The sequence below is a fragment of the Camelus ferus genome, chromosome 6 (assembly GCF_009834535.1).
Source record: "Camelus ferus isolate YT-003-E chromosome 6, BCGSAC_Cfer_1.0, whole genome shotgun sequence".
Classification (NCBI taxonomy): domain Eukaryota; kingdom Metazoa; phylum Chordata; class Mammalia; order Artiodactyla; family Camelidae; genus Camelus; species Camelus ferus.
The window spans coordinates 13,271,913-13,344,001 of record NC_045701.1 but is presented as its reverse complement, the minus strand read 5'-3'; positions in this window follow the sequence as shown (position 1 = coordinate 13,344,001).

Genomic DNA, 72,089 nt, shown 5'->3' with positions numbered 1-72,089 from the left:
GGCTGGTGACCAGAAGTACAGAGAATCAAACCAGTTAGGGCCAGGGCAGCTTTCCCAGCTGGGTGGTTGGGCTGATGGGCTCTGGTCCTTGGCAAGATCCTCACAAGGTCTGACCACATCTCCTTGGAGACTGGAAAGTGCTGCTACTTCTACCTCATACCTGTCACCAATAACCATCCTAAGATTATCAGAACTTCTGCAAATGGTTTTAATTAGTAAATTTTTGAGTATTATTTTTGTAACAGGTGCTATGCAAAACACTTTATAAGGGCAATCTAATTTTATTTTTACAGTTATACTGTGAACCAGTTATCATTCTCTTCATTGTACAGATGAGGAAACTGAGACACATACAGGCAAATTAACTTACCTGGATTCACATAGTTATGGAACTTAGACTTGAATCTATAATCTTAACCACTAATTAATAATTGCCACCCTTCTTTAGACTTTATGACCCACAAGTGCACTGGGATTTATAAATTAGGAAAAGATTTAATTTAGTTATTGCTTCTGAAAGCCCTTCTTTACATGCTTTATGAGCTACTGGTTAGGGACTCTTGCTGTTGGCAATAGAGAGCCATTGAAGGATCTAGACTGAGATATGACATCATGAAAGCAGTGTTTTAAGATGCATGGAGGATGCTTTGGAAAGAAACAGCCCTTAAGTTAGGAATGTTGGCTAGGATGGTATATTGGTTATGAGAGTATCGCTATCACAAGGGAATGCAAGCATAATGCAATTGGAGTGGGGGAAAAAATGCCCAGGTATGAGAAGAATTACAAAGAATGATTAATAGGTCCATAATCATAGTAGGAAAAGATGGAAGACAATTACTGTGTTTTTGAGCCTGCATGACTAATAGAAAAACAGAAATTATGTGCAGTTGAATAGATGAACTACAGAAAAAAGAATGTTGAACATGGTTACAGGTCTTTTGTGACCTAAGTATGGTTTCAATAGAATTAGAGCCAATTTGGAGGGGTTTAAGGGAAGACTGGATAGTGAGGAGGCTGATAGCATGTAGGGTGTTTTTCAGGCCAGGGAGACAAATGTTTATTTCCAGGTAAAGAATGTTTGGTCCCCTCTCAGTCCGTCCCTGCCTGAGGAAAGACCTATGGGATGGCAGCCACCACCTCTCCAATCCTGCTCATGAGACTGAAATGCAACGTAAAAGTAGGAATCCAATTTGTTTTATCACCTCTGTATTCCCAGCACCTAGAACAGTGCCTTGTACAGAGTAGGTCCTCAATAAATAATTATTGACCGACTGAATAATGACTGAGTGAAAAACTGAGGCTGGAACTGCTGGCTCTAGAATGACCTTGGGTGGCAGGGGCCAGGAGCAAGGGAGGTGAAGATGATCACATCAGGTGGCTGGGAATGGGAAAAACCAGGAGACTGAGGCTGGGTGCCAAAATGAGAGGGGTTGAATTTTATCATTAAACCTTAGGGTTGAGATTGCTAAGGAGAAACAGCAGGAATTAAAATTCTGTGCCATCAGTGGTACAGGAGCATTGTTAAGAACAAGACTCCTATACCTTAGGCCATTTTTAATCTTACTAGAGGGTTGGCATGTAGAATCTGCTAGAAGCAGATTCTTCTGTCTGTAACTGAGAGGCCTTTACAGAGAGAGACATACTCGAAAGGTGTGAGTGAAAAATAAGCAGGCATATTTGCTATCCCTTATTATCTAAGAACCACAGAGAATAGGTGGTGGCAGAAGTGAGGGGTGGTGGTGATGGGGTAGTGGATCTTAAGGAACAATAGATTTAGTATTTCTCATCACTTTGAGTAGGGTCTGGAGTAGGGCCAGGTGGAACTAACCTGACATTCTGTGAGTGCTCAAGGCATCTGGGCTATTCATTGTCTACCTAAGGAAGTCAGATGACCAAGCCAAGAGAATCTCATTCAAGGTGAATTTCACTGTGGTGCCCGAAGCTCTGAGTGCCTCTTACCAATACAGTAGTTTGGTCAATTAAAAGGCACAGATTTGGGGACATCAAAGAGAAAGCAGTTGTGAAGTGTCTTGAATTAAGACACTAGCCGGAGGGCATAATTGAAGTCCCAAGTCCATGGAGTCACAGCTTGTCATATTTGAAAGGGATCTCCTATCTTGTACTCAAATATCAGTAAAAAAAAAAAAAAAAAAAAAAAATCCAGAAAAATAGTCCTATGAGAGGTGGGAGTGAATGAATTCCAGGAACAGGGAGCGGCATTCATTCTGACCTGGGGAAGGAGCAGTTGCTCCTCTGAGAAAGAGTGATGAATGAGAGGGTAGGGATCTAGAGAGGAGCTATTTTGAAGTTTAGAGGCAGAAATTACTGCTTTTATATCAAGAAGTAGAAGCTTTATTTACCTCTTTCTCCTTAAATATTGTTTCTCTCCCCTATTCTGCACAAGGAATTTGAGTGGCATGGAGGATACAGGCTTCCACTTGCTCCAATTCACCTCTGACATTATGCAACACATAAGGGTAGGCTTGCTGGCCAGAGCTAAACCAAAGATGCTTACTTCCGGAAATTGAAACTCGAAAGGAAAGGAAATCCTGATTGTAAACACTTCTCAATTTCTTGAACAACAGTTCTCTTACCCTGTTTTTCAAAAAAATTAATAGCTTCCCACAAAACAGTATTTCTTCCTAAATGCAACAATAAACAAAGGTTAAATATATATGTTTATGATACACACACACACATACACTATATGTAGTCCAGGTGATTTTGCCACAACACAAAAAAATAAGAGTTAAACAGTTAAACAAATATTCATGGTAATCCTGAGGTGGGCTCAAAGTCTTTGTTTATACCAAAGCATAAAGTCATAGATGGTATAAAGTCCTGATTGCTTGTCTCCACAAAAACTCAGGAAACTAGACTTTAAAGGCTACATAAAATGGATGGAAGTAGATATGCACACTGGCACATTAGGGACAAAAGTCTCCCAGACCAGAAGACCAAGCTGGCAGGTGCTTAACTGAGGAGAGTAATGAGTGTAAAGGTTCCATGTTTGAGTGAGTGTGGGAAGGGATCATCAAGCTGCATTGTGAATATTTTGTGCTGGGAGGTAGATATTTTAATTTAGTTCTCCAAACCCTGGGAATCCATTCAAAGATTTTAGATAAGGTTCAAAGTTGTTAAGTAACTTGCTTGAGGTCATATGGCTTCAAAATGGAAGAACAACACTGAGCACTCTGGGCTTCTGCTTCCAGAGTTCAGGCTCTTTCCTCCCCACTGTGCTGCTCATGCCCCTGACCAGGCCTGTGCTCTGACCTCCAGGGACCTGGGCACTGACACTTTAAAAATGCATGCTAGTGTTTCTCACTTTGTTCATTTGCTTACTTCTTCTCTCCAGGTTAGTTCTTCAGCTTAATTCATTTTGGCTTTGGAGCTTTTTGTAAAACCAGTTATTCCCCCTACTTGGCTTAAGAAATTGTATTCCATTTGATATTTTCTGACCTTATGCTTTGGTGGTGGAATAATAGGGTATTTTACACAGGAATGAATTGTGCTGTAGTAGATGAATGTGTGGGAGCTCATAAATCAGCAGTGATCCCTGAGGACCATGGAGGGCCTCCTGGCCCTGGCCAGCGCTCTTTAGACCTCTTTATGCTAATAAAACAGAGATTTCTCTCTGAAGGGCTCCACCTTTGCAAATGACACTCATAATAAGCTTGGAATAGTATTGCAGTGATAGGCTGTTTACCTGCTGGTAACTGGTAATTTAGCCAGTGTGAAAGGCCTAATGGTCCATCTTCCCCATTTGGAGAATTGAGGTAGAATTTCGTCTGTGGATGGCCCTGGAGAGAGCCATGCACAAGGAATGTTTTCCAGGTGTATCCTTGCTGAAAATATAGATGTGTAAAGACATGTAAGATTATTCATTTCCCAATTTCTATATGAGTTACTGAGCTTCTATGAAAGAGCTTTGTTTTTTAATTTTTTTGGCCATCTTGGTAAGTGGGAAGTGGAACAATTTATCAAAATGGCAAAGAATAGATTATCCTGATTCCTCTTTCTACTAATTATGACATGGAACAATGAATGCTAGTGGGAAAATAGCATGATCATTTAAAACTTGCTTCTTTTAGTCTATACAGGGTTAATATGAATATATTGTTATAGAGCTTCAGGGGAAAGGAAGGAAAAGAATGCTACTTGTCTAAACTAAATGATCACAGATAGGGATTTTTAAAAAGTGAAGATGGCATGTTAACACAATGGAGAATTATGGAGATATTAAAATAATTAAGAACATTTTTAGAAATAAGGAAAACTTATGTTATATACATAGTGAAATAAAGCAGGAAACCAAGTGTGTTTTCTGATGCTGGGAGCAATATGGAAATACGAAAATACATAAATCTAAGGCAAGGTACAAGGGCTACAAGATTAATTTTGGTCAATGGGATTCAATGTATGGGGTAATTTGTTTTACTACTAGTAAGAACAATCATATTTTTCTAATCAGACAATTTTGGTTTTAATTCATTCTAACAGTAGGATTCCTATAGGCCAGTACAATCACAGGATAGAATAGTTCAGTGTTTTGGGAGTTTGGAGAAGAATTTCCTTCTGCCTGGACTTCATATAATTCACACATGGTCTTATATGCACTGAATTTTGGCAGGTAAAGATGGAGCTGAAGATATTTCAAATGCAGGAAGAGTACAACTGAGGACCTGGAGTAGGAAAGTGCTGAATATGAAAATGCATGGAGATGATAAAGTGCTTGGTTTGGCAGAAGTATGGGCATGAAAGGGAATGGGGAGAGGTTCTCAAAGAGTAAATTAGGGGCAGATTATGGATGGCTCACTAAGTACTATACAGTCCCCTTGTTTGGCAGGTTCCCTCTTTTGTAAAGATCTGTACAATATCTCAAAATGCAAATTACTGAATGTCCTCATCACTTAGCAAGACAGACTCTTCCAGTGCATAAACTCTGCCCTAGCATTAAGCAAAATACTCCTGAAAATTGCATTATCTCATTCTATTCACTTTTTCAGCACATCTGTGAACTGGAGCAAATGCATACTATATGGATGATACATAATCTAGCGGTTAGAATAGGTATTGGAACAGTCATATTTTTAACTTAAATAACAGTAATATTTTGGTCAAGTAACTTACTCCGATGTTGATTTTACTTTCTCAAGTGGAGGACAGTATTCTTTTATTCCACTAAGGTGACCTTCCCTCAACTTTGCAGATGAACTGTGTCCTGGGCATGTCTCTTTCTCTCCATCATTCCAAACACCTCTTATCCTTTGAAGTCAAGTTCAAATTCCATCACCTTCCCAAATCTGCTTGCTGTAGTGCATCTGTCTGTTGTCTTCTTTGCACATTTGCACATTACTTTTTTTGGGCGGAGGGGGGTGTACCACATGGTTGGTAACGAAATTCTGTCTCACGTTGTCCTCCACACTCCATGAGGGTAGGTTTTGTTGTTGTTGTTGTTGTTGTTGTTACTGTTTTTGTATTTTTTGATTTTTTTTTTTTTGACTCAGGCAGACTGGAAGCACCTCTAGTTTAGTATTCATCTCATAGGTGTCTTATATATTCTGGGCACACAGCAGGGTATATAATTTGTACATATTAAATACTGGTGAATTCAGTGCTTTCAAATAGTCCTTCTGTCTACAGACATTTTACTGGCCTTTGTAATTTTTAATTTTCTTGTTACAACTCAAGTACCCAGAATGGAGTTGATTAGATTACATAGAGTTCATGGCATGCTATCAATATTGGCCTGTGCAGTGCTCTGTTGCTTTTCATTTTATTTTATAATTTATTTCTCCTGTATTAATTATCCCCAATATTAAATCCCACACTATTACACAGACAACTATTCTTCAGTTTTTAACACTTGTCATTCTAACTGCCTTTCATATGTTTATTTCATATGCTTATTTATATGCAGTAGTATATATAGTACTGTTTTGTGTATAGATTTTTTAAATGTACATAATAATAACATTGGGCTATACATTTATTCTGTTTCTTGTTTGTTTTGATGCTTCATCCATGTAGTTTTTTCTAACTCAAGCTCCTTTCTTCTGCAAAGTATTCATCCTGTATGTATTTACTCATTTCTTTTCCTTTTTTTTTCTTTTTTTTTTTTGTGATGGACAGTAAGGTGGCATAGCATGGAGATGAACATCTTCTAGGGCAGCACTGAGAGAAATGGAATGCCTGCAGATACTTAAAATTTTCTATAGCCTCATTAAGAAAATAAAAATAAACAGGTGACATTAACTTCAATAATATACTCTATTTAACCTAGTGTACCTAAATATTTCAAAAGGTAATATAAAAACACTATTGAGGTACTTCACATTAATTTTTAAGGCTTTATCTTTAGAAAGCAGATTAAGGTTTACAACAATATTTCCTATACAATTAATGTCCTCACACATGGATAGCTTCTCCATTATCAACATCACTCACCAGAATGGCTCATTTTCAACCAAGAATAACCCTACATTGACATATCGTAATCATTCAAAGTTCGTAGTTTACCTCAGGGTTCACTTTTGGTGTATATCCATCATTATAATATAATACAGAGTATTTCCACTGCCCTGAAGATCCTCTATGTTCTGTCTATTCATCTCTCTTCCTCCCACCCCTCCCAACCCTGCTAATCCCAGCAATTGTTGATCTTTTTATTGTTTCTATAGTTTGCCTTTTCCAGAATATAATATAGTTGAAATCATATGGTATGTAACCTTTTTAGATTGGCTTCTTTCACTTAGAAATGTGCATTTAAGTTTCTTCCATGTCTTTTCATCACTTAATAGCTCATTTCTTCTTAGCACTTAGTAATATTCCATTGCCTGGATGTACACAGTTTGTTTATCCATTCCCCTACTAAACTACGTCTTGGTTGCTTCCAAGTTTTGGCAGTTATGAATAGTGCTGCTGTAAACATCTGTGTGAGGGTGTTTGTCTGGGCATAAATTTTCAGCTCCGTAGGGTAAATACCAAGGAGCATGATTTCTGGATCACATGGTAAGAGTACATTTAATTTTATAAGAAACGGCCAAACTGATTTTTAAAGTGGCTGAGCCATTTTTGCATTCTCACCAGCAATATCTGAGAGTTCTGTTGCTCTAACATCCTCGTCAGCACCGTGTTGTCAGTGTTCTGGATTTTGACCATTTTAATAGGCCTGTAGTGGTATCTAGTTATTTTAATTCACATTTCCCTGATAACTTATGATGTCAAGCATCTTTTCATATGCTTAGTTGCCATCAATATATCTTCTTTGGTGAAGTATCTGTTAAGATCTTTGGCCCATTTTTAAATTGGGTTTTTTGTTTTCTTATTGTTGGATTTAAGAGTTCTTTGTGTATTTTGGATAACAATCTTTTATCAGATGTATTTTTTACAAATATTTCCCTCCAGTCTGTGGCTTGTCTTCTCATTCTCTTGACATTGTCTTTCACAGAGTAAATGTTTTTAATTTTAATGAAGTTTAGTTTATCAGTTATTTCTTTCATGGGTTGTGCCTCTGGTATTGCATCTAAGTAGACATTATTATACCCAAGTATATCTTCATTTTTTCCTATGTTATCTTTTAGAAATTGTATAGTTTTATGTTTTCCATTTAAGTCTATGTTTGTTATATGAAAGGATGCTCTACTTCACTAATACAGAGAAATTCAAATTCAAATTAAATTCCATTTTATACCTATTAGACTGACAAATACTAGAAAATATAAATAGAAGGCCTCATACACTCTGCTGGGAATATTAAACTGGTACAGGCACAATTGGGAGAGAGACATCCACCTAATCAGTAGAAGTTTTGGTTGAGTGCTTATTAAGAGAAGAGCTTTCTTCTTGGCTTTAGGAAGGTAGCACTAAACAGGACAGACAAGAAGTCTATATACTATATCTGCACTGTCCAATAAAGTAGCCACTAGCCACATGTGACTGTGGAGCACTTGAAATGTGACTAGTCTGAATTGAGACATTCTCTAAGTAAAAATATCACATAAAAGACCTAGTACAAAAATTAATGTGACAGAAAAAGCGTTTGACAAAATCCAGTATCTACTCATGATAAAAACTCTCAGTAAACTAGGAATAGAAGGGAACATTCTCAATTTAATGAAGACAATCTACAAAAAACCTACAGCTAACATACTTAATGGTAAGAAACTTGAAGCTTTTCCACTAAGATCAGGTCCAAGGCAAAGATGTCTCCTTTCACCATAATATTCCTTTTCAACATAATATTGGAAATCCTTGCTAATGCAATAAGGCTAGAAAATATATAAATTGAGAAGAAATACCTAAAACTATCAGTTCACATATGACATAAGCGATGTATAAAATCTAAAGAATCAACAAAAAATTCTGAAACTAGTAAGTGATTAATAGCAAGATTGTAGGATACAAGATTAATATACAAAATTCATTGCTTTCCTGTATAAAAATTTTTCTGTAAAGTTCCCTATTTCCTTTCAGGGGAAGGAGTCTTATATGTTCTTGTTTGTTATCTATTCCAAATTTTAGACATTGTAAGATTTTTTTCTACCAGTCATCTGTTGAATATATCAAAGTGTGAACAAAAATCCTTATCTTCCATGTAGTCAGTCCAGCAATTTTTCCCTTCAAGGCTCTGTTCTTGTTTTGTTGGAAATTCTCCTGTTTTTTTGTTGTTCTTTATTTCTCTGAGTTTAGCCTTTTCTTGCCTTTTCCTTTTTTTCTGAGTTTATTCTGTCCCTACTCTTATCTAGATTTTCAAGTTAAATTATTGTCACTTACTTTCATTCCTTCTAGTATGTGTGTGTGTGTGTGTATATGTGTGTATATGTGTGTATATATATATATATATATATATATTTATATATAAATATAATTAAGACTCCAAATCTCCTTCTTAGTATTGCATTAAGTATAAGCAATACACTTTGTCATTTAATGCTTTTATGTACCTCATAATTTCCCTGGTCATTTCTGCTTAATCCTAGAGGTTATTTGATAATATGTATTTAGATTTCTAGACATAAAAAATAAAGATACGATTTTGCTATAAATGTTTTTATTGCATTGTAAACAAAAAACACATTCTATATGATGCTCATTTTCAGAATTTATTGAAGTTTTCTTTGTGACTTACTACATGATTAATTTTGTAAATTTTTATATATGCTCTTAGTGAAAGTTTATTCTATGCCCATTAGCTATATTGTTTATATACTTAGAACAAAATTATTTATCATTTTATTTAATCTTTGATTCATCAGTTCCTGAGGGGTGCAATTTATCTATTTCTCCCTGTAATTCTATCAATTGTTTTATCAATTTTGAAGATATATTGTTGATAATATATTTACTTATGATTACTATATATTCTTGTTATGTTATTCCTTTGCTACTGTATAATGATCATGTTTGTTTCTTATTTAACCTTCTTTGTCATGTAAGCTTTAAATTCCTTTTAAAGATACTATATATTCTTAAAATGTTGACTTTTGATTGATGAAGCTAAATCATTTACATTTATAATAACCATGGTTTTTTAATTTTTTTTTTTTTGGCCATGTGGTCTCATGTTTTCTGTCTGCTATATTTCCTTTGTTTTATTTTGTTTTTATTTTTCAACTTCCCCTCACATACCCATTTTTTGATTGTCTAGTTGAATTTTATTTTGCTGTTTTGAGTTATGTTTCCAAACTTATATGTTGTGCTCTCTCTCCTAGAAAGTATACATTTATATCAAATGTCAAATTGATTCTCTGATTTTTCTTGCTTCATGTTTCTTATAGTCTTCCTAATCTCTCTTAGATTATTAACAATGTATGTTTTTACTTCTTATTCTGTTCTGTGAGTTTTGCTACTTCTCGTACAAGTTAACCCATCCATTGGTTGCCTCTCCTTCATAGTTCTCATGCTTCTCAGATTCTTGTAATGTTTCCATTTTATCTCATTTTTATCCTTTGGGATGTCAGCTAACTTGATTGACAATGTCCTCCTGGAAGATGCACAAAAATCTAGGCCATACCCTAGGCTCCTTTGAGCAAGCTTAGGGGTCTAGGTGTACTTTAAGAAGGAGAGCCTCAAGTATTCCAATCTGGGTTAAGCCACTTCTTTATTTTTCCCCAGGTATTGCTCTTTCCTACCAGTAGACCACTGTGAAGGGATGAGATGGAAAAATGGAGGAAGGAAGCTCCCCTGCTGCTCTGACTGATACATCTGTTTCATCATCAAAGTCACTGAGAGAGTGAGCTGTTATTGCTACAGTCTGGTGAGTATATTCATGCTCATGCAGGTGTCGCTTTTGTTGTTTTGTTTTCAAGAGTTTTTTTGTTTGTTTGTTTGTTTGTTTGTTTGTTTGTTTTGCCAGTCTCTGAGTCTCTGAGCATTTCCTTTTATGCTCTGGTCTTACCCAAGGCAAAATAATGGGATTGGAGCACAGTAGAGTGGAAAAATAATTAGACTAGGAGTGAGAAAAACTAAATTCCAGTTTTGCATCTCTAGAGAGAAGAATTTCTATAGCAATTAGTCTTCGAAGATGCTAAGTAATTTTATATTAGTATGTGGTCCTATATTTTCTTTCCTTCTCTCCACCCCGAGATTTACCATGCACATCAAAACTAATGAACCCTGCAGAAACTTGTTGAACTTATTTCATCTAAGATTTCCCAAAATTACTTGACCTCAAAATCCTGTACCTGAAGACAGCATATTAGATCCTGGGTGACTATTGTCTGAGAACGAACTTTAGGAAATATTAGTCTGCAAATTCAATTTTCTCATCTATGAAAATTGGACTATGAATTATATATTGCATCTGTTGTTTATACTGTGTCACTTGCCCTGTGTCCATTCAGTGTTTTTTTTCTTGCTATGTCCTTGCTCCTTCTGATGTCCCAGTTCTTTAGATTGGAACTGCAATTGGCTTAAGATGTTAGTAACCCACCCCCCACATTACTGGCATATAATTGAGTGGGGTTCTGAGTTTCAGAAAATTTTCATGATCTGACCCAAAGGAGTGATTTACTAATGGTGGAATTTCAGGCACTGTGACAAGTGCTTGACAAATGTTTTCTGGATCCATGGCGCTTTCTCATTGTCCCTCCAATAATGTCATCTATCCAGCCACCTCCTTATAAGACCAGCACTATTTTGCTCTAAGTGAAGGGGCAGGGAGTTAGCAGCCTCCAGTTACTGATCCTTTCTTTGAACCACTTAATGGATATAAAAGCTCAACTTTACAAGAGGAACAGTTGTTATTCCCTTGCCTAGATAATGATTTCTTTATCCAAAATGTCCCCTTTGTATCTTCATGACAATAAAATGGGGAAAATGGATTTTTTTAAAAAGTAATTACACAATTGACCATGTGATAAATCCACTTAATAGGCAAGAATTATCTGCTTTGGCTGCCTTCACAGCCCAAATTCACAAAGTAATTTACAACTCATTCACTGGAATTCAGCTTTATCTCTTAACATGAGACTTGAAATTAGACAAAGTTATAACAAGCTGCATGCCTTTTAGTGAAAGATGGTCACCAGGGCTTACCAAGTGCAGCGATTACCTGGTGTGACACCTAACCTATTGCCACAACACAGAAGGGAGATCTACCTTCCCTGGGTATGACATCTCCAACCCTCAGGACCTGGGATCCGTTGCTACTTGGGATCTTGTCATGGCAAGTAGGTGGAGAGGGGATTGGTAGATAGACTCCTTGGGTCTCATACTTGAGTGAATTACTTAGCTCTTCCTCATCAGTCAGTCAAGCTTCCATTTAAACCAATGTCTTTTCATTATTGACTGTTTGTGTCCACCTGTTTTTCTTGGTAAAGGTAAGTTATCATTGTTATCATCATTGTGATGGAGAGAAATCAGGAATTATCAGGAAGCAGGTGACCCATGTAAAATAGATAGATGCTGGAGTCAGAAGGGGAAGTGCTTCTGAGACAGGAATAAATTTTTTGACTAAAGTTATATAGTAGCTGTTAGGAATAGCAGTTCACTGTTCTGTTAATATAGTCTCATCTTCATACATTAATTAAATGCATGTTTACAATGACATATTCACACTATGACATATTCTGTGAGGAATGCTAGAGCTACTACAGCCCTTCAGGGTTGTCTGGAGTTGTCTGGGTGAAGATGGTCAGACTTTTAGCCTCTGTTGATCAGTCTTAGGAAGCACAGTCCTGGGTAGGAGTGTGAGCTTGAAGCAGGCAGTGCTCTGCAGCTGAGTCTGTCTTCCCTCAGCAGAAGGGGGATCTGGGTGGTATATCACAATATAAATTACACCATCATGTTTTTGTTGGGAGAATCTTCAAGCTATTTAACTCCTGGGAACCTCAGTGTGCTTTTAGTAAAATGAGGCTAAAAATATGTATTATGCTGGGATTGTTGTAAAAACGTAATTAATTCTTGTTTGTTAATGAATTTAAAATACAAATACTTAGCACACAGTCTTTCACATAGTAGGTACTCAAGAAATGGTGATGGTGATGATGATATTATTAAACTGTTAAGGTTCTGAGTATTAGATAAAAGAACTTGGTCCTTAGTTTCTCTTTTGGTCTCAGATTAATTGTTCTCTTGTCAATGTATCTATGCTTTATATTATCTCAAATCCTTGTTTTAGAAACTGACAGAGTAATAATCAGACAATGTAAAATATTTTTGATCAAAATATAATTAATCGCTTTTAATTATAACTGATATACTGTATCAAACCTATGTTTTCTATTCTCAACAACTCTTATTATTCTGTGACCTTCTTCCCACCCAAAGCAGCGGCCAGAGCATTCCTGAGCTTATTGCTTCAGGGAAGGGATAATGCAGTTGAGTAAAAGCCAGATTCTCATTTTTGAGTTTCAATAGCTGAAGTCCTGGCATAAATAATAGATTTAGGAGACTAAGTGATCATTCAGTGTCCATTTGTCCAAAATTAGAGGTAATGAAGGGAAGAAGAGGAAACAGAATGGAGTTCAGATCCTGGTAGGCCCTTGGGAAGGGCTTGTATCCTACCATTCCTGCCATGGCTTGTCTGAGGGAGGGGCAGCTAGGTAAGAGAATCCAAGAGTGGGTTTGCAAAGTACCTTCCTTCTTGGGCATATCTTAGGAAGCAATGAGATTTATAGATCTCCCTGTGTGGCCAGTATGGTATGGTAATGGCAAAACAAATGGCTGTGAGCAATGTCCAGGCAGACAGTCCCGGGACAATCTTAAGAGGTTCTCTACTTCCCAGTATGTCTGGGGAGAGCAACAGAATGTGCACATGTGGCACAGTGTGACTTCGAAACTAGTGGACCTGAACGGGTCTTGTAACCAGGATTGAGATGAACATAGCAGCATCTGGATGGCCTATGTATGGACACTGGACAGAACCAGTAGTATCCCAGTGGATGCTACTATAGGGAGATGACACCGAGGGTCAGGCAGGTGATTGTTCTCTCCCATTCAACTAGGGATCAAATGTATCCATGGGGAAAAAGAGACTGATATCTTGATTTAGCCAGCTTACCCCAAACAGACTGTGATGAACTCAAACACTAGCAGAATGGGGCTCCTGGTAGAAGTTAAGTTTAGTTACAGAAAAATATAGAAAAACATATTTCCTCACACCAAAATGTATGGTTTTGATATTCATACACTTGAAATGTATTAATCTGTGGAGCAATAGCCTGTTTTCAGGCATTTTGCTTATGTTATCTTACTTGAGCATGATAACAACTGTCTAGAGGGCATACATTATTATCTTTATTTTAGAAATTAAGAATTTTTGTGATTTTCTCAAAGTCACAGAAGATAGAAAAAAATACAAACTCTATTAAATGTAATGTAAGGTCTGGGATTAAACTTACTTTTCTGCTAACAAGTACAGATATCTGTAAAATAGTATTTACTAACATTTAATAAGCATCAGTTATACATTAGACACTGCTTTATATGCTTTGAACAGGATTAATTAATTTAATCCTCATAACAATGCTAGGATACAAGCATTGTATGTTATATTGTCCCCATTATACAGATTAGAAAACTGAGCCATAGAGAAGTCAAGTAACATATTCAACATTACACAAACCATGAGTGTAGAATCATCCTTTGAACTTAAACAGTCTGACTCCAGTGCCTACACTCCTAACAACTCTTCTACAGTAGCAGCTGTTTTGATTCCCCACTTCTACCTTTCTAACAGACTTCAGTTGTGTTCAGGTATCCACCATACTGTAGCTCCATGAGTGGAGCCTGATTATTCTAGGTCAGACATGGTGCTCCCATTCTTCTTCCTAGAGCGATCAGTTTAGAGCCCAATTTATGTATGGTATTCCTCTGGTAACTCTCATTGGCTTGAAAGTTGGTGCTTGATCTAAGACAGCTCAGGAAAATTACAGAAAACACTTATATTCCAAGGGTAGGAGGGAGGTTGTTTTTCTCCCCTTTGGATGTGCACAATGAAGTAAGATGCTACTGACAGCCACCTTGAAGTCATCCATGGACAAGACTCTGGGAAGAATAGGGAGGAAGTCAGAGCCAATAGAAGTGCAGGGAAGCAGAATTGGAGCTCACCCTTCATCTGCCCTTCCAGCTATAAGGGATAATACATTTTCTCATTATTTATATCAGTTTGAGCAAGACTTTCTGCTGCTTGTAGCTATAATGCCTGTATTAAGCTCTACTATTTTATCATATAGTTTAAGGAGATGCCTATTGCAGCAATGAGATTCACAATTTAATCCTGTAGATAGGGTAATGTAACTGCTGTTATTGCTTTGGGAGATACCAATATTCTGTTATTAACAATGTATGAAAGGGAGAATACTTGTGGCAAAGAATATTCTACCACCAAGATGTACGAAAACAAATAGACACTTTTTAAGTTTCTAAGTCCATGTTTCTATACTCAAAGTTGCTATTGTCCCTATGACTCATCATTGTAACAGCCCTAAGTCTTCTGCTGTGTTGGTTATATAGGTTTTTCAGGAGTATGACCACTGGAAAGAGAGGAATATGAAGAAATGCTCCTTTTGCACGTGTCTGTTTGTGTAATGGGTACCTGCTGAATTGCCGACTACCCAATACCCTTTCCTCTAGGAACTCTTCTTCCCACCTCATCTACATATTCGCAACAAGCAGTACTCTGTCCTCACAGTGTGACTCCTCCACATGGCCTCAGTTGGTCTGCTCAGAGTTAGTTTCTTCTTTAGGAATTTTGGGACTCATACTGAAAGAGGGAGAGGGAGATAAAGAGGCAGCGAAGGATGGAGGAAGGGAAGGGAAGGGAGCCGGGAGAGAGAAGAGGAGATTGAGAGAGAGAGAGAGCGAGAGATGGGGGTGGGGGGGGAGAGAGACAGAGAGAGAGAGAGAAAGAGAGAGAGAGAGAAAGAAAGAGAGAAGAGAGAAGAAAAGACACCAGGCTTTCAGGGAGGAGTACAAACAACAAATATACTGTACTGATACTTCCTTTAATTATTTTCATTTTAAAATATTTTGGATTTACACAAGAATTGCAAAGACAGATCATAGAGTTCACATATACCCTTTATCCAGCTTCCCTTAATATTAACCTCTTCTATAACCATGGTCCAATTGTCCAAAACTAAGAAATTGTGGCATTAACTAAACTGCAGACTTTATCTAGATTTTGGCAGCTTATCCAATAATGTTCTTTGCTGTTCCAGGATCCAATCTAGGATACTACATTGAATTTTGTCATCATTTCTCCATAGCCGCCTTCAATTGGTGACAATTTTTTGGTTTTTTTCTTTTCTTTTGATATTTTGATACTTCTATGAGTACTGGCCAGATATTTTGTAGACTGTCTCATGATTTGGGTTTGTCTGATGTTTTTTTCTCCTGATTTGACTGTGGTTTTGGGTTTTGGGAAGAATTCCACAGTAGTGACGTGCCTGTCTCATTGCATCATGTCTGAGGTATGTGCTATCAACATGACATTTCAGTGGCAAGGATGACCTTGATCACGTGGCTAAGGTGGTGTCTGCCAGGTGTCGCCACAGCTATGTTACTAATGTACCTTTTCTGGATCTGTTCATTAGAAGCAAGTCACTAAGTCCAGCCCCCTTTTAAGGGGAAGGGAATTAAGCTTTACCTATGGAGTGTGTATCGAAAATGTTGTGGATAGATGTTAAAATCACTGCAGTAATTAATACATGTTTTAGGAAAGATACTTTAGAACTAGACACATATCCTCTCCTGTTAATTTTTGAGCCTTGAGTTTTCATTCATTTCTCAAGCCTGACTATTTTCTTCTTTGTGCTGGGCATCTTCCATATGCTCTTCCAGATCCACTCTTCATCCTTCTCCATCCTTCTCCATCCCCTCTATGCCTTAGAAGACTTCCCTGCATTACATCCATGGGGCTTTACTCTCTGGCTTCTGGTTGAGGAGCAGCAGGAGATTTGAGAGGGGAAGAGTAGGGTTCATATATTTTCCCTGCACCCTCCAGGAGGGGCCACCTCTGGCTCTTTGTGTCCCTCAAAAGAAGGCAGTCAGATACACATGCTTTTTTCTCCTTCAGGCTCTGGTGACCTTCCTTCCTTCTTGTCCTTTCTGGTGACAGCTCTATTGCAGCAAGACCAGGGTCCTGCCCTGTTGCTCATTGCTTCCCATATTCCACCTATATACCTTTGTTATTAGTCTCTTTGTAAATAAATCCTCCTTGAATTATCCTCAACTGAATGTGCCATTGTTTTTTTGTTGTTGTTGGGATTCTGATGCATACATTGACCATGGCTTCTAAGAGACATACTTCCATTACCCTTTTAAATCAATTCCTGAAAGAAAATACTTCCTTTTGTTTAAGTTGCTTTAGGTTGGGTTTTTATTTCTTTCAACCAAAAGTATCAGAGATTATAATGCTATCTTCTATGTAACTACAACAATAAGCTTTTCGTAACAGTTCATTTTACTATGGGCTTTTACATGCACGCACCCATCTGAGTCTTGCACTAATCTGTGAAATATCAATCAGGGATATTTGTGCCTACTTTAGCAAATGAGTAAACTGAGGCATGAAGAGGCCAAATATCCTACTCAAGTTCTCAGAATTAGCATCTGGTAGAGCAGAGACTGGAGTCTAGTTCATCTGGTGATAATCCTGTATTTTTCTTAGAGAATCACCATGCCTTCAGATCTTAAATACATATTCTCTACAGCTGTATCTGAGTAATCACTGTCTATAAGCCATAAACCTGCAGACCGCATGCCCATTACTCTCAGAAGTGATAGAATCAAAGCCCAAGGCCTAATCTGGTACAGAGAAAAGGAGCTTTAGATTTTATCTTTATAAAATAATACCAGGCATTTGCCCTAATATATATATTATTTCCTAAAATGCATCATGAGGAAAACTAGCTTCTTAAAACATCCCTAGCATGAAAGGATTCCTGAGGATCACAAGGCACATTGACATACTAAACTCTCTGACAAAATCTGCAGCTACTCAGCTCATTTCATTATGTGTAACCAAGTTCTCCTCCCAGACTTCTTTTGAATAGAACCCGTTGGCTATGTCCATACCTTAGGAAGTGCTGGTATAGAATAGAAATAAAAATTGTATATAAAGCAACATCCAAGTTGAATTTCTCCTCCAAGCAACATAGATTTATAATATCCTAAAAATTGTTTAGCTGGGTCATTCAAACCACCCCCTGCCACTTTGGCAAGAGACAGACAGCAATGAATGGTCTATTTGGCTAAATCTACTGCCCAAATTCACTGGATAGGAGCCAACTCTAGACTTGACTTTGAGTCTATGTAGACCTGTCTCCAACATAATAACTCCTATGTTGCAGAGTGATTTAGAGATAGATTAGGTTTCTTTTTATCCCATGACTTGTTGTTTCAACCTTGACCTAGTAAAATGGCCCCTTTTCAGGAGGAATTGGTAATGAAATCAGTGCCATCACTCAATTGCATATCCTTCAAAAGGCCAAGGAAAAAATGAATAGGAGGGTTTCTACCAGAGAAATTCCAGTGTACTGTTTTTAGTTATAGCAAGCCAAGGAATTGGACCATTTTGTAAAACTCACCATAGAAAACATGGACTCAACAGAGCCTGTGAAACTTTTCTTACTCCAAATTTCAATGACAATACTACAAATAACTTAGAAAATTCCATTTTGAGATGAAATGAGCCTTTTTATAAGATTATGTTACAGAATTAGAGCATGATACCTGGAAAAAAGCCTAACAGTTCCTGGACCTTCTCTGAACCATTACAGTTGTTCTACATAATGTGTTCATGGACCAGTGAATGTGGAGATCTTGTGTTTTCGTGTAACTTCCCTTTAGAAAAGCATTCAAAAGTTCTTCTCAAAAACTGAAAAAAAAAAAAAAAAGATTCTTAATAAATGGTTCTCAACTGGAAATGATTTTGTTCCCTAGGGGACATTTGGTAATGTCTGGAAACATTTTTGGTTTTCACTATTTGGTGTGTGTGGGGGGGTGTTACTTGCATCTAATGGGTACAGGCAAGAGATGCTGTTAAACATCCTACAATGCACAGGACAGCCCACAATGAAGAATTATCCAGCCAATAGTGCCAAGGTTGAGAAGCCCTGCTCTAAAGGGTGTCTTGCTTAAATTGGTATTTCTTAAACACATGTACCAGGTCTGAGAACTATCTGCTAATTAAAGCACCTGCATTTTGATTTAAAATGTATGAGGACAAGGGACTTGGAATTTTGTCTCAAGCTGTTCTGGAAATGTAACCATGTAAAAATAAGCATAAATATCATTCAGCTGTACCCTGTTAGTTCTTCAGACATTGGAAATATACTCTCAGAAGCATATAAATTATAGGCCTAGTGTTATCTGATTTAATTTGTGATATGCTCATTATATTCATCACAACTACTGACTAAAATTAGTGATGTTCTCAATGCATGGAAATGAGTAATTTTAGTGTTTGTTTCCCCCATAAAATTAATATCTAGTAATAACTCCAAGGGAACCACACATAAGCAGGTGAACATGTGCTTGCACACGTGCACACACACAATCACCCATAATGACAATGCAGTTCATGCTGCGCTTAAATTGTTTGCAAAGTATGAAAGCAATTACAGAACAAATTCCGTTCTCAATCTGCCTCTGTAAAAGGGGTCTGGCTCAGAGGTGCTCCAGAGTTATTTATGGCAGGAGCAAACAGAAGGGCTTAACTATGCAGATAAACTTCTCATTCTTTTATGTGAGGCAGCAAAATAAACACCTTAACAGTTCATGGTTCCCAGAGTGCATTAGTTAATCGGTCCAATATCATTCTAATTCTCCTTGTAGCTCATTGCATTGGAGCCTGTGAGCAGATAAAATGTGTCTTTAGCTACCATGTACTTATTCCAATGATTCTGTGGTTGATGGATGACTTTCTGAATTTTTGAAACAATGCCAGCCCAGGGCCTCGTGGTAGCCGCGCAGCGCCCGAGATCTCTTGTTGTGCTTTGGGGCACGGGGAGAGAGGGAGGGGGCCTTGCAGTACGAGGTCTGGCTCAGTCATTTTCAAAATCAATACTTGCTCTCCAAGCCTTGGATAATTTAGAGAACATAATTCAGAATTCTCCCTTTCAGCATGTATCCTCCATCAAAGGGGTGTTTTCATCCAGAGTCAGCACAATGCTTGCATGACCCAGGAATGCACAGATAAGGTTAAAAAGAAAGAAAGAAAAAGTACATTTATTCTTTCCTTGTCTCTTTTTCCAAGCATCTTTTGGGCCCAGCGTGTGTGTGTTTGTATGCCTCATTGTGAATATTTCTATTTAGAACAGAGAACCTAAATTATGGTGTCTCATGGTATTACTTCATATTTGAGGCTTTTGGAGGGGGGTGTTTTCCATTATAAACCCTTAGCCTAAGGGATGTCAGCCTCAGATAATTTATTCCCAGCAGGTCAGATCTAGGATACAAAAATTTTAGCCCAAGGGCTGTTAAATCCTGCTTTTCACCTCATTTCAGAAGGTGCCATCAAAGTGGTGTTTTGTTGCAGTGATAAAATTTTGTGTTCCTATGCGTAGAAGCAATAGGCTTCATTTGCTTAAAAACCAGTATGATACCAATTATTTAATCCTTCAGACTCTATTCACTAGGTTGCTTTAAAAAAGGAGCCCCAGTGGAAAACATCTTGGTCATTTAAGTACAAAGAGCTTGAGATTTTATAGCAATTTTCCAATACTAATTACATTTCATACTATCTATCATATGCATGGCTTGCAAAACCCTATTGATTTTAATGGATTCTAGTGCATTGGGAACAGGTTATTTTATGACATGTTATGTTATAGGACCTCTATGAAATACCTAGATCTTAAAATGTGGGCACAGATATACTCTCAATTATCCACAAGTGGATTATCCACTTGGTCTATTACCCACAACATATTTTAAATTAAAGTTGCTGTCATTAGGTGACTCAGTAGCCCTAGGCCAATTTCTATCATCAATTTTCTGTGCTGCTGGAATGCAGACTCATTTTGATAGCCTTTGCTAACATGATTAGTAGGGACATAATATTAGAGTTGCTGCCAAAAATGTAAACATAAAAGACTTGTGGGATATGTTTTATTTTGGATTACCCTTTCACAAATGCTTTCCTTTAGTAGGAAAAATCAAGAGACCAATTACAAACATGGGCTCATTGACATGTTGTAAATATAAAGTGTCTCGAGAAATAAGCATAGTCTTGCACTGTCTATAAATGATTGATAAAATAGATCAGGCTGAAATGCCACCTGCTTTGTGGAGCCTTTCTGCATTTTGCCTTTCAGAATTGTTCACCTCTCCCTCTGAGGCAGTTTTGAGTTGACAAACAAGAGCATAGGGTTTGGAATTAGAAAAAGCCTGAATTCTGATTATATAACATTAGCTGAGTGATCTGGAAAGAGTACTTAACCTTACTGAACCTCACATTCCTTATATTTAAAAATGACCTTAATAATATCTACCAGAATAATACAATCTATGTAAATTCCATAGCCTGGTGTTTGGCATATACCACACACTCAGTACATACTTGTTTCTTTCCTGTTCCATATCTATTTTTCATTAGATTCTGAGTTCTTTGGAAGCAGTAGTATTATTTAATTCATGTTTGAACTCCTCAGTGTTTAGTAAATTTTCTTATGTGTAGGATTTAATAATATTTGCTTAATTAAAGGGTGAATTAAAATTACGTTTTGGTTTTATATCTGAAATAGTAACATTTTTAAATTTCCACAAATCTGTTAAAATTATTTTTCTGTTAATTTCATAGAAAGAATGAAAGCTAGATCAATATTTTCATGTGTAAATATCAGTGATCAGGCATAAGGCTTTTCTTAAGTAAAATTTTATTCTTAAGAATATTATTAACTTATGTATATGGCTGTATTATGTGTGTATTATATATGCGTGAAGACCAAATACCAGCTAACAGCAGGAAAGACTCCTTAGCAAATTCATGAATTGTTTTATTGCCTTTAGTGCTATTCTCAAGGCTACATGTTGAAACAAAAGTCTTTGACATTATTAAAATAACATGTATTTTAAATTTACTGTTTTTTAATTTTTCAATTGGAAACATGATACAACAAAGCTTGCTAGGCTTAGAATCTTAGAGAAAGCAAATGTCCTTCGTGTAGTAATTAATTAATCCTGGAAAATCAGATATTTTTTTCGTTGTTTTACTTAGCCATGAACTTCAGTTTTCTCTCTTCATCTGTGTCCAGTTGAAGTAAGTACCGTAGTCATTCCTTAGATATTTACTTTGCATCTTCTCTGTCCATGGTACTGAATTTTTCCTGTTAAGTCGATTAAATATTGCAATAAAATCAACCTGGGATAATTATGGTTACATACCTGAGTGCTGGGCTTTGATGACTGGAAATGTAACAGCAACATCATTCTTTTCAATGTATTTACTTGTTTAATTTTGAACTCCATACTCATTTCATTTAGATAATTATAGAACTAATATATGCTTATAAAGTTTGCCACTTATTTAAGGTAATATATTTTTCCTTAGGGTTCATTGATGCCAAAAGTAAAATTGACTGAGCGAACTATTGGAAATAGGTGACGTTTCAAATCTGTAACTATATTGTGCAAGCATTTGTAGGTGAATCTTTGTAAAGAAGCACTCATGTTTGCATATATTTCCAACATCTGCATTTAGATCAGCAACAAAAACACCAAAGGCATTTGGGCTTTCCCTACTAAAAATGTTTCTTATTTACCTTTTCATTTTGGATAATCAGATTGAAGACAATATTCTCCTTTATTTGAGATGCTCTACCTGGTAATGGTGTTACATTCATTCTTACCAACACAGTTCTAAGGAAAAGGACAAATAACTGAATCTCTTGATTGCCTGCTTGCAACAGCTAAATACATAAGTGCATAGCAAAAGTATGTGAATAATGTATCAGAATAAATATGTTCAAGTGCAGTAGGTTGAGTGGATTGTGTAGGGTCAGCGTCATGAATGGGGGTTAATTTCTGTTCAGTCAGGTGAGGTACTAATGTATCAACTTTGCTGGAAAATGGTTCCAATTGTGGCTGAATTGTCTAGTTTCCTGCAGGATACAAGCAGCCTATTATTTCATGTTTTAAAAGGCTTGTTCATGTTTGACCATTTGCATGGGAATGAATATAACAGAAGATGGGGAAAACATCAGAGATCACACCAAGTGCATCACTGAGGCCAAGTCCATGTGCCTAAAATTTCTCCAGTAATCCAGGAGACAAAACCCCTTTTGGTCTGGCAGTACCAGCAGCTGCATGGTCCAATTCACTGTTGTAGACTTCACTTCATTACTGATAAGATGATTCAGGATGGGAACAAGAGCTGGCAGTCGTTTGGCTGTCTAACTCTTCTTAAGCCATGATTGAAGTGAATCAATCTTCAGTGAATTTGGGCTGACCAGAATAGCTGTCTGGAAAAGGCAAGCTGCTGCATGTGTTAATGTAAATGATTTAGATTCCTAAAAAGTCTCAAATTAGTCAGGAATGTGCAGGATCCTTTGGTTGAGTGGTAGGTGAGGTGAAGCTATAAAGGAAGGAGGCAGATTTCCCATTGTAGTTTGTGAAAATAATTTCTTCCTCATATATTTGTAAGTTTACTTATAAATAAGCTAGTTTTAGGGGGCATTTGTATAAAATTATGGTACATACGAAATAGGAATCTTTCTTCAGGCATCTAAGAAAGAGCCCCTAATCACAGGCATTGAATTACTGGGATTTCACTTGGCCTATGTCTTATTTATTTGCGTCCAAAGATAGGCTTACACTGGTGAAGTTTTCTATGAACAAAATGAGAGAGAGCCATGGTAATTCTGCAAATATATTTAAGTTTTTCAACAAGCCAGATAAAATTTAGCAACATCCTACCTGGTACAATTTTTCCACATCCTGATTTTGCTAGGTAATAGCCTCTTTCTCCACTTTACCTGGTTTGGGATCTCACTTACATTTTCAGTGCAGTAAAATCCACCAAACCTGACAGACTCCAATAAAAGTCGATTCTAAGTTCTAGGTCCCCTGGCTGAAATGGGCTTTTTTGTGCCATGAAGTTGTATGGAGTTGCAACAGCAAAGTAACCTCTCAGAAATCAATCCTCCAATTTTCCCCCAGACATATGTTAGAATGAGTTTTGATGCAATTGGACTCTCTGTCCAAATCCAGTAAGGGAGTACCATCTTTGAGCTGCAGAGCTATAGAAAAATAACCTAAGGAAAGTAAGTTTATGTTCCTGATCCAGTATGTGGTCTCCATCACACATATCTTATGGCTATTAGTAACTGAAAAAAGAGAAATCCTAGCCATTTGGCCCCAGATTTACCTGAACATGATTCCAGTGTAGGGACTACATCTGAGGGCAGTGGCAGGAAGGAAGGCAACAGATCATTTGTCCTTGACAGTTCTGCTCTGCAGATTTCTAGAGGCATCTTTTTGGTGAAGTCCCTCACTACTGAAGATTTATTATCAAAATTTTTTAAAAAGAAAGAATAAAAAAGCAGCCTGTTAAACATTTGCTATGTCTTAGATTCATTAGGTAGAGAGGTGAGACATGAAAAATCTGATATGTGTCTAGATAAGAAGTAACGAGCTTTGTGGAAAATTCTGTGAAAAGTTGGGAAGTAAATAAGTGCTAAGTTAAAAGAGATAATTTATTAAATTTTATTGAATTGTCTAACACATCTTTTACATTGGTACTATATAGGACAAAGTAAGTTAAACTGGCTATTAATAAAATCTAGAGGTATTAATTTTTTTCTGTCTATTGTAATTTGATAGCATTTAAATGTCTCCTTTTATCAAAACTTATCTACAATGCATATATAAGAGTATATAACAAGATTATTTTAAGGAACTGGACATTTTAATTTTTTTCTCTTAGAGAAACTTTATATTTTAGACATCTCCATTATTTTTCCTTAAATGAACCTGCAATTCTTCTTATATTTAAGTAGGAAACTGCTTCCAAGTCTCTCTATTTTGTGATATAGGAAAAACTGAAATGCATTCTGGTGTCTATCCCACCTCCCCAACAGCCAGAGTCACTTCGTGGGCCTCATATCTCTTAAACCACCTGCTAATCATAACAATTGCTAATTTGAGCCCTTTTTAGTCACTTCTGGTGACACTGACAATGCCATCTAGTTTGCAGTGGCCATGTGGTCAGTCCCCCACCCATCCTAGCAGGCTGCTGCTGCTGTGCCTTTAGCTGGGGTCTCCATTGTTCTCCCGGCCTCTGCTGACCATAAGCAATTCCTTCTTCCCTAATCCCGGGGGATCTGCTTCTTTCACAATGGGGGCAGGGCCGTTTGCTTTGTGTGCAAGATAATCTTCCCTAGAATTGTTCACATATGCAAACATACACATAACAAAACCCGATTCCCTGGATGTAGAAGGATATATGTATTTATATATGGGTACATACATACACACATACACACACACACACACACACACACACACTTTAATATTAGCCATAATGATCACTTATCAATCCTGCCTAGCTATTTTCAAGTCACTCAATAATATCTATTTATTTCAATTATTTGGATTTCTTCTTGCCTTGTTTTTAAATTGTGATTTTTTTCTTCTTACATGTGGCAATGGGGATTTTAAGCGTTACTAAGTTCTTTTTCACTTTAAGCATCTTGAAGCCCCTGCATACTCTGCCCATGTCTCAGGAAAGCATTTTGGGAATGAATTGGAGATGAAGGTAAATGCATGTCCCTGGCTGGGATGAATGACTAGGAGCTGAGGAATCGATCATCTAAAATCGGCAGGCCTGAGCTCTACTTGGGAGCATTCCTTGGCTGAACAACAGATAAAATTTACTGGATCTCCATGTGTGAACCTCTGCAGTCGCACTGTGTACTCCACTTTGATGGATTTAAAGCTGGTCATTATGTTACAGGGCAAGTTGTCGCAGAAATAAAAGCAGGTCGTTTAAACCAGCCATTTTAATCAGGAGACGACGTTACTCTGTTATCATTAAAGCTTGCCATATGCCATAGAAAGGGATAGAAACATACTCTTGATTTTTAGGGCAGATTAAAAAAAAAAAACTGATTTTGTAGGGAGGTAGAAAGGAAGTAATCAATATATATGTTTTTTTTTTCTTTGCCTCAGTAAGCAAGGTGGGTTTTGTAAACCCGCTTTAGGATTGTGTCTCTTCTTTTCACTAAAAGGTTGAAGTAAATTAAAAAGTGAAAAACCTCTGCTCTGTCATTTTTGTTGTTCTGCTGGGCACAGTGATGCTCCTGGGCTACCGAGCACGTCGAGAGCGCCCCCTAGGCGTTGGCATATGTCATAGCAGGAAGAAGCGGCGGCTGATGGATAACCATCTGCTGTGTGCCTCTGTCCAAATGCACACACAAAGCCCAGGCAGCAGCCCACAAAATGACTGCTCTCTGTGCCCATGTCTGAGGATGGACTCGCAAGTGTCTCCACTTGCTACAGCAGTTTCATATAGAGGCAGCTCAGGGTGCCCTTCTTTGTGTACTTAGGACAAAATTGCCATGGAGAGTGTTGTTGAAATTAAAATGAAATATGCTGGCTTCCAGTGGTCCAGGCTGACTGTGCTAAGGCTTTAGGCACATGCTCTTTGGTTCATCCTGGGCCTCTTTGTGCTCTGGTATTTTACTGGACCTGGCTTTATCTGGGGGTAGAGGAAAGAGCCCCACTCTGGACATGTTCCTGCTGAGAAAAATTGTCTGCCCTGCAAAAAGCATGAATGCCTCTTTAAATTTGTGCTCTAAGATCCAAGGAAGCCCACCTAGGAGTAAGGAAAAGGTCACTGGACTTAGAGACCAAAAATTCCAGTGTTACTTCTTGCTCTGTGGCTTATGAGCTTTGTGACTCTGGGCAAATCACTTCACCTCTCTGAGCTTCAGGCTGGTGAAGGGATTTAATCTATATATTGAATGGATTTAATCAGATATTCTCCATGTGTATGTCCAATTATAAAGTCTCTTTCTGAACTTAATATTGAAGATTTCTGTTTTAAAGTTTGCCAAACAATTACAGAATTCTTGAAAGAGCCAAACTGATCAAAAGAACAGAGTGCATTTGTTTTGGGGGTCAGGTCTACTCACTGCAACCAGCAAAAAGTCAGTTTGATCAGCTCTGTGGTATCTTCATAGCCAACCTAAGTTCCCATTTGGTGTTAGTCACTCTTCAAAGACTAGCCAGTTGTCCAAATTGAGAAACTTGTCCCTCATTCTGGCCATCACTTTCTGCCCACGTTGATCAGCAGCTACACTGATCCGAATGGTGGTGCTCTCATTCCCTATTTCATCTCCATTGGTCAATTACCCGTTCACTGATGGACAAGTGGTCCTCTATTCATGAGGTCACTTGTATTCTCTAGGTTACCAGCCTTTGGAGTCACTTTTCTTTGAGGCCAATTCATCTGTAGGTGCTTGTTTATAAAGCTGTCTGGGAAAGACTTGCTTTCGTTTGTGAAAGCTGCTCTGATGTAAGCAGTTGAAGGGGAGGAGCCTATGTACCTGCTTAGGTGGAGATAACAGGGAACTCATCCAAGAGTTGTTTGTGGTAGGACTGAGGATACAGGCCAAGGTAAGAGCAGAGATGGGGGATATCAAATACCTCAACAATATGACCAGTTTGGACTTTTGGAAAAGTCACACAACCACTTACCTATTCAAGGGTGGTAATTTGTCTATCTTTCTAGCAATAATAATGATAATAATATTAATATTTTATTAATAATAATATTAATAATGATAAAAGCCACTCTCTCTTTCTCGGTTAAAACTCTACCCTACTCTCTTAAGCCTCTATAGATTCACCCAAGCTGTTCTGTTTCCTTGAAAACCTTATCTGAACTTGTCTGGCTGGCAAGGTCTCAGATCAAAAGCTATCCTGAACAGGTATTCTGAACACTCCTAGCAGCCTCTGACATTGCAGTGATATTTTTATTATTTGATCAGGACTGATAGTGAGATGATGGGTGTTGGCATGGCTCTACAATTGTTAAAATATTGAACTATTTATGTTCTGGTTGGTAAGTAGCTGCAATCTGGGCCCCCAGAATACCCACATTGCCCTATACTACCCTTTCCTAGCCTCCCCAAGTTCCAGCAACTCAGCAGTTAAGACTTTCCCAGCAGGGGTGGGAATCTCTGGCACCCAGAAACCATGGCCAGCTTTTGCTAAGTGATTGGCATCCGAATTTTATAGGCTGTTGATTATTTTTAATATCACTTAAATCGTATTTGTTCTCATATTTGTTTCTGCCATTAGACTGTGGGTCTTATTTCCAGTGCCAAAACCATGTAGCACTTGGAACTAAAGTGGTTAATGAAATTGATTTTTTGAGTCTTCTTTTATGTACCACACTTCAGGTTAGGTGATTTATATACATGACAAGAAGTTGATAGTAATATTAATTTCTTTTTCATTTGCATTGTTAGAGAAAACTCAAGGAAGGCTACCACCCCCTGTCAAGTAACTCAATCCTGTGTAGCAAGTGTCAAGACTTTTCCTCCCAATGAAGTTAGATTGTCCTAGAAGAGGATGAGCTCCAAGAGATGGAGGGAAAGAAATGATTTAACAAAGGGGTGTGTGTGTGAGCAGCAAGCAGTCAGGCACTGCACCCCAAGGGGTTCAGTCCTTCCCTTGTGTGCTACCTTGATGTTGGGAGGTAGGCAGAATGTCGGTGATTGTTGAACTCTCAGAGCTGTGGCCTTTAGTAGTGGGTAATCCGAGTGCCCTCACTGGCAGAGAGGAAGCCGAGCTTACTGTCAGTAAATATCCTACATGGTCTTGGACAATGAAACCTCAGGAATGATGATCATAGGCCAGGGTTAGAAGCTCTGCCCCTGTTCTTTAGCACCACAAAAGCTCCGTGTTCTTCAGTTCCATAGAGGAATTGAAAAAAAGAACACCAATAATGATTGAGGTTGAATTTCTCTGCACTGCAAAGAGTAGGGGCTTAGAGCCAGATTTGAGATTTGATTTAGAAAAATAAAATGATATGACATTTCTTTTATCAGATGGCAAATTCATACCAGTAACACATATATTATTTCCAAAAAAAGTAATTAGGCTTGAATCTATGGCCCACTTGCTACTATTGGGCCTTGGAGATATAAGTTTCATTCTTTATGGCAAGATTTTTGGTTAACTAGTCCTTTGGGGTAGGTTTTAAGTGCATGTGGCTCATACTTGTAAAGTTGTCATGTTGTTCCATATTTTTATGATTTCCTTTTAAAATCTGTAGGAAAATTACTATAAATCCCTCAAATAACCTCAGCTGTTAAAAATGTCACATGAATATGAGATCCAAAACCCAATATTTGATCATGAAACCTGATTTAAAAGCTGTAATTTCTTGGCCATTTCTAAAGAATTGCATTTCTAAAGAATTAGGAAAAAATTATTTAAGCTCAACATATAGAAGCAAAAGAATTATTTCCAGGACCTCATTCAATCAAGTAGATGATCCTCTTGGTTACATGTGGATTTTGTTTGGCTCAGTTTGACTCATAATATGAGCAGATATCATTTGGGGAAGTATATGTAGCTGTGACTATCATGTTCTTGGAATGATTTTTTTTTTTGGAAATTGACAGTATCTAGGAATTAAATTGATCACTTTGGGACAACTACAAAGTTGTTGAAAGCTATCTTTACTTCAAGTCATAATAATACCTTATATAAGAACATCTTTACTATTACTAAGAACCTTCACTATAATTCAGAGAAATAATCATGGCAGGTAATATTATACCCATTCATCAGACAAACCCAAACACTGGTGTGTTAGGTTTTGGATAATGACACAGAGCTAAAGAAAGTAGTAGAGTTAGGTTGGGTGCAAGCTTAGCCTTCTTATTCTTTCTCTGGTTCACTGTAATGGATAGGTTATAGAGAATATAGGGATCATGTTGGCTTGGCAAGGAGGGAAGTGACAAATTGGGGGCAATATAAGGTCCAAGCCAGCCACTGAGCTCCTGTCCAAGGCATATGCTTAGGAGAGCAGCAGTGTGGGGGATGCAAGTCCTGGAATTCATTTGAAACATGGGCAGAGCAGTGCCCAGAACATGGATTGGCCCAGCATACATGTAATGAAGTGAACCATACCCTTTTCCAAACAGGCTCTGTCGCTTCTAAGGAATGTCTCATCTTTGTTGTTCATGTGTTCCTCCATTTTCTCTTGGGCTTTAGCCATTCCTTCAGTCTTTTCACAAAGGGTATTTTAGGGGAGGAAGGATCAGCTCATGTGCAATCTCCTTATAGTATAGAAGACACAGGGAAGAAACATGGCACAGTTAGAATACAGGGTCAAAGCTTGGGTGCTGCTAGAAATGCACATGAAGGTGGCTTCCTTCTCCTCCTCTGTACTCCTTCTGCACAGGCTCTTTGTGTCAAAAAGGACACAAGGGCAACTTCAGGAGTCAGCTTTAGATACCATCCTTGGTGGCTCTTGAGGAAGACCAAGGGCTCATTATGCAGAGCTAATGAAGCCCAATGTTGTCACAGCTCTTTCTGGTAGGTTACCTGGCACATTGGGTTGCAGTTTTATCAACATAGAAACATAAGGTTAGTTATGTGATGGTTGGGCAAGAGTCCTGGAGGTAGTGTGGCATGGTGAATGAGAGATTTTTATTCACATTGGCCTAGATTTAAATTCCTTCTGTAGCATATGGAAGCTCTGTGGTCTTAGGCAAATTTCTTAACCTCTCGTTATCTCATTTTCCTCATCTGTAAAATGGGGATAATAGTGACTACCACACAGAGCTGTTGGGAGATAAATGAGAGAATGTACATAATGTACTTGGCATTGTGCTTGGCATGCAAGTGCCCATCATCATCACCATAAGAGTTCAGGTTTACCGTGGCAGTGGAATTGAGACTAGGTGACTAGGCTAGGTTTAAAGCATCTCTGGTTATGGTTATAGTGATTGCAGGGGAAAAAAATGAAAAGACAAATGGACGAAAGAAGAAGGGGAGGAAGAAAGAAAAGAGCCAGAAGCTACTCTCTAATCCTATGTTCACTTTTCCAATACATATACATGTCTATAACAGTGAGTTGAGTCTGTCCCCTTTGCATACACTGATGCTATAAGCTTTTATGATTCCCTACTAGGAAGGATGATGGTGGGAATGATTCTGTGGTTATGTCTGACTTGGATATGACTTAGAGTTTGCTGGGAGGACAACATTAGGCCAGATACACAAAACCATCTCCCAAAGACCATATACATGATCTTTTCAGGTTTACAAAACTTCTTTAAAATTCAAAAAGCTCCCTGAGAAATAAGCAGAGGAAGCATCATTATCTTCATTTGATGCATGGGATACTGATGCTTAAAGAGAATAGAGCCTGGGAAGTTGCCTAGCACACACTAGATGCTGATTCCCTTTGCCATCAATCTACTGAGAAGTGGCAGAGCCATTTCCTGAGGAGCGACAGCTCAAGGACTAACAGGACCCTTGGCTCCCGGTCTGTGCTCTGCTCACCCCACGGCTGCCTTTCCAGTGTCTAATTTTGGATTAGGAGAATGCTTTTTTGAACGGTAGAACATTGAGACACAGGTCACTTCTGGTGTTCTGGGGAATTCAAACCCTCCACAGGCCCTTTGCTTATCCTGGCCCAAGTTACCTGTGGAATGCCAGGTCTCTGATTCCAGATAGAGCACTTGTGTCTTTATTATAACACAATCCTTTTCTGCGGTAACCCATACCTTTTCTGTGTTTGAAATGGCATTGGACTTACATGAGATTTCTCACTCAATTGTTGGGTGGTTCAGAAGTTTACAACCTAAACTCCCTAGAAGTACCTTTAATATGAGTGCTGTAACTTGGGCAGTCATATAGTCTGATATGAGCTGGAAGTTGCACGAGTAAATGATCTGGGTCACTCTGACTTGGTTGTGTATAAGATAAGACATTGAGGTTTTCCTCAGCAGAGAAGGTTCTTATTTATTCTCATTAATTATTCTCCTTCACCCCCATGAATACATTGGATACAGGATTAAGTGTTTTTCTGCCTACATTGAAAGCTTTATCTGCAAAAGAGAAAACAGCGTGAAACAGTATAAACATTAGAAACCTATATTTAATTTTTTGGAAGAATTCTAAGTATTTCCCTGCACTTGGCGAGCTGCTGCTTAAAGAAAATGTTGCCTAAAAATAGATTTGTTCTTGGAAACTGACTTTAAAGTTCTGTCCTGCTTTCTTTTCGCACAGGTCAGATTTCCACAGCCAGGCAATTTTCCAGACAAGGCTGACCTCATGCTCCTCCTCACCCTGTGTTTTCTGTGGCCTTGTTATCCAGATAACTGCTTCCTTTCTCCACTTCCCTGTAGCTTCTGGCCTCCAAATTATCTCTGGGAGAAGCTCTCATTTGGTTGGCAAGCCTTTGAGAATGAATTGATGAGGAGGAGATTGTAGAGCTTTCCACTGGCCCTCCATGGAATCTTAAACAGTGCTGGGAGCTGGCTCTACCTTGATTCCAAAAGCCACTGTTTCCTCATTTGGCTTTTGAAAGAGCGACGGAACTTCCATTTACTTTTCTTTCCGTAGTGTAAAATGTTCATTTATTTATTCATTAGTCCATACATTGAACATTCAAATATATATATGAAAAAAAAATACACACACACACACACATATTTTGAGCAGCTACTTTGTGCCTGGCTCTGATGACATAAAGTTCACTGAGGTTAAATTTCTGTATTCAAGGAGCTCATTATCCAGTGCATTGTAGGATTCACTGTTCCCTTCATTGTAGGGATGACTTCTTTCCCATTTTCTTAACCTTTATACCCTCACTGCCAGCTCTCTCCTGTATACAGCCTCCAAGATTAAGCTCTTAATTTGCCCTTCTTCTGGGAAGCTGTTCATGGTCAACCCTACTCTATACCCTCCTCTGAACACATGTAATATGTTTCTTTGTATGACTTTTATTTCTATATGGATCATATGGTTATTTATGTATATGTCAATAATCCTTAACTATAATCATGTTTATATGTAATATGTGCTCAATAAATGTTTGTTGAATGTTGGACAAATGTTTCTATCTTCTATTTCTCTAAAAGCTGCTTTCAGCTGAAGTGAGGTTGAATGCCTGCCAGAAAAAGACACATTAGGTTAGTCCAAGGTTAGTGAAATGAAAATCTTGGAAATGACAGCATCATGCCCCTTTGGGGCCGTGCTGCCAATCCTGTGCATAAAAATAACGGTGGTATACTGTATCATGGTATCTGGAAGGGGAAAGGGGGAGAGGGGACTTTTTCTCTTCAATATGTAAAATGGCTTGTCCTTATCCCCTGGAGAAAAGAACTGGGTCCATAAATACAGTAAAATTCCAATTTAACAAGCAGAAGGATATAGTCTTCTGGTAAACTGTTAAGCAAAAAATTCATTTTTGTTTCATTTCTTGTTGGAAAGTTTGCCAAAATGTCCACTTCTGTGGCTCATGAAATACATTAGAGGGGCAATGCTGATAACTGAGGTCTTGCAGTACATTTGTCTCATCATTTTAAACTTTAGTTATGATTGTCCTGTATCATGGCCACAGATATAAAAGGTATAGGAGATTAGGTTGCATTTATATTGACACCCAGGCTACATTTTTTCAGATTTTATTTCATTTTTTAATGAAAATCCTTGATATCTTATTCTGTGTGTGTGAGATTTGCTAGAGGAATACTGGTTTAAGGGAGAACTGGGTCTGAGTCTCAGTTCTTTCCTTTCTGTGGGAATTTGGATGGCTCTAAGAGTCAGTTTCCTCATCTGTAAAAGGGAACAATGATAACCTCATTTTTCTCTATAGGTTATGATAGGGATTAGATACTATGCAAAAAGCACAGCCTGGCATAGAGGGCCCAATGAATATTAGCTTTGATAATAGGTAGTGATGAGAATGTAGTATGTGTTAGTTTCCTAGGGCTGCTGTGACAAATTGCTGTAGACTGGATGGCTTAAGACAAAAATTCTTTCACAGTTCAGAAGGTCACAAGTCTGAAATCAAAGTGTCAGCAGGGCTGGCTCCCTTTGGAGGCTGTGAGAGAGAAACTTCCCTATGTCTCTATCACAGCTTCTGGTGGTTCCCAGCAGTCCTTGGTGTTCCTTGGCTTATAGATGCATTCCTCCAATCTCTGCCTCTGTTTTCAGCAGCATTTTCTTCTCTATGTGTCTCTCTCTGTCTTCTTCTTATAAAGTCACCATCACTGGGTTTAAGGCCTACTCTTTCCAGTATGCCCTCGTCTTAATTACATCTTCAAAGACTATTTCCAAAGAAGGTCACATTTGGAGATTCTCGGTAGACAGGAATTTGGGGGTGGGAGGACACTATTCAACCCATTACATAGTCATTAAAAAAAAAAAGGGATATAGTCATAAAAACAAAATTTAAAGATATCTGGCTGGTGAAGGGCTCTTAATTAGATGGGTCATGGCCAATATAGGTTTATTTACAGTAGCTATTGGGACTTTTCACAGACTATATTTTATTGACAAGTTCCAGTTCTCAAATTTTCTGTCTTTGGATAGGTATGTACAACCTTAGAAAAATTGATAATTCATTACAAAAATGTTATTTTGCTGATTCACCCATGTTATGATTTAGCTTTCGAAATTTCCTCATTTCAGTTGGCTTTGTGCCATATCTTTATTTAGCATCATCAGAGAAATGGAAGTTTTTGGCTAGTGAGAGTCTCTAGTAAGTGGGCAGTATCCAGGCAGCTCACTTATGACCAATTCAGGAAGAATTTTAAATACAGTGAAACTTACGGACACCCTGATGAATGTAATATTGGGTCCTGTTTCAGTGATTCAGAAGGGTGTCGGGGTTATGCTTTAGGGTCATAATTTGAGCAACAGTTATAACTGCAGTAGAAATATGTGGCTGATGGCTAATAGAAAATTCCCATTAACTGAATGCCAGACTGGACAGGAATAGCTGTACTTCTTTTCACTTACAAGTTAATAAATAAGTGAATCGGGATTGTAATTAGGCTCACCCTTTTTGCTTTATACTTCTATATTTCTGTCTGTGCCCTGGTTCCTACCCAGGGGTTGTGGATGCTATACCAGAGACCAGGGGAGGATTCTCACAGTGGCATGACTTCAGTGTCAGCATAGCGGGAATTCTTTCTCTCTGTCCATGTGATCTCCTACGATAATTCAGTAATTGCAAAGGGAAAAAAACATTATCTTCTATAGAAGTATAAGATTTAGTGCTTTAATGCTTATTCAGTGGTTGGGATGCTTAGATGAAATGCAATACAGAAATACAAAAAAATACTCATTGGAATTTTAGTGTTTTTTTTGTTTTTGTTTTTTACTAATTTATATTTATTGGCCAAGTCCTGCTGGGACCATTAGAATTAAAGTTGTATTATGTTAACATTTAAATCTCTGTTTTCAAATGCTTTTGACATGTGGTATATGTTTTCGAGACAGAGGGGATTTCATCTTAAATAAAATGTGAGGGAAAAAACAACCCAATTACACATCTTTTACTTAAGGGAACCAATGAAATAAGTTAGTGTTTTCAGAGAGTGTTCTGTACCTCTCTGTAACTTAAAAGTGATTTTTTTTAAAAAACAGGATTTTGTTAATTTTCACATTATCACAACTTTGTATTAGGACTTGGGATATGAAAGCAAAGGAGAATTAGTTATTCAGAGGGGGAAACAAAGTCAAACAAGAAGAAATGACCAGTTTGGAATAATTAACGTAGTCACAGATACATCATTTTGCGGATGTCTCAATGTTGATTCCTAGCATCAGCATAATTTAGTCCCATAGGTTCTTGCTCTGTAGATTTCCTTGTGGCTATTTCATATGTCATCATTTTAGCTTCTTCTCATTGAATAACCGCAGCATAAATCCAGGGATCTGGGAAATTTTAGCTTGAATTTAGCCCACCCCAAAGGAAAGGTAGAATATTCTCTCAAGATATTCTTTACACATTTAAATTCAAAATTTTCCTTTTAGAGCTGCACAGGAAGTAGAAAATAAGTCTGTTAGAATCCAAAGACAAGATTTCACCTAAAAATGTCTGGATTCTCCATCTCTTAAATTCAGATGCAAGGCTTGTGAGGCAAGGAGGATTGCAAACCTAGACTAATTATAATTTGTCTATATGTTTAGCGTCTTTGCCCTGAAAGACCCCACAGAGCTGAACTTACCATTCAAATATATGAGAAATGAGCTCATTCAATTTTAATTGTCATCATGCTGCATTTAATTATAACGTATCTTGTCTTAACTCATGGCTGCTGTATAATAAATTCAATTACTTTGGTTTTCCTTTCTATGTATATAAACAAATTTCCAGGGAAAGCAGAGTTGCAAACTTGTGAACAGGGGAAGTGAGTAAACCTTAATTTTCAAATCATAATCTCATTAGAGCGTGTATGTCTGTGTGTCTGTGCATGTGTGTGTAAAATTTGTTATTCTAAGAAGAAAGGCAACACCTGTATAATTAGACCACCCTCCTGGGGCCCCGAGGGTGTCCAAATAAAGAAAATTTCATACATTGACGTGCTTCCCATCTCTTCATTTCTTTGTTCTCTCACCCTGTTGTTAATAATACCCTGCAGCAAAAAAATGTTTGTGAAGCTAAGAGCTGTCCAGAGAAGAGAAAAGGTCATGATCCCCCTCCTGTGTGTTCATCAGCAAACGAACACCAATCTGAAAGTAAGAGGATACCTGTCAATATGGAGTGGGCAGGCGGCGGCATACCATCAAATTGAAGGCAGCAAACGCTCACACAGTTGTACTGAGCGCCAACCTTAACCTAAAATCAATAATCACCAAAGTATTACAATATGAGGTGACTGAATCATAAGGGGTAGTGGTGGAGGGAGAGGATGTATGTGTGAAGCTTTATAAATGCTAAAAGTATGGAATGTGGGACATTTCTCATCATCTTCGGATTTCTAGGTTGAGTGTGTTATAGATGATCAAGTGAATAAACAGTTGGAGAGCCTAAGGCACCCCATTTTATTAATGTACAGTATGGCAGGTTTCTTAAACTTCTACCTCAATAAAATGGTGAAAATCTGCCTGCTTGATTTCAGGCCCGAAATTTGAGTGCAGTGAGTAATATTAATTCATGTGTATTTTATTATTATTGCCTTAGACAATTGCATAAACAGTGTATGTGTCATAAGATAAATGTCATTCTTATGATAGGAAAAAAGATCCTTATAGATGATTTTCTTTTAAAAGAATTGAATGAAGAGATACTGTTGTTTACCAGATTGCTTTAAACAAAGTCCTTTTCCTCTCTTCCCCTGGAACTCTTTGATTTGAGGAGTTGTGTGAGAAAACTCTCCTCTTCCAGGAAGACTTCTGGGATAAGAGAAGGATTTCCCCATCTGCTGACCTTAATACTTACTGTCCTCAGGCTACAGGGATTATTAATCTAATAGAAAAATTGAATAATACACAGTAAAAAATATAGGACTTCAAACAAAAGTTATACAAAACTTGTGTGTTTATAGACTGCTTTCTAAAGGCATATTTGTCACTGCACTGTTTAAGTCCTGAGTAATATTTCTTTTGGGAGAGTGTGAACTACAGCAACAAAACTATAAAACATAGTGTTAGAGTAAATGTATTTGGTGATAATGAGTTTTATCTTGCAGTTACTCTTTTTTTTGCCCTTTCCTTTTAAAAGTGGAAATATTTTGCCCTTTCTAGTAATCAACTTGATTTCATTATTTTGTTTTGTTTGTCCGTCTATGTATGTACGTATGATGTATGTGTGTATCTATATGTGAATGTGTGTATCTATCCATGTATATATGCATACATGCATGTATTTGTCTGTCTATATGTATCTGTGTATTTATGTAAATATGTGTGTATGTATCGGTCCATGTAAATATGTATGTGTGTATGTATCTATCTCTGATTCCATTTATTTGTGCTGCTGGCAGCCTAAGAAGTACAGGTTGGGGGACTTTTCTGCCAGCTATTTTATAAGCAAAACTTAGGCTCTTGCTCTACCCAAATCCAGACTTAGATAAAAATTTAAGAACATTGGATGAAATCAGACATTCAAGTCCTATAGGTTTCTGTCAGATAGCTTAAGACGAGACTGTTTGTTGGTCTTGATGTTTTGATGTGCTTGACCATTCATAGAATTTAGTCAGTTGATGGAAAATCCCACCTGGAAATTCTCTCTTAATTATTACTTCAAGATATCTTGCACTTCCTTTGGTAATCCTTCCTCCCCATACAGACACCTGCAAACATACACACATGGACAACAATCATACCTCCAAAACACCTTTATCCACAGCACATTTATGGAGTAAATCTAAAAATCAAGAATGAGGAGTCTACCTGCTGCAAATGACTGTTCTGATTTCTCCTCTTGGTTTCCAAAAGAAATTCAGAGGCAGAAATGATAATTAATTGTAAAGAATGTGATTTGCAATCAAGGAAAATGTTAAGTAGGGAAGAGGTGGGGGTAGAGAGTGAAGACCAACCAAACTAAAACTCTTGCAGAGAAGCTGGTCAGGGATCTCTTGGGGACCTTTCTGGGTTGCTGGCTAGTACTCTTTGAAGTGTATATGCTGCATTGATGTATGGGTACCTGGAGCCAGCTAGAATGCCAAATCTATTCTTTCTTTCTCTCTTGGATAATACAGGAGACCTATTGCAGAGACAGAAGCACAGGCAAAAATCATTGCAACTCTCCTATTGTGGACCAGATGTTTATTAGAGATTTGCTATAATTTGCAAGGAGAAATAAGAATACAGTATAGCAACATTGGATGCAATTTAATACTCTAGTTTTAGGGCTGATAAATTTGAAAACACTACGTAAGAAAATAATGAAAACTCTATTGTAAAATGCACAGGTTTTCTTTATCCTGTAGAGCATAGTTTCTTAGCCTATACTTCCTGAAGAGTCTTGAGTTTGGGGGCAGCCTATGTAGTGAGTGCAATGAAAAGGGTCTGCAGCATCCTGGAGACACCTGTGAGTGCCAGTGAAGTTGGAGGAGTGAAGGGGGCTGGGGATGGAGTTCTCTCTTTCGATTAACAACTGCTTAAGCAGCCATCTGGAGAAAGCTTTTACAGAAAAATTCAGGTCAACCTATACCAGGTCAACTTCTATGCCTTGAAGAATAAGAATACAGCATTCCCATTCAGCACGTAATACAATGCTCTTCACACAGAAATAAATCAATAAATGCTGTTGACTGGTGACTGACTTTACTTAATGTCTACCCTTTACGTGCCTCAAACTGCTTTGACAGTATTCATTCACTGAATTTTTTCTTTCTTTCTTTCTGAAATCTTTCCCTCCCCCATAACTAAGCAAATAAGGTGGAGTTAGGCAACCCTGGGTTTTTTTTTTTTAGGCTTCTCTTCATCACTGACATTGGCCAAGTCAGATCACTTTTATGGACCACAGTTGTTGCAAAAAACCTCCTTCTGCAAGTTATTGTAGTACCACCATTATCGTTACAAGCGATGCTACAAAGGACTGTGCTTAGCACTTTACACACATGGTTTCATTTTAATCCTCACACCAAGCAAATGAGGTCAGTGCTATTAATATCCCCATTTTATAGATGAGGAAACAGGCAGAGAGAAGCTAAGGAACTTGCCTAAGGCCATACAGCTGTGATTGGTGAGGCAGTTAGTTATTGCATGTTCAGTTAGATTGTAAGATCTTCAAGAGTTATTTTCTCTCTTTCATATCTTCCTACAGCCCCACTTACCCCACATCAACATATACACACACACACTCATGCATGTGTATGTACAGGCACACACCACATCACACCACCTTGCCCAGGGGAGAGCTTTGATACATTTCAAGCACTTGAACCCATAAAACTCTAAAATTAAAATCAAATCCACTACACTAATTTAAAGGAATGGCAAGTTCAGTCAACCTTAGTGTTATCTTGAGATATAAATGTAACAAAAATTTTACTTTTCCCTCAAAGCATCCCAATTTATATGTGACAAAGTCCCAAATTATATAAGTGACTGGAATGATATAAATGACAAGGTTGATTTTCATGTGTAACAAGTATGATCAGTATCATTACTTTATAGTCACACCTCATGTTTTCCTAAACTACTCAACCAGGAGAATATGAGAACATCAAATTATTTTCCGAAGGGAATCTCATCTGAGTCGATATTTTATTTTGTTGGAGTCTCTGATAACTATTGACCCATAGATTGATGAACTTATTTGAATCTGAACCTATATCAGACTTCTTAGAACACACTTCTTAATTAAACTTTTAGAGTAGCTGAGTAGATTCTTTTTTGAATTAATATTAATAATTGCTTGTCAGCAAAGAAGACTCTTGGAAACAGACTCTTTTTGGGGGTGATTCAGATGTGAATTTATATGGTGCTTTCCCCAAACCACTGCACTATTAAAAATATAAGTAAAAGCGTCCCAGTGTATTTGCTTTTTATTAGTAACCCCAAAGAACATATCAGTTACCTTTTTATTCACACTTACCTCAGGGCTGAGTCTTCTGGTCTCACCTGTTCAGATCAATGTTCAATGTGGGATCAGCAGTGTGGATAGAATTGACCTTCCCTGACCTCTTTTCCCTAACATAAACCTAGGAAAATGAAAATCGAAGAACACTGGGCGGGCCCTTCAGGCTTTCAGTAATCATGCAAAGATAAAGCCTCTGGCTTTCTCCTGCTTGAGGAAATTTGTCTCCAAAATGCTGTGGCCACGCTGTCATAGAAACTGATTTCATAGGGAGAAATTTGGATAATCAGCAACCTCCTGGGTGCGTGAGAGCTACAGCCTGAAGCAAAGAAGCGTTTGGAGAGAATTAGCAGCAGAGGATCCCAAGATCAATTCTCCTTCAGAGACAAACCATATATGATCATGGCCAAGGAGGCCAGGTCTTTTTCTATTATCTTCTCAAAGGGGGAATGGGAGGTAGGTGGGCTCCAAGGTGGCCTAGGAAATGAAACACACATCTTTCTGAGCTCTGATCAATTGTCAAAGACCTGTTTTTGTTTTTGTTTTTTTCTTATCCTTCTACATATAATACATTTTCTTATCCTGCTAAGAAGGCTTACCTGGCACAGATGACTTCTGAAAAACTACATCATCAGCAAGTTAGCAAGATTATTACCTTGTTAATTAAGGTCACTGCTCACTAATAATTTAGCCAATAACATGGTATTTTTTAACAAGGCATTTACTGCATTTATTATTTCTTTTGGCTAGCACTATAATAAATACAGTGAAATTTATTAATTTATGAAGCTTTTATCTAATACAAATGCATTTGCCATGGTCTTAAATCTTCTCCAGGTCTTCATATTCATATGCTATTGCTGTTGTGTTTTTCTAACTCTGAGATACAAGTTTTCTTTGCTGCTAGTAGCTTCATCTGTAAAAATACCTATCTTACAAGACCTTCTAAGGATTAAAGGAGTTGATATATAGGAAATTGACCCAAATACATATAAGAATTTAGCAATGGGGGAAAATAAATTATTTAACACATGGTGTTGAAACAGTTGGATAGTTATCTGGAGAAAAATTAAATCTTATTCCTACCACATTACTTACATAAATTTCAGATGATTCAAATATTTAATTATATATTAAATTATTTAATGATATACATTTATTTTTATATTTTTTATATTTTATATATATATATATATATATATATATATATATATATATATATATATATATATATATATATAAATGAAACCATAAAATACTGGAAGAAGACTTAGGTGCCGTCTTGAGTGAGACTGCCTTTTGTAAGCATAATGCAAACACCATAACAAAAAGGAAAGATTGATAACTACTGACTACAATAAATTAAAAAGAAAAAAAATCTACCTAGAAAACAAAGCACCATAAAAAAAAGTTAAAAGAAAAATTGTGAAAAATGTCTTTAATTTACATCACAAAGGGCCTGTTTTCTTCTTATATGAATATTTCCTATGAATCAGTAAGATAAAGACCAATAATACCCAAAATAAAAACAGACAAATAATACGAACAGGAAAGGAAATACAAATGGCTCATAACATGTCCAGCCTTGTTCTTAAGGAGAAAGTTGCAAATTAAAACTATAAAAGAGAATTGCAAATTCAAACTATGATGAGTTAATACTCTTGCAATGTTAACAATTCTGTTTATCAATAGTTCACATTGTTTAATACACAGATGAGCTATATAATACATAAATATAATCATAAAATCACAGAGATATATATGACACAAGATCCTACAAAAGATCACATATTGCATTTAGTTGTCATGTCTCTTTATTCTTCTTTAGTATAGAAAAATTCCTCTTTTTTTTGTCTTTCTTGGCATTTTTGAAGAGTCAAGGCTAATTTTCTTTCAGAATGTTTCCACCCAAATCAAACCTGCATAAGAAGATATACTCAGAGAGCTCTCCTTCCCATCCCTATCCCATTTACTTATATTCCCACTTATCCCTATAGGTACTGTTTTCATTATTTTCTGATGTATTCTTCTGGTGTTTTATTTATTTTTTTGCAGAAATAAGAGTAAATAGATATGGATAGATGATGGATAGATACAGATATATTTCCTCTTTTTTCATATACTGAAGGTAATGTACTACGTATACACTCTTCTGCACCTTGCTTTTAAATTTAATAGTATATACATATCAGTTTATAGAGATCTTTATTCTTGTGAAATCCTGTGTAGAAGCAACATAGTTTATTCAACTAGGATCTAGTGATAGACATATAGTTTAATTCTAATATTTTGTAGTCCTAATAATGCTGTAATGAATACATTTATGTTTATGTTGTAAAAGTAGATCTTCAAGAAAACTATCAAGTTTTGAAACATGTTAATAATGTTTCCCTCAAGATGCCATTTGTGTGTATTATGATTTTTTTTATAAGCTCCAGATACTGTTGGCAACCAGTATACATAAATGGCAGAAGTAATGGCCAGTCTCTACGTGCCAGACAATTGCTAAGGTTTTTAAATGCTGTCTTAAAATATTATATGGTATTTTATTAGGCAACTCAAACATAAGTAAAGCGTATGCATTTTTCTCTCCTTCTTTCAGCTTTTCTGTTAACTTGATATTTATCAAGAAATAAAGGGACATTTAGTAGTCTTAATATGCTTAAAAACAAGTAACGACCACTTTTTAGAAATAATAAACAACCAAAGTCAACTCAAACATTAGTATTTTTGTTAAAGAGAAATCCAAGGACTTTGACTCAATGAGTCAATATCAATAATATCAAATATTCCATTGAATATTTCCCCCCAAATCTGCAGAGATGCTTTATATTTTCTATAGTTTTATGGGAAGCCAGAAAGCTAGAAACACTTTGAGGTTACCTTAACCTCTATATAAAGTCATCTACTTTTTTTTTTTTAATAAGTGGTTGGTTCAGAAACACTAGTAGCAACAAATTCTACATGAGTTCCATTTATTTTTGAAAAATTGTGTTTATATCAAGGGCTTGGTTTGGGGAATATTGCTGGTGCTCTGCATGTGTCTATTTTCTAAGAATCTGGAGGCACCAGGGGTAGTGGTGGCAAGAAGCACCACCAGCCACTGGCCTGTCCTGCCACCAGCTTTATTTTCCATCCTGTCCTTTCTCCAGCTCCAAGTCTTATGTATTGTTTACTCTCAAGGGTAGTGTCTTCTGTTGAGCAGTGGGGCCATGCTTGCCAGTGAAGGACCTGGAAGTGGAGATGTTGGAGGCTCTGGTAGCAAGTTGGAAGCCAATGCTGCCATCTGCATGGCAGTCTCTAGATGCTGACTCCGTTCCAGTCTACATGGTCACAAAAACTTCTCTAACTTACCCTGTCCTCTCCTCTGCCCTCATGCTAGTCCAGAGGAGGAACAAAAGCTTCACTCTTACATTCTGCCAAATTTCTGAATTCTTATCATTTCCTAAGACCTAGGCTCTTGAATCTCAAATACCAAAAATCTGCCTTACCCTAAGCTGTGGCATCCCTCCCTGTGGCAATGCATCCAGACTGTCTGACTTATAGGCAAAAGGATAAAGGAGAGTCATATCCGTTATTATTTCTATTAATATTAAACATTTCTTTTTGGCCCAATGCCCTGACTTTCTTGTCCCACTCTCCTTACATGCTTCCCCTCCAAACTCTATAAGAAAAGCATTGTCAGCCAGAAGAGATTAATAAATGGTCTTACTTTCAACATTATTATTTACTAGAGGGCTGTGTAACAGCAGGAGGTTTATTTAAGTGTTTTCAAAGTCTCTTGTGTCCAACCTTCATCTGTCCTCCTTGCTGATTTCTCATCTCAAAGTCAAAAGCTTAGTCTTTGGAGACAAATAGAGCTGGCACTAAATCCTGGTTCTGCAAGATAAATAAGACCTCACACTCACTTTCAACATCTGTAAAATGGGGATAACAATACCTATTTGATAGATTTTTGATTAGGGTTCAGTAAAGTATATTTACAGTGCTTAGCACAGTATAGGTGATCAGTACCTTCTCACTTCTCACTTCTTGCCTCTTCTGTTCTCTTTCCAAATAGGCATCTATTGCTGAAATATTACAATTAAAAATGATAAAGTAAATAAAAAATAGAATCAAAGGTACCACCCTACAATCTCATAACCATTTTTTACTTTTCTTTTTCCAAGTTTCGTTTCTGTCCAGCCCTGAAGGATCTCTGTAGTCTTTCATGAAAAAGTTACAGTCTTTGAACAAACTTTCATATTAAAGAGTTCAGTATTCTTTCAGGGTGGCTGGAAGAATATCCTGTTTTCATTTCTAAGTCTTGAGATTTCAGAATTTGGGGCAGGACTGTTACGTTGAAGATGAGCAGAGAGGAAAGAAGAGGAAAAAAAGATGAAATGGGGTGATGGGGATAAGAAAAAGAGAGTTGTAAGGATAAAGGCATAAGGATTATGGGTTGTCTTGTAAAATAGAACTGATAAAGCATTTTCAAGATAGCTTTCTCCTTTTCTTACCCTCTGTGCTAAGATAAATTTTCTTTTCAGCTTATGATTATGGATTAATTTATGACTTTCCTTAATTGTCTGAGCAATGCAGGGTTAATGTCCTGGTAAGGACAAGTTCTCTTTTACTTTATGAGAGCAATCACTTAACGAAAATTAGGCTATTATTTTTTATCTCCCTCTCCTTGGCAATGCCTGATACCACAAAACACTTCTGCAAATTTTCCTCCCCTTGTTCTGTGTTGGGGAATAGATCTCTGTTTGGCTTTGATGCTTTGAATATTTCCTGATAGTTGATGACAAGATTAAACTCCAGAAATTTCATCTGATAAATCAGGTATGAGCAGTATGTCTTCCCAGGGCTGTGAAAATTCTTTCTTGATTGACTGTTGATTCTAGGAGAAACTATTGCTAAGAAAGAATTTGGTACCAGAAGAGCCCCAAGGAGTATGGCATCCCTTTCTGTTTCCCAAAGCATTGAACTAGGGCTGGAGGAAACAAAGTGTTGCCAAAAATACAGTGTGGGACCATAGAGGGGCCTGGGGTTGGCTCTAGGCTCTCCTGAGTACTAGCTGTGTGAGTTAGAGCAAATACTTATACTTAATTTTAGTTTCCTCATCTGTGGAATGGAGATAAATATACCTATGTTGGATTCTGTCACTAGTGATTGATTACTTTTATAAACATTCACTGGTTTCTACTCCATATCAGACCCTTCACTAGTTTTTCAGGGAATGTCTGGTGAGGTTGGGCTTGCCAGAAGCAGACCCTGAGACAAGGATTTGCATGAAAATAATTTATGAAGGAATGCTGCCAGAAGAAACCTCTAACAGTGTGGTAGAAACATCAAAGGGAAGGAGCCAAGCAAGGTGTGATTTCAGGGTTTCTGCCTGATACCTCAGGGGAACCCAGAGTCTGTCATACCCCAGTATTTGTTCCAACGTGTGGCAAAGAGAGCATACTCTAGTACCAAACAGTCAGCGGCTGAGGGCTGTCCTGTGGAAGAAGGATGAATATAAACTCTAGATCCTTTCAGGTCTTCATCTGTGCAGGCAAAATGGCTCCATTTGCTTCAGATTAGTCTTCCAAAGAGGGTTGCAAATGCAAGCTACTAGAAACAGAAGCATACAGAATGCAGAGGAGGAAATCCAGAGATGGTTAAGGGGATTCCAGTGTTTTCATAAGGGGGATACAGTGGTGAACAAAGCAAATATAGTATCTCACCTCATAGATTTTATATTCTTAACAGGAGATACAGAGAAATAAACAAGCAATAGTGCTATGAGTGCTACTATAGAGGAAGCTCAAGGTGTTATGGGAGCACAAAGAAGGGGCACAGGGAAAGGATCAAGGAAGTTTCCCCAAAGGAAGTGATGTCTACTTGATGATTAGATGCGGATGAGGGGGTCTTCCAGGAAGCAGTTCTGCGTATGTGTGGTTCAGAATTAAGAGACTGTTGGCATATTTGAGGAACTGAAAGAAATCCAGTCTTGGCTGGAATATACGTGGATGGTGGGAAAGTGAGGGTGTTGAGGAATGATGCTGTGGTCTCTGATAGTACAGAGCTTGTAGGGGCTGGGTCAGAGTTAGAGGAATTATTGCAAGTTATATGCTCAGTGTCTAGTAGATACTCTATAAATAATAACTAATGTGAGAAGTAATAGTTCATAGTAGAAGTAGTAGTTATTAGAAGTACTCCTCCTCCTCCCCCCTCCTCCCCCCTCCTCCTCCCCCCTCCTCCTCCCCCTTCCTCCTCTTCCTCCTCCTTTACAACTATTACTATTAACTTGGGACCAAAATAAAAGCCTGGCTATGTTAGGCTGTTTATTTACTTATTTATTGTCTGTCTCTCCAGTCAGTCTGTCAGTTCCACAAAGGTAGGGACTGTATTTTATCCAAAAATTCAGCATTGTATATTTGTTAAGTAAATAAATACATGTTTTTGAGCATCTACTACATGCAGGTACTGTCTAAGATACTGTAGGGGGTCCAAGGATGAACAAAACACAGTTTCCATTCTCAGGAGTATATTCATTTATTCACTAATGGTTATTCATTGAACACATTTAGTAGCATGTACTAAACCTTTGCTAGGTTCTAGGAATAGTTATGACTAAATCACAGGGACAGACATAAGATCCCTGCCCTCATGGAACTTACCATCTAGCATCATTTTTCTCAACTCAGTATGCACGGTTCTGGCGCATAGGCAGCATATGAAAGTTTGTGGAGATGTTTTGGGTTGTCAAAATGTTAGTGGATGCTGTTGGCATTGTGTAGGCAGAAGTGAGTGAAGCTAGGTGTCCTACAATGCTTAGGACAGACCCATACAATGAAGAGTTATCCTTTATTGCATATGTCTTTCAATCATCTTGAAGGACAACATTCACGTAGGTGAAAAAATCTCTTTTCATTGAGTCTAGAGATCAATCCTTTTACATATGAAACTAAAAGTTTTTGTAAGATTTTATTTTATATGTGTATATTTTTGTTGTGGTAAAAAAATGCACAACATAAAATTAGTCATCTTAATCATTTCTAAGTGTACAGTCTGGTAATGTTAAGTATATTCACATTGTTATGCAACAGATCTCCAGAACTTTTTCGTCTTACAAAATTGAAGCTCTCTACCCATTAAAAAACACTCCCAAATTCCTTCTTCCCCAGCCCCTGGCAATTACCATTCTACTTCCTATTTCTATGAATTTGACTGCTCTAGATAATTTACATAAGTAGAATCATACAGTATTTGTCTTTTAGGGATACCTTATTTCACTTAGCAAATGTCATCGAAGTTTATCCAGGTTAGAGGATGTGTTAGAATTTCTTTCCTTTTTAAGGTGGAATAATATTCCATTGTATGTATAGACCACATTTTGTTTATCTGTTCATTTGTTCATGGACACTTGCATTGTTTTCACCACTTAGCTATTGTGAATAGTGCTACTATGAACATAGATGTGCAAATATCTCTTTGAGAGCAGTACTGTTGTTGTTGTTGTTGTTGTTGTTGTTGTTGTTGTTGTTGTTGTTGTTGTTATTATTATTATTATTATTATTATTATTATTATTATTATTATTATTATTATTATTATTATTATTATTATTATTATTTTGGGTATATGCCCAGAAGTAGAATTACTGGATCATATGATAATTCTATTTTTAGTTTTATACTGATTTTTCCTTCTAAAATACAGTTGTAAATCAAGGAAAGATTGCATTTCATTTTGTTTGCAATTTTACCAAGAGTTGCTCACCATTTAAGAAAAATCACATTGCCAATGGAAATGTTGCTCATGGCATTTAAGTCACCAGCTCAATACACTGGTGACTTAAATACGCTATTAAGTGTATACTCAATACACTTAAATATACTCAATACACTATCATATTCACAGCAATTCTGTGTATAATACAGAGTTCAGACTTTTTTTGGTTGTGTCTTCTAGTACAGTCATGCCCAAGCATTTATATAATAATGTGCACTATTTTGTTAAATATTTTCCTTTTATTTCTCCTTTATATTAAGCTATGCTTACCACATTATATTGTTTTTTTGGAAATATATGTATGGTAAGTTACATAATCTATAAATCTGTTTTCAAGATAGTGAAGTGAAGCTACAAAATATCATTTTAAAAAGGAGTCATTAGTTTTGAATGGCTTAAATATTCTAAACTTTTAAAGTGAACTAAATTCTAATGGGAAACAATTTGAGATGCAATGTTTATCACACAAATCAACAACAAAAACTTGAAAACTGCCCTAGTTTTGTAGATTAGACTGGTTAGAGGCTGACAAGTATTTTTATATACATCTAAAACAATGGGCATGGTGGAAATAATCAAGATATAATGTCTTAGCAAATTTGATGGTTATAATGCAATATTATTGTCTATAATCACTGTAATGTGCATCAGATCTCCAGGACTTATTTATCTCCATGTTGCAAATTTTTACCCTTGAATAACATTTCTCCTATTCCTGCACCCCAATCCCTGTTAACCACCATTTTACTATTTCTTTTTTTGCGTTTAGCAATAGAAGTACTAGCTAATGCTACAATGGCAATCATATTGCATTATATAAATATATTAAATATTAAATCAATATGTTGTACACCTTAAACTTATACAATTTTATATGTCAGATACATTTCAATAAAAAATACATTTTAAAAAAAGGGGTCATGTATATGCCTGCATCAAGTAAACTTTTCCCAGCTGTCTTCGGTTTCTGTAGCTCATTCAAGTAGCTGAAAATGATGGCTCTGCCTTGGTTTTATGCTTTCAAGCATCTGTCAGCATTAATTTTTCTTATTTCCTCTCTTGGTGGTTAAATTGCCATTGAACTTTAACAAGAAGAGGTCACCATTTTGGAAAATCACATGGTGATAACTATTCATCATATCTGGATCTTTAACACATCGTTGATATTGTTCTGCATTGGTAACATCACACTCATGGTGACTCTCCCTATAGGTACGAGCCCCTGACTTCTTCATCATGTGTGTTAGTGCAGGCATCCCATTCATATATTGAAATATGTACTACTTTATGATAAATTACTTACCTTTTATTTTTTAATTAAAATTAGAACATTTTGTTGATTTAAAAATATGTAGGCAGGTTATAGTATCTATTAATTTCATTCACGCTAATAAAAGATGATGCTAGAGAATATTTGTCATACAACAGAGATTTGGACCTGGTAGGTTTGAGAACCACAGGTCTCACAAACAAATAATTATACCAATAACTAATCAATTACATCGTGTTAAACATTATACAGGAAAAGCACAGAGTGACCTAAGCTTACAGTCCAATTTGCGATTTATGACTTGCGCCCTGAAATAACAATTGCAGTAAGTACTGTGGTCAGCCACTTGCCATGTGATTGGCACCATATCAAAAAGAGCTCATCACTTTTTATAAAGAGTCCTGGGTAAGAAAGAGTGTGACATCAATTTGGTAGGACTAGGTAGGAGTCTGGCTGTAGCATCTGAGGTGACAGGGCCTAGATGAGTAAGGCACTGTGGTGTGTACAGGACTATGAAACATGACTCTTGGGCTTGTGAGCCGCGTGGAGAAGACACTGCATCCTCAGGAAGACTTCATTTTATTTATTCATGTAACAAGCATTTATGAAGTATTTTCTATGTGCCCAGCGCTTCTGGAGATATTGCAGGGAGTAAAACAGGCAATAATTCCTGTCTAAAGATTAACCTGATGTTAAGGGGGCCAGACAGTAAACAAATAAACATGCAAATATAGGGTATGTCAAATGATGATAAAGGCTACCGAGAAAGATACAGCAGCATCAGCAGGATAGGGAGGTTGGGGATAGGATGAGAGGGCTAGTTTATATCAAGTGGTCAGGAAAGGCATCTCAGATAAGGTGACATTTGAGCAAAAATGTGGAGCCCCTCACACACAAAGCAGGAGCAAGCCAGGCCATGGGACTCTTATCTGTTTCCTCTCAGTCTCCCCTCAGCAACCTGGCATTCTTCCTGCTACTCCCTGGTTCTGGCTCTAGCGTCTCATCCCAGACAAGAAAAACAGGCCTCACCCTTTGTTTTCCTGTTTTTCTACCACCTATGCCTCCTTACACATAATTGCTGCTCATTCCTGCTAGATTGTTCTTTCTGAAATCTGGTTCCAAATATGTGCCTCCTAACAAACCTTGTGAGACCACAGTCACAGAATAAAGTCTAGACTGTTGAGTGTGGCATTCAAAGTCATTCAGGATCAAGCCCCGATAAAACTTTTCAGCTTTTTTCTCTTGCTGTTGCCTTTAATAGAACCCTCCCTCCCCATCCTCTCTAGTGAAAGCAAATTTCTGTTTACCAAGACTATGCTTTCCTACCTCACCTGGTGGACCTTTCCTTTACCGTTCCTCCTTTTTGGAACATTCTTCCCGAAGATCCTCCTTCCAAAACTTATCCTTTAATACTCATGGTATCTATATCCAGAAAGGCTTCCTCATCACCTTAATAACCTCTGCACAACTCTTTTCCATTTTATATTATGATTTCTCCCCCACTAGATTGTAAACATGAGCCAGAATAGGAGGGAGTAGTAGGGGAGCAAGCTCAACTGCAATTGGAAGCCATGCAGGTAGCATAAAGGAGTGTCCTACTGTGTGAACATAGGACAATAGGGTGGGGTGGGGCCTGTGGAGAGCTGGAAAGTACATGCCCTATCTAAAGTCACTCACATCTTTATTTATTTACTCTTTTTAAAGGAAAACATTATGGCAGCTAAACAAAGCTCATTTACTTAGTCCTTGGACCATGTATCTGTAATTCCTTGAGTAAGGGGTATGGAATCAGATTGATATGGACTCAAGTTCTGGCTGTTTTACTTATTAGATGTGCAAATTTTGGTGGGTTATGTAATTCCTTTGATTTTTGTTTCTTCATTGATATCTTGAGGGTAGTGATATCATCCTCATTAGTATGAGAGCTATATAAAGTGCTTGGCAAATAGTAGTTGTTTAAATACTCTCTGTATTCCTTCATGCCCAATGTGATATGTCAAGCATAGGTGCAATTCACACAACAGTTCTCGACAATGGTTTGCTGAATTAAACTGTTCTATACGAGAGAGTAGAGGGTCCAGGGTCAATGGAGAGGATGTCCCAGTCATAACTGATAAGAGCATTGAGAGGGAAAATTGAGTATTGGCTAGAGGTATCAGAAGAGGCCTCCTGAAAGTGGTCAGTCTTGTACTGGGCTCTAAAACTGGTTAGGGTTTAAATGAGTAACTGGAAGGCAGTTAGTGGAATAGCATAAGTAAAGGCTGAGATACGTGAGTGAGGAAGAGGCCATCCTGGTGTCTTTGGTGAGCAATTTATTGAAAACATCATTACCGCTGGTATATGGGGTTGGATTAAATCAATTAACAGGATCCCATTGTCTTTAGCCTGAGGGCCAAGTACTCTCCCCTCCTCCCCTTGAGCCTTCTTCACCAAATCCAGTGTGTACCCAAACATTGCTCTGTGTGTGTGTGTGTGTTTTATTTATCAGTATGTAGGCTGTTTACTTAAGTAGCATTTGATGAAGTTGGTATGTTCCAGGCTTGCTGGTATAAGGACATAGTTGGGAGAATAATGAGTCATTATTATTGAATACCTATGCAATTAATCTAGGAAAACCGTGTACTTATGTACTATATCACTGAGCAGAGTGAACAGTGAGAGTCTTATGTCCTAGGGGAATGCAGACTTCTTCCAAAGCATTTTTAAAATGCAAATTTCCTCTGCTTCAGTCTGGATTGCTCATTTTTCATCTGTCTGCTTCTCTACCTCAGCTGAGAACAATGTTCTTCTTTTCAGTCCAACAAAGAAATAGACATTTAATGATGGTAGGAAAAGAAGGTGACTGTGTGTGTGTGTGTATATATATGTGTGTGTACATGATATTTTTATATATTTGTATAGTGTTTATATATTTGTATATGTGTATATATAATATCTATATGTATGTATGTTTCTTATAAAAAGTGAAGTGGAAAACAAACACAATTTTTCAGATATATCAAGGAGTTTAATGCATTCATTATATGTATATATACATACATATATCTATGTGTGTATATGTATATATATGTAAATGTATACAAATTTCAAATAAAATACTCCAGGATGATTTCCTTAATACATAATAATATTGCATGTTTAAAATGTGCCAGGCAGAATTGTAAACTTCTGGACATACATTAATTCACTTAATCCCCATAGCAAAACTGTGAGGTTGGTACTACTATTTAACTCATTTTACAGGCGAAGAGATGAAACACATGAAAATTAGCAAAGTTAGTAAGTGACTGTAGCTTGCCTCCAGATCGTATACTTTTAATTCAAACATTGGTTTTATGAAAAGACACTTGGCTAAAGAAGACTAGAATTATAATGATTCTCAGTGGGGTATGTGCATTTTATTTCCCTACAAAAAGTAAAGCCGAGAGCTAAAGGAACTTTGATTGATAATTCAAGCATGTGAATATATTCATCGTAAATAATTGGAACATGAAGGCAGAGGTAAACAAATGAATCTTGATAGTTTTTGAATTAAAACAGAAATCTCAAACATCATTAAAAATTCGTCCTAAATTTTCAAAAAGAGAAATCATCTGCAAAAGAAAAAAATACGGATTATTACCTAAAAGCTGAAAAATATTGTAAAGGAAGAACGAAAACAGCATATAAAAGATTTAAAAGTGTAAGTGCATCTGACTGTTGGAGGAACCGTTTGCATAAATGAATAGAAAGAGTTTAGGATGACTCACATTTGTTGGCAGCATTAACATCAACAATATATTATAAAAACAATGGGCCAGCCTATCTTTAAAGAAAAAATTTCAAATAAAATTTGAAATACTCAGCTACATAAATTGGAATTTTTTTGTTCCATAACAGAACTTACTGGTTGGTTATGATATTAGCTTACTATTTGAAATCTTTCTGATGTATAAATCTTTATGCCCTTATGCTCCAAATGACAAGGCTAGTTTCCATATTTTATTGATATTTCCATTTATATTGAAACCTCTTTGAAATAGTTTCAGTGAAATAATATTAGGACAGATATTGTTTTGACTGAATTTTCAAGGAGGCTCGTTTAAAAGTCCCAGTTACTTCTTATGACTTCAATAGACATAACACAGTTGTCTCATTGGTAATATTTAATTTCAAAAAATCTTTCATAATTAGCATACAAACTTGACACATGATTTATGGTCCAAGCATTCAGCATACTTGTTGGATTCTGTGATACCATGCATATTGTTTGTCTCTCACAAACATCAGCTTTTACTCATGGCAGAATTCCATTGTGGAAAATCAGGCTTGAAAAGCACTTTTTAAAAGTTACACTTTATTATAGAAACATATATATTGTTCTTTGTTAAGCTGTATAGTAATACAACTTAAAGTAGTTCACAAAAAGCATTAAAATACAAACCAAGGAAAGATAAACACTAATTTATTGAAGTCTTTTCCTTTGGCACTTGGAAGTAATCTCTGCCCATTGCTAGAAAATCTTTTCTTAGTCCAGTGATGATGTGTCTGTACATTATCTCCTGCAAAGTCTCTCACCCTCAGAAAGGTCTGGACGTTGTGGTTCTGCTTCTTGCTTGGGTTCTAGAGCAGCCTGTCTCCTTTTGCAGGAATAGCCTGAAGCCAGGACTATTTTCTCTTCTGTAGTCATGGAAAATATTTTTTGAGCCTTCAGATTTCTATATTGTACTTTTAAAGAGTGGATAAAAGTGGACAGTGAAAAAAAATGTTAACCACTTCTAAACAGAACAAGCCATAATTGCCAGAAAGCAAATTTCTCCCATTACGCCTCATGGTGTATTCAGTTCATTCAAGATGTAATTGGAAAACAAATAAAGCAACACCATCATCAGATGGACACGAGTGCTTGTCTTAGGAATGTGGTACTGTATAATGTTATATACTTTATTTCCACTGACACTCCTCATTCTTCTCTAGTAAAGTACAATGCTCCACCTTTGGCAACCCCATCACCATAATTAAAGTGCATATACTGCCTTCCCATGAGATTCTAAGGAACATTTTAACAACAATTAAGTGCAAAAAATAATACCAGGTCTGGGAAGCAGGTCCTGCTCATTACCATAATTGTGGGCTAATCTGTTTCATTCATGAGCTAGCCGGAGGCAACAACAAAAGCAGGGCATTCGAGATCTGAATTCTGAGTTCTCCTGTCTACAGTAAAACCGACCTTTGGCAGAAGATTCTTTCCACACTGTTCTCCTTAGTATTCATTAAACAAAAACAAAAATAAAATCAAAACCAAAACCAAGCAACCCTCACTAATCTTCAGTGAGACATTACTGAAAGGAGAAAATACTTTTGGAGTCAGAGAAATCTCATTTGGGCAGGATTTTAGGATGAACCAGCCTTCTCTGTCAGCAGCAGAGTGGAATTGTTGGGCTTTGATGTTGGAAAGTACTTGGCTTGACTATCAGCTTTGTCTTGATCAAACTGCTCTCTCTGCATTGCACTTTCCTCATCAATGAAATGGGGCTAATAAGGCTTTCCTTCACAGGACAGTTGCAGTGATCACCTGAGATATTCCATGACAAACGCTGGCTGTCTACCACCATCAACACATGCTTGTTTGAGAATTACCTATATAAGATGTCAGGGTTCTGCACAATTGAGGGAAATACTGGTTTTGTTCTTGCCACAAGGGGCAGCTTGTCTGATGACAAGCTATGTCTTTTGTGTTCCAGCAGTCTTTTATTGTGCATCAGTATTGCAGCAAAGCATCACATGAGCTGGTAGAAAGACAGCTGAATGGGAGAATTCATCTTAGAAACTAAACCAACAGATGACTAGGGAGCACTCACTGCTTTTCCAGGGTGTCCACCTCCTTCAACAAGTGTGAATTAGGTGCCTACTATGCACCAGTGTACCAGACAAAAGCTAGGTGACAGTGTAGGCTCTAGATGTTATCCGTCCTCTCCCCAGGAAAATGGGGGAGACAGTTCTGAGAACAGGTATAGGCAATCTGGTGTGACAAAAATAGTCACTAATCTGTCTGTTATGTATTGGAGGCACAGGCTCTGTATTGACATTGGGGAAGCTTCCTGAAGGAATCAGCATTTGAATTTGTTCTAAGAAATGAACAGAATTCAAGGAAAAGGGCATGTGCATAAGCTGGAGGGGCAAAAGAGAGCATTATGAAGGAACTTTTTTAGAGTGGTTGAACATAGACAAAATGATGAGGAGTCTATGGGTCCTGACTATAAAGGGCTTCCTTTGTCCTTTATCTAGTAGATAGTGTGTGGGAAGGCTTTGTGGCAGTGGTGCTGGTGGTGGAGGAGACACTTACTCATGAGGACTTAAGGAATAGTCAAGCAAGAAGTAATGATGACTCACACCAAGACAGAGGCCAATAGTATTTGCTGTAGGGAGTGAAGGAGAGAGAGAATTCAAGGATGAAGCCTTTTCATTGAGGTTCGCAGAGCTCTGTGGGTTCTCAAGACTCTATATAGGGAGCACCAGCTCAAAACTATTTTCATAATAGTACAAAGATGTTATTTGCTGCTTTTACTCTCCATTCTGTCACAAGTATTCAGATATGTGACATCATTGCTGTGATGGAATATGTGCTTATGTATTTTTGTGTTTTCTAGAATTTTCTAAAATTTAAAATTTTCTAGAATTTAGGTTTAGGGTAAAAATATGAACATTTTTAGACATTCACTCAGTATGTTTTTAGTACTGTACCCTTGATAGAGAGCTACACCTGCTATTTATCTGAAACCTCATTAACGTCCACTGAACTGTTACTGTGAAGTTTTTATTCTGCCTGTGTGAAAACACAATAAGAAGTATACTTTATTGTCTTGTTTTGCAATATTTTAAAGACATATAATGTATTTTAAATATATATGAAATATACTTTGACTTTTACGTTTTATCTGAAATACTTTAGAATTAATATTTATTTTAAAATAAAAATATATAATTTATTTTATATTTAAGGATAGATTGTTGGCCTAGAAAGTGGGAGATTAGAAAATTGCCTTTTCAATCCACAAACCATCTCTATCTAAAGATGATGAAAGACATAACACTGACTATAGGGAGTTTTATGACTTAAGGAAGAGAGGAATCTGGGTGTACCTGTAAACAAGAAACAAAAGTATGATGAGAGTTATCTTTCTATTAGCTGTGGTGATGTTAGTAATTAACCTTATTGTGTCAAGTGCAATAGAACATTTTTGAATAGTATTATGATGTCGTTTTGAGACGAATCTTTCAGAGTTTAAAGAAAAAGGAATTGAATATTTTAATGTATATATGTTGTCTTTAAAAATTAACACTTTTCTTATGGTTTTTCAAACTGGGAATGAAATAACCACAGAAGGATCTCATAGGTAAATTATTTTATTGCATTGCCTGGAGATGCACACACAACAGCTGAGGCTAAGGCTATTCAAGCTATGTGTATGAAAAATTGGATTAATATCTCATCTGAAGATTTGTACTTTTGCTGTACAAAATGGTGAGTCTATATTTGTTTGTATCCATCTGACATCAGTGACAACAAATCATCAAAGATTTTCTTTTATGTGAAACCTTGGCAACAAACACAAGTGGTGCTGAAATATTCAGAAGTATTGAGTAACTTTTTTTGAATCTCATGGTTTATCTTGGAACAACTGAGTTGACATTTACACTAATGGTGAAAGGCAGTGGTGGATAAAACTCCAGGTGTCTTCCCACACATGAAAGTAGTACCACCAGTGTTTTGGTAGTCATTGTAATCTCTACCGTGCGTTTACATTTTTTAAAAAGCCAGAGTCACTTAAAAATGTCCTTGGCAAAGCTGTAAAATTATTAATGTTATATTTTATTTATTTTTTAATTGAAGTATAGTTAGTTATAATGTGTCACTTTCTGGTGTACAGCATAATGTCCCAGTCATGCATATATTTACATGTATTTGTTTTCATATTTTCATCAGTAAAATTATTAATTTTACGAATCTTAACCCTTGAGTCCATCCATATCTTCATAATGTGCTCTATGCTATAGTTGGAAGTATGCACTGAGCCCTTCTGCTTCATTCTGAAACATGATCATTGCCTCAAGGAAAAGCACTTGTATGATTATTTGAGTTGGGAACTCATCTAGGCATCTTTTTATGGAACATTATTTTTACTTGAAAAAATGACTGGGCAAACTATGAGAATTCAGGCTTCAGTGTTTGACAGACATTTTCTCTAAAATGAATGAAGTGAATCTGTCACATCAAGGAAGAATACGACAAAAGTTAACCTTCACTTGGCTTTAGCAGTGTTAATAATTTACCTTACTGTGTCATGTGCAACAGAGCGTTTTTTAATAGTATTGTGGTACCAAGTGTGGTGTCATTTTGAGACCACCTTTCAGAGTTTAAAGGAAAACGAATTGAATATTTTAAATGTAGATGTGTTAAGCTCAAGATATTTGTCACCAATAAGATAAAATTCAAGTTTTCAAACACAGATTAGAATTTTGAAAAGTTCGAATCGATCACCATGAGCTTGAGGACTTCCCAGTTTTTATAGTAAGGAGTGTAATTTATTTAAAAGTCTAGCTTATTGAGGCATATTTTACATATAGCAAAATTTATCCTTTTAGGTATGTAGCTCTATAAGTTTTGGGAAATATATAATCATGTATTTTCTACCACAAATAGGATATAGAGTATTTCCAACAATCCAGAAAGTCTCCAGCTATTCCTTTAAAGTCAATTCTCTCTTCCCACTCCCAGCCCCTGATCTGATTTTTGTTCCTATACGTTGGCCTTTTCCAGAATATCATATAATACATAGCTTTTTGGGTCTGAGCTCATTTGCTTATCATAATATTTTTGAGATGAAAGTGGCTTTTTGATATTATATAATAAAATGTGTCAACATTTGATATACATGGCTTGGTGAAGCAATATTTTCCAAATGACCAATCCTGTATAGGTAAAACATCCACTCCAAGTGCAAGATAAACCCATGGGTTTTAATATACTGAGTAGGAAAAGTTCATTGATAAGGTTTCAGATCCCACACTGCACTGTTACTTGTTGAGTGTAAGTGTAGTATCAGAGAATAGTATTCATGATTATCTGAAAATGCTATTCAAATATTCCTCTCTTCAACTACATACATATCTATGTGGGGCTGGATATTCTTCATATACTTCAACCAGAATAACATAATCATTCAGATTGAATGCAGAAGCAGATATGAGAATCCAACTGTCTTCTACTAAGCCAGGCATTAATGAGGTTTGCAAATTTGCAAAACAATGACAGATACCTTGCTAAATTTGGGGGGGAAATATTTATTTTTATAGATAGATGTCATTTATGTTAATATATAATAGATTCATCATTATTTTAAATAAGTTGATAAATATTTTTACTACTTTTTTTCTAATACAGTAAATATCAAAGTTGTATAATCCACACAAACAAATGATCTTTGGGTCCTTGATAATTTTTAAGAGAGTAAAAGATCCTGAGACCAAAAAGTTTGCGGGTTGCTGACTTAGGTGGACTGAAAGGTGCCACTGGAGAATGAGAATAACTGGACAGGGAAGAAGTTGGGAAGCAAATTTCACCTCTGATTCCTTGGCTCATAGTAAGATCTAAATATATGGTTATGGAATAAACGAAAGTCAGATTATAAGCCAATGTAGTCAGGTTAATAAATTCAAAAGAATGAAGTCTCTGAAATGAATAGATTATTTTATCAAGGACTCAGAAGGGTTTCTGGGTTGGTCCAGCTGCTAACATAGTTGATCTGGAAGAGACTAAGGGTGAGCTGTGATTGTGAGCTGTGGCTGATAGTTGGGTTGAGAGACTAAGCAAACCCTTCAGATACAATGAAATGTCGAATGCTAACAGAGGGGCAGAGCCCAAGGTCTTTGCAGAAGTGACCAGATTTAGGGAGTCAACTGGGAAGGATGGAAGGAGTTTGTGTAATGGAAGGACCAGAGTGACTTGGCCAACTATTGTTTGGACCAGCAGATCTGGATTTGATCTCAGTCAAATAAGGCTTCTTCTGAGGTTAACATGGTCCTAAATTAGGTTCTACAACAACACAATCTCAGTGGGATCCCATGGGGAGTAGAGAGATGGCAAATGGAGGTTGGTGGTGGTGCTGTTGGGGGAGAGACTGGACAGTGTTGGTTAGGAGTTTTCTCCTCCTATTTCCCCTCTCATTTTACCTTTGGTCTAACTCTAGAGACTGAGTTTTATTGAGTCTTTGATCTTTACCAGAGGCCAGGAGTCAGGTTTGGTTGGGGTGAAAGGTGGGATGGGACTGGATAGAGTTTCTCAGTAAAAATGAGCTGATCTTGTGCTGCCAGCCCCAGCCTCCTGACTTGCTCTTACACACTATACACTTATTGCTCAGTTATTATCCTAGGAGACACTTGATTTATTCTGGAGCAGAGAATTTTAAATTGTATGCCCAGTGCCACTGTCAAAATCACATCAACGTCTTTTTTGTCCTAAAAATGCAATAAACTTTCATCTAAATTTGTTTTGTTAAAATAAAGGGCTAGCTTTAAAAAGATTAAGCACAGGTTAACCTAGATTCTTTATTAATATTGTATTTGTGGTGACAGTGCATTACACATAATTCTATAGGAATTCTATTCTAATTTAGTAATAATTCATGTCCATGTATTCACTATGACAGCATCATTAATTATGTCTCAATGAGTATGGAAAATGTATAAGCTGTAAATTCTAAGCATTGCTACAAGTTATGTCAAATTTTGCATGTTACTTAAAATAAGCAGTAGCATCAATACCTTATCTTAATAAGCCGAGGGAGTATCTTAACTTGACAGTTTTTTCTTATAATGTTTGTTGATAAATACAAAACAATATTTACTGTAAGAAATGTAAAGTATAGAATTTGTCCAGAAGAATTTAGCCTTCTTAGCAGGAGCATCTTATTTGGTTACCTTCTGCTGTCTGCTTCCTGCCTACAGAGTGTGATCTTTTCCCTCCTTCCTCTTCTTAATATCCTGTGAAGGTGCCAATTACCCTGCTGCTTATCAGTTGAAAACTATGCCTGGTGCAAAGGGAACATCAATTATTTGTGAGCAGAGAGCTAAGCCTGCTGGAATCATAATAAAGGAAGCTGAAGCTTCCAGCTAAAAGAATATATCCAAAAGTGATGTGTAAACCAAAGAGAGCACATTTTAGAAGTCTAGGCCTCAAAGATAAAATTAGGCCAGATTTGCAGACTTTAATGCTATATGTAAGTTACAAAAGAATGTGCTAATGTTAATGAAGAAAACTGGTAGGGCATTTTCCTTTAATCCACATGGCTTTTAACATACACTGTGGATTTTTTTTATACTATTGACTTTTTCTTCCTGAATTGGGGGTGTGTGTGTGTATGTGTGTGTTTTTTCTTTGTTTCCAAATGGTAGCGAAACACCAGGGAAGTTAGAGCCAAGCTTCCTGACCCTTGTCTTCAATGGTGAACCTTTAAAAATGCATTTGTAAACTTTCTGTGATTGCTATTGCCTTGTAGTTTCAGGTTGGACTTAACTTTCATTTTAAAAGAGGCATTTAAAGAGGTTGGATGGGTGTGGAAATGTCAAACATTTGTTAACTTGGTTTGGGGAGTTTATTTCCAATTCTATGAAGAGTATCCAACTGCCTAGAAAAACTCACATGTCTCTCTCTCCTGATATTCATATAAAATAATTCAACCATTCCACTTAAACTTTCTAATTAATGTTATACAGATGCTCACACAAAATCACAAGGATTAGAATATTACTTTTAGAAATGAAGTTGCTTTTACAGGCAGAATGATAATCCTGAATTTGCCACTTACCTTTTCTCACTTAGGTAGATGAGGATTACCCTTTGATTTGATTTTTAAATAAACTTTTATTTTAGAATAATTTTCACAGAAGAGTTGCAAAGTTAGTACAGAGACTCCCCATACCTTCTGCAGCCTGCTCCCCGATTATTACTGTCTTTCATTACTAAGGAACATTTGTCACATTTAAGAAAGCAATATTGATACATTATTACCTATTGATTTTTTATTTCCTCTGGGTATTTATAATTTATAGGACACTGCTGCAATATTAGGAATTTCTCCAATGTTCACTTATTATTATATTAATTTTTCCAAGTCAATTATGTTTACACAACATCGTACGGTCTTCCACGTGGATTGATTATTTGCTCTTGATCCTATATGTAACCAAGTCCCTGTGTTTCTCTTAGCTCCTGAGACCTTCAGGGATGGTCAGATTTACTGAGTGATGTTTTAGTTTCAGTACAAGGAGACTGCTAATCAGAAAAGGCACTTTAAAAATCACCTCACTTAATTCACATACTTCACAGAGGAGGAAACAGAGGCCTGTCTAGGCGAGGTGACTCACCCAAGGTCACATGCCACTGGTGGCAGGGTCTGGACTGAAGCCCAGCCTCTTAACTCCTCTACATTTATGACCTCTGATAAAATTTTCACAGTGACGCTTTTATTCTATTTATTATTTATACCCTGCCTACTTTAAAAGAGAATTGGAGCCAGCTGCTCTGTGATTTACTTTGCTTTGAATGTAATATAGATCCCTGGATCCTTCATGATTTAAGTGGATTCTTAAAAAGTGAATAATGCTCTCATCTATAATTATTTGATAAAGAATTCCTATCACCTAAGTGCCATACTATTGATGCCTTGCACATAGTAGGCACTCAATAAATACAGGTAAAATGAACAAATAAATAATGCTAACTTGAGATTGATGAACAAAAGAGTTCACAATGCAAATATAAGTGTGGCATGGTTGAATGAGTGGAAAGAAATGTGACTTTTTATTCTTGGCTCCGAAAAACTCAGGGCTGGGTGAGATGCTGTGACATGAACAACTATGATTTTGGCTTGTGATTCTCTTATTCAGTTAGATGAGTTGCAAAGGTGAACATACATCCATGGGGGTCTGATGTGGTAGAAAGTATTCCAGGTTCTAGATTTGATGCTGAGCAAGTCACTTGCCTTCTCTGAGCCTTAGGTCCCTCACCTGTCAGAGTCTCTTGGGGTTGTTGCCACTGTTAAACGAGAGTGATAGGAAAGTGCTTTGCAACTGACACATGTGTTACTTTCTTGTGTAACTTACCTACGCATAGAGAAAATGTTAAAAAAAAAAAAGTGAATAGTTGGAATTGAAAAGGGAAATAAATAGGTATCAGGACAAATTGGTTTTGTAACTCAATTGTATGACAGAGAAAACTAATTTAAAAATGCCAGACACTGGGATTTAACACCTGCCTGATAGGAGAAGGGCTGTGACCAGGCCAAAGTACCCTGCTAGCAAATTCTGGCCTACCCTGCCTCAGGTTTATCACTCTGTTATTAGGGAGGGAGTGGAGAAACCATGGTAAGCACAGGAGTGCTCTTTAGGTAAGCTGCAGTGTATATTAATAGAAACCTTTTCCAATCAAAATACTCAAGTGACTCTGCACTTTTAAGCCACAACTTCCTTCCAGAGGCCAGACAAAGCTAGGGCCAAATGAGAACCAGCAGCAGTTGCATAAAAGGGCTGCCAGCATATGATATCGCAAATCTCCCTAAGAGATCTTTGCTCTTACTAGTTGGGACTTGGTTCATTCACTGCTGAGCTGCCTGGGACAAGACTGAGAAGTGACCTTAGTTTTTTTGCCTTTCTGCTTGTAATTTCTCTCAATATACTCTAGTCTCATACATCTAGGGCCTCTGATACCCTGTCTGGGGTAGCTCAGCTTGCAACATTAAAGATACTCTGATGTCCATCTCTTCCTGTCTATACTTTCATTCCTTTTGCCCATTCTACTCCTGGCTGATAACTCATTACCTTACGGCCATCTCCATACTCCAAACCATAAAAACCCAACCCATGTCCACACTGAAAAGAGTTAATAGACCACCATCCTGTGTGATAGAATGTTCATAGAATTGATCTGGGAAAAATTTGGAGTTTGGTTTAAGACAGGTTGGTAAATGTAGGATATCCATGTGGATCTGTCCCTTAGATATAGGCTGATGATTAGGAAAGGGGCTAAAATGGTTTAGTAGAAGAGAGATTAGACTGACTGTTTGGTCCAAGAGGATGGAAGAGAGTGTCAACTTAAAGAAAAACACACAAGTTCTGAGTTTAAGTGTTATTCAGTCTTACTTACTGAGGCCTATAGCCGGAGAGGCAGCCACTCAGTTGGCTCTGGGGAAACTGCTCTGAATAGGTAGGGGAGAAGCCAGTTTGTATATGATTTTTGGTCAGGGAATACATACAGTCGAGCATACACCTTGGTAAAAGATTACTGCTGATCACAAAGAACAGATATCTAAATTTAATGATTTTAGTGCTTTCCTATGTATGGGAAGATGCAGTAGTCTGGGGTCACTGAAATTCTTCCTGAGGTATGCATCTAACTGTCTAAGCACCTGTTTTTCCAAAGCACAGAGTGCCTCATCCTGTTTTTCATCCTGTTTTTTCTCTTAAGTTTCACTTTTGGTGGGCAACTGCAATGGGCTGCTACTTAACCCGTGTAGAATTAGGAAGTGAGCAACACTTTTTCTTCTTTGTTCACAGGAGTGCTATAGCAAGCCATGAGATCTTTGGCAGGACAAGTAAAGTTCCTGCTTCCCTATTCATCCCGTAGTTTGATTGATAAAATGCACATATTATTTTAAAATTGCTTTTTATTCAAAGACCTAAAAGGACTTAAAGTTATGAATTTTAAAATACCTCAATATTTTCTTCTCAAGTGGCCAAAAGGAAATATCCTTCTTGGCTAACTACTTTTGCATATTCATTCATTTCAACCAACAGGTATTTACTGTGTGTTCCCTATTTGCCAGACACTGTTCTAAGAAATAGAGATAAAACAACAAATGAAACAGATAAAATTACTGACTTCATGGAACTTACACTAATCAGAGGAGATAGACAATCAACAGACAGTAGAATAAAAGAGTAAATATATTTCAAAAGGTGGTAAGTGCTCTGGAGAACCACAAAATGATATAAGAGAAACAGGGTGGGAGTGGAGGAACTAGTTTACATAGGTGGTCAGGAACAAACTCTCCTAAGGTGATATTTATCAGGGAACTGAAAGAAATTAGAGTTGTGACTCGACAGTCTCCTGTCTTCCATTAGCCAGCCAGCTGAGGGCATCTTTATCAGGGCTCATGCCACTGAGATCTGAGGCACAAGGTCTAAGAACTGGGCTCCATCCCTTGATTGGTACCTTAACTATCCTGCTGCTCAGCATTGCTCATTTTCTCTGCTTTGGAGAAAGGTGGAGCATTACTTTGTACACAACTGGAGTTGGGATGAACCTGCTGCTTCATATTTAGGAAGAGGATAACATTTATTATGCTTTTAGCATGCATTTAGTAATGCTTTATTGTCCTGGGACAGTTATGAAATAAGCAATTGCATAGAAGGATTATTCTTCATTGCAAAAGATTTTTCCAAATAGCTTATCCATTTAGTTCCTGAATTTAACTTAATAAAACATTTGGAGTAAAATCTTCCAAGATCATATTGCACATATATCGGACTTCAAAAACAGTTTATTTGGCAAATTAACTTATTTGTACCGGTACTTCTTTACCAAAGAATTTGAGTCAGCTTACAATATACGATAAAATACCAAAACATAAATGAGAAATGTAAAATGTAGGACAAAAATAGTGTAAATCTAGAGTAGAAAGTCATGCTCCAAGAAAAAATACTAGAATGAAAATGGCTCCAAGGCTCTAAGGCTAAACATTTGGTTCTAAGCTTCCTGGTGGTAAAAGTAGAAAAAAGGTCAGGTACATCATTTTTAGTTGCCAGAAAGGGGAAAAATATACCACATCTCTAAGGAAAGTAAAACATTTCCTAGTATTTATGCTACCAAATGTTTCTCTTGGTGGTAAGTCGAATATAATTTAAGTCCTGTGAATTAAGTTTATTACTTTGAATTGCAGCTGTTTATAAATATAATATTTTGAGTAACTATTTAAATTATTTTTTGTGAAATGAAAAGGACCGAGAGTGATATATTTTTGAATTCTTACATATTATGTTCATTGTCTTTTTTGCTTTTCATTCACTTTTAACCTGTTGGCTATGGCTTTGTCTTGCTGTCTGTCAGTGCCTGTGATTCTAGTAGAACATTCTCCTACTTGACTGATTTTTAGCTTCTGGTCTGCCATGCATGGACAGTCTGATAATCATGCTTGCAGAGTTGCATTTTAGAGTAATAAATAACAGCGATGATAAAAACAATAATATCATTTACCAGCACTTAATATATAACAGGCAGTGTTCTAAACGCTGGACAATATCACCTCATTTAATCCTATTTATAATTTGATGAGGGAGAAAAAAATTACTATTTCCATTTTACAGATAAAAAGAAGGCTCAGAAGGGTCACCCAAATTGCTTGCTGTCTAAGAACCCAGGCAGCCGACTGCAGGGCTAGTGTGTTAGAAATGCTCACAGTGGGATGACCTGATGCTACCTGTTTTTATTTTACAAAGCTCCTCCCCCATCCCACACTTGCTTCTTGTGTTCTGGATGGTTGCATAGGCTCCTGACAGGTGAGGTGTGTGACTGAACTGTTTAGTGCTTATGGGATAAAGGATTTCCTCTGGCAAGAGAAGATGCTGTATGAGAGGTAATGAACGTCTAAAGCCTGGCCCTAACTGTTTGAATCACAATATCTGAATTCTAATTTCCAATCTTCTATTTATTCACTTCTTTAAATAAGTATATTTATCTTCAGATCATGATTCTTTTAGCTATAAAAATTTGAGGTTGTAGAGTCTTGTGAAAAGTTGAAATGAGAACAGAAGGAAATACAAAAACATTTAAAGCACCTAAAATCCCCTCTTTTTCCATTCTGAATAAGGAATTACCATATGTTCTTTGCAGAGGCTTCTATAAATAGAACCTTTTACTGTTCCAACTTACTAAATGAAACCATTTATTTTTTAAATGTTATTCTTGCCATTTCATATACTTCCTATTACATAAAACATCTTTTGTGTATTAATATTTCTCAACCATTATTCTAGTATCCTTTCTATATTGTACTCTGCCCAGGCAGAATTGACCAGCAGTTCAAGAGCATAGCAGAATCCTCCACCTAAATTTAGAAATTGGTAAATAAAACAAAGATAGGAGCCTCAAAGTCTGCAGTAGTACAGCTGATTATCTTTTTGGCTTTTAAACAAATGTAAATACTCTAAAACTTGCTCTCAGCAAGTAACTTCGTAATTAGATTAATGTAATAGCACTTTGTCCTTTTGTATCACATTTCAGTTGAAGACCTAGAAGGGTTTTTAACAAATGCAAGTGCTTTTTACCTTGGTTCCTGTAGAAAAGGAGGCTTGATTCATTAGGCTCACATGATGGCCAGTCACATCAAGGCCATTAGGGTTGGTGACTGGCCCCGTATTACCACCACAGACCACGTATGCCTAGAATTAGCACAACAAATTTTTTTCTACTTTCTGGGTCAGTCCCAGTTTTTGTTTCTAACTTAGTAGTACCTATTACCTAAAAATAGCCCATGGAATGTTACCAGTGTATGAAGGTTAATCTTCATACCTCTGAAAGGCTTCTCATCTATAACAGCTGGGGTCTTGTCTTGACCTTAACTTACTTGAGGACTCAGGCACGTCCGTGAATATAGGATGAACTAATAGAAGAAAGAATTTAAGTATTCAATCAGCAAACTGATAAGAAGGAAAGGGGCTGTATGCTAAAGAAGAAAGAGGAAAATGAGGAGGGGAAAGACTGTGTGGGATCTATCCTTAATATTGATCTACTGTCTGGCCTTAACTCTCTGAGCCTTGTGACAAACTTGTATGCAGAATTTAGAGCTATTTTCAAGGGAACATGGTCTGGGGAGTGGCATAAAGAATGTTCTTTGATACCAGGTAACAATGTGGGACTCAGAGTAGACAGAGGGTCAGCCTCAGCACTGACACACAATGTACATCTGGTATCTCAAGGGTTGTTACCTCTGAAAGCATAGGAGTACCTTGGCACAGGTGGCACTGACAGGGATGAGACCCACTCAAGGGACTTCTCACCATGGGCATTGGTGATGGATCAAGGTGGAAAGAGATGCTGGTAGATGTTCTAATTCTTGAACACCTGGTTTTGATCACCTGTAAAATAGCAGTAATAATACCCCCCTATCTTACAGTTTTATGTGTATCAAATGAGATGAAAGATTATTTAAAAATTTGCACACATGACAGGAACATCAAGCAACAACTAAAGCAACCACAAATACTGGTCTTGGGTGCAGTGTGTGATCATGCATGAAAATTATCCTTGCAATTAAAAGCTTCTAGGTTTACTCAGGGTTAGGGATATGTGGAAGAGGGAATTTTCTGTATCCATCATATCACAGCAATTATAATTTTCACTCCTAACTTAAGAAGGGCCAAGTTTGTATTTTTTAAATTGAAGTGTAGTTGGTTTACAATGTTATTTTAGTTTCTGCTGTGCAGCATAATGATTCAGATATATATATATATATTCCTTTTCATATTCTTTTTTCATTATAAGCTGTTACAAGATATTGAATATAGTTCTTTGTGCTATACAGTAGGATCTTGTTGTTTATCTATTTTATTTATCATGAAAGGCTAAGCTTGAATATGTGAATGCAGGAAATGACCAGAAACCTAATATGTGAGAAAGTTAAACTGTGGGGAATAGATTGCAGTTTGCTTTCCCTCTAAGGCAAAACTCAAGGTGTTTGATTCAAACTTCTCAGAATATGAATAATATCAAGCTCGCCCTTTCCAAATAATGTGTGATTTATGTTTACCACTGATTCCCTAAGTCTCTGTGTCTTTGTTTTGGCTTGATTTTTAGATGCATTTTCTTCCTTTTGAAATACTCTTTGCAACATATTTTTCTTTTCCTTCCTCCCTTCCTCCCTTCCTCCCTTCTTTTCTTTTCTTTTCTTTTTTCTTTCTTTCTTTCTTTTTTCTTTCTTTCTTTCTTTTCTTTTCTTTTCTTTCTCTCTCTCTCTCTTTCTTTCTCTCTCTCTCTCTCTCTCTTTTTGGAATTAAGATGAACTAACAATTCTTTGTTGTTAAATAGCATTTTGAGATGATTCCTTGAGATAATTGAAGGTGCCCCAGGGTGACACAACCGCAGGCCTGGAAATGACTGTAGTAAAGCAGTGTCACTGACAATCAGCAAACACCAGGTCATGCTTCAAATGAAGAGAGACAAAGGGAGAATCGGGAGGAACATGCACTAACGCTGGTTTGCAATCCTATCCACATCTGCTTGACTCCTGGCTTCCCCAGCCTGGGGCTGCTGACCCACTGGGTGTCCAGAGCAACAAATAAAAGGGTCCAGCATCACACAACCAGGGCACTGCCCTTTAGTGAAATTTTTTCAATGGTTTCTTGGTCTGGTGTATTGGAGCAGGATGTTACTAAAGCTATATCACTCTTCACTGGCAGGAAAGCCACTTCCTACACAGAACTGTGGTTTGATGTGTTATTGTTCAAATATAGTGTTTTGTTAGTAGCTGCTGAGGTAGCCCTAACACTTGGGCACAATTGCCTGTGCTTTAAGTACCACTGCAGGCATTCTGGAATTCAAATCCTGGCTAAGACTCTTGAGTGACTTAAGACAAATTCCCAAATTACCATAAGATTCATTTCCTCTGCTGTAACAAAAGGATTCATGAAAACCACATTGCTGTTGTGAATTTTAAATGAGATAATCTATGCAAAGTGTCTTGTATAGTGCTTGACTCAGAATAGCCATTTGAAGAATGGGAATGTTTATTAGGGAAAGAATAAAGATCTAAGAGACAGAAAGTGTGGGATCTGTGTCTGGTTTGGCCTCTAATGAGTTTTGTGAGTTTAGGCAAGTCATTTAGCTGCTCTGTGCTTCAATTTACCCATCTATCAAATTGTCAACTGGTATTTGATGGTTTACCTATTGCGGTTGGGGATGAAATTGCCTTGCCAATATTAGAAGCTTAACATATATTTGTCAAAGGGTCAAATAGGTACAGAGAGTGCTTTGAAAAGTTAAAATGACTATACAAATACATACTGAAGCACATTTAAAAAAATGATAATGTGACTACATCCTCAAAATTTCCAAATTCTAAGGTAACCAAGAAAACACCTACATTTTACAGATTTTTTAAAATTTGGAAAATAGTGAGTCCATTTTGATAACAGTAGCATATTAAAAATAATAGATTTCTCAGGCAAAAACCATACAGAAACTTTATGGAGTTTGTGGACAGCCTCTAGTGCATTCTACTAAGGACACTAAGATGAATGCCAAGGAGGATTTTTTTTCTTAATCTTTCCTTCTTCCCCTTCCTCCACTCTGAAACAATCATCAATTACCCTTATCCACCGGCACCATCTCATCTAAGTTCATTTTCAAGATGAAGTTTCCTCGTTGGATGGTGGCTGTCCAATCCTCCTTCTGTCCATCACTGACTGCCTCAGAGCTGTCCCCAGATTGACAGTTTGAGAGTGAATCAATAATAATTATCTGGCTGCAGCCAGGGTGAGCTGTGTAATTCTGCCACGGGACAGCATTGTGCAAACAGAGCTGCATCTCCGGCTGCAGGTTTAAATATGCAGGCTGGGGCTGTCCATTTAGGTGTCCTGATCATGTGATTACCAGGAGGTAGTGCTTCTTCCCTTGCTGCATTAAAACCTTTCAAATGATACACTCACCTTCTGGGACTGCTGACGAGAATTGCACTATGTAAAATGCTGCTTTCAGGGCCTAGATCATAAATCAGTGATTTAAAGGCACAGCCTTAGGAAAGGAGACACACTTTGCTTCTGTTCTTTATGTAGACTTTCGGAAGAACCACTGATGGGGAATGTGTAAGCACAGATAAAAGAATAGGATCTCAGATATGTTTGGGTCCATATTTTGGGTATGTTTGGGTCTTAGCCAAAGAAGATAAAGATCAGAGTTAATTCAGTATTAAAATTTTGTTGATTTGAGAGGTAGAAGTTCATTATTTCCTAGTTGAACATGAAAAGGTTGATTTATCGAGTTAACTATAACTAATTCTCTTTAAAGCAACTTTTAGCATATCTATTTTTTTCTGAAGTAACTTTAGCATACCTTTGTAGATGTTGCTGGTTCTGATGTGGCTTCTCTTATGCATAAGCAGCTACATTTCATTGGTCATATTTATGTTATTCAAATAGTAAAGGCAGTGGAATTTCATTGGTGTTATTTTCTGGGAATCTATTTCTGTTAAGAAGTTAGGAGAGGGGAAAGTCTTGGGTGGTGGGGTGTAGTCAATTTTCTAACAGAACTCAGTGAGAGCTGGGCATGCAACCAAAATGTGACAACTGTAAACTCCTGGGGACAGAGAGTTTACATTTGGAACAGAAAATGATCTGTATGTTATTAGCAAATGATATGAAACAAGAAAAATGGTGTGTCCCATAGTCTTATGATCTACACTATTTTAATTCCTTTTTTATATATTCATATGCAAGCAAATACATATTTATAATTTTTGAAGTAAAATAACAAAATGTAAACATTTGTTTTATGTAATTCTATGGTGTGGGACCCTTCCATTATTCTCTATTTTTTTCTTTAATGTAAAATCTTAAAAAAAAAAAAAACAAAACATGCGAAAAAAAAATAGAGTGAAATTCATTGGTAAGTAGTAAGTTCCTTATCATTGGATGTAATGAAACTGAAGCAGTGTTACTACTCAGCAAAGATTTTATGTAGGTTACTTAAACATGGAGTGAAAAATTACCAGAAAACAAGTATGATTTCTTCTTACTCTGAGATTGTAGGATTATTCCCTAGGGTGGAGGTGGTGGAAGAGAAATTGTGTGAGGTATGGGTTATTAGAGGCAAAATCACAGCACAGACTTATATCTTAGTTGTGTTGAGCAGTTGAGCATTGTCTGTAACTGCTGAGTTAGGCACCATTAGCAGTTCTTTAACTCATCATTGCTTCATTTCTCCAGTAATTTTCGTTGACTTTCTAGTTTCTGTGTAGTAAAAGGTTTTGTCTTGTTTTGTTTTTTAAAAAGCAGGCATAAAATTGACCACAGGGAGCTTAGCTACAAATATACCTTAGAATTGATAAAAGGATCAAAGACCAGTAGAGAATGGAGACTCAGATAAAATGGAAAGTTTTTCTTCCTTTCCTTCCTCTGCATTCTTCCTCTTTCTTTCCCTTCTTCCCTCCCTTCCTTCCTGCCTTCCCTCCTTCCTTCCTTCCTTCCCTTCTTTTCTTCTTTCCTTCCACATAATCAGCTAACCAATCAACCAGATAGTCTACCAAACTATTTACCTTTATAAACTACCCCCTTTCAGGGTACATACAGGAACCAGATCAGAATCTTGTCCTTGGAGAATGTGCAGACTAGTAAAGGAGATAAGACCTGGAGATACTAATTATAGCCCTGTAACACAGGGGGAAATTACTAATTGCCAAACAAAAATACAGAAAAACTAGCAGAGGTTTTCAGAGCCTGGACAGAATTTCCAGTTGGGGGTTCATATTTGTAACTAAACCATCCTGTGATCAAAGTGTATCCCTGCTATTTTGCAATGAATTAATTAACTGTTAAGAAACCAGGGGGCCAATTAAAAGACTTAGGAAAAATAAAGCAGTGGTGAGTTTGAATATACATAAAATTATAAATATTGGGCATAATGAGAGCAATTTTAAATGATCTGGGAAAAGCCTATAAAAATAGAAATCACATAATAAAATCTGAGTTTTGGAAAGCAATAAAGAAAATGATGTAATTCCAAATAGATAAATAATCTTTGAGATTTGCAGGCTTTTTGCTATTGACTTGAGTCACAGAGGTATTATTCTATTTAATTTGTACAACTAAGTCTTTTTATCCTTACCTCTTCCATGAAGACATTCAGATATCTTAATCTCACAGTGCAGGCTGCCTCTGAACTCTCGTAGCCTCCACTGTTTGCACCATTCATTTGGCCACTAGCATGTGCTGCCTTGTATGACACAGAGGGACCTTTCTGGTGAGCAAGAGGCAGTGCTTTACATCTTCTGGAGAAGCATGAAAACAGACATGCC